Source organism: Eucalyptus grandis, chromosome 3 (assembly GCF_016545825.1).
Source record: "Eucalyptus grandis isolate ANBG69807.140 chromosome 3, ASM1654582v1, whole genome shotgun sequence".
Classification (NCBI taxonomy): domain Eukaryota; kingdom Viridiplantae; phylum Streptophyta; class Magnoliopsida; order Myrtales; family Myrtaceae; genus Eucalyptus; species Eucalyptus grandis.
Genome location: NC_052614.1, coordinates 15504175 through 15573487, shown reverse-complemented (window position 1 = coordinate 15573487; position 69313 = coordinate 15504175). Strand labels below are relative to the sequence as shown.

The 69313-nt window shown below is 40.6% G+C and overlaps 6 protein-coding genes, 7 long non-coding RNA genes and 2 pseudogenes across 16 annotated transcripts; 6 read left to right on the top strand and 9 right to left on the bottom strand.

The window, feature by feature from the left end:
* Positions 1-1099: 1099 nt before the first annotated feature.
* On the top strand, positions 1100-2436 carry LOC120291493. Its single transcript, XR_005549549.1, has 3 exons — positions 1100-1174; positions 1303-1393; positions 1692-2436. It is a non-coding gene; the product is annotated as an uncharacterized LOC120291493 (long non-coding RNA).
* Positions 2437-2606: 170 nt separating this feature from the next.
* On the bottom strand, positions 2607-3743 carry LOC120291495. The gene is made up of 3 exons (XR_005549551.1): positions 3583-3743; positions 3204-3273; positions 2607-3105 (listed from the first exon to the last, which is right to left on the bottom strand). It is a non-coding gene; the product is annotated as an uncharacterized LOC120291495 (long non-coding RNA).
* A 2787-nt stretch (positions 3744-6530) lies between these two features.
* Positions 6531-9738, bottom strand: LOC120291488 (annotated as a pseudogene).
* Positions 9739-11352: 1614 nt separating this feature from the next.
* Positions 11353-12303, top strand: LOC104436763. Its single transcript, XM_039308940.1, has 4 exons — positions 11353-11396; positions 11538-11620; positions 11752-11842; positions 12147-12303. Exons 1-4 carry the CDS (start codon positions 11368-11370, stop codon positions 12280-12282), a joined length of 339 nt encoding a protein of 112 aa, XP_039164874.1. The 5' UTR covers positions 11353-11367; the 3' UTR covers positions 12283-12303.
* Positions 12304-16157: 3854 nt separating this feature from the next.
* LOC104439167 (GTP-binding nuclear protein Ran1A) lies at positions 16158-28387 on the bottom strand. Its single transcript, XM_039309357.1, has 8 exons — positions 28151-28387; positions 27812-27881; positions 27385-27441; positions 27167-27272; positions 26525-26614; positions 17389-17568; positions 17231-17308; positions 16158-16584 (listed from the first exon to the last, which is right to left on the bottom strand). Exons 1-8 carry the CDS (start codon positions 28151-28153, stop codon positions 16158-16160), a joined length of 1011 nt encoding a protein of 336 aa, XP_039165291.1. The 5' UTR covers positions 28154-28387.
* On the bottom strand, positions 18028-19321 carry LOC120291490 (GTP-binding nuclear protein Ran-B1-like). The gene is made up of 4 exons (XM_039308942.1): positions 19094-19321; positions 18879-18948; positions 18477-18533; positions 18028-18371 (listed from the first exon to the last, which is right to left on the bottom strand). Exons 1-4 carry the CDS (start codon positions 19094-19096, stop codon positions 18265-18267), a joined length of 237 nt encoding a protein of 78 aa, XP_039164876.1. The 5' UTR covers positions 19097-19321; the 3' UTR covers positions 18028-18264.
* On the bottom strand, positions 25050-26233 carry LOC120291489. The gene is made up of 3 exons (XM_039308941.1): positions 26097-26233; positions 25937-26014; positions 25050-25341 (listed from the first exon to the last, which is right to left on the bottom strand). Exons 1-3 carry the CDS (start codon positions 26117-26119, stop codon positions 25107-25109), a joined length of 336 nt encoding a protein of 111 aa, XP_039164875.1. The 5' UTR covers positions 26120-26233; the 3' UTR covers positions 25050-25106.
* A 1318-nt stretch (positions 28388-29705) lies between the features above and the next one.
* On the top strand, positions 29706-30406 carry LOC120291491. Its single transcript, XR_005549547.1, has 3 exons — positions 29706-29847; positions 29991-30073; positions 30202-30406. It is a non-coding gene; the product is annotated as an uncharacterized LOC120291491 (long non-coding RNA).
* Positions 30407-31372: 966 nt separating this feature from the next.
* LOC120291496 lies at positions 31373-32934 on the bottom strand. Its single transcript, XR_005549552.1, has 3 exons — positions 32813-32934; positions 31668-31748; positions 31373-31508 (listed from the first exon to the last, which is right to left on the bottom strand). It is a non-coding gene; the product is annotated as an uncharacterized LOC120291496 (long non-coding RNA).
* Positions 32935-34312: 1378 nt separating this feature from the next.
* On the bottom strand, positions 34313-35130 carry LOC120291494. The gene is made up of 3 exons (XR_005549550.1): positions 35011-35130; positions 34645-34714; positions 34313-34546 (listed from the first exon to the last, which is right to left on the bottom strand). It is a non-coding gene; the product is annotated as an uncharacterized LOC120291494 (long non-coding RNA).
* A 2755-nt stretch (positions 35131-37885) lies between these two features.
* On the bottom strand, positions 37886-53926 carry LOC104436642 (GTP-binding nuclear protein Ran1A). Of its 4 annotated transcripts, XM_039308939.1 has the most exons (14): positions 53023-53540; positions 52856-52925; positions 52430-52486; positions 52207-52312; positions 51624-51713; positions 51352-51531; positions 51204-51270; positions 41733-41802; positions 41310-41366; positions 41086-41191; positions 40448-40537; positions 40176-40355; positions 40018-40095; positions 37886-38324 (listed from the first exon to the last, which is right to left on the bottom strand). In XM_039308939.1, the coding sequence occupies exons 1-14, from the start codon at positions 53059-53061 to the stop codon at positions 37919-37921; spliced, it is 1596 nt and encodes a 531-aa protein (XP_039164873.1). In that variant the 5' UTR covers positions 53062-53540; the 3' UTR covers positions 37886-37918. The 4 variants fall into 4 exon arrangements, with proteins under 4 accessions (XP_039164873.1, XP_039164872.1, XP_039164871.1 ...); XM_039308938.1 differs by lacking the exons at positions 51204-51270; positions 51352-51531; positions 51624-51713; ... (2 more) ...; positions 52856-52925; positions 53023-53540 and adding an exon at positions 53804-53926; XM_039308937.1 differs by lacking the exons at positions 51204-51270; positions 51352-51531; positions 51624-51713; ... (2 more) ...; positions 52856-52925; positions 53023-53540 and adding an exon at positions 42097-42239.
* Positions 43400-44064, top strand: LOC120291492. Its single transcript, XR_005549548.1, has 3 exons — positions 43400-43687; positions 43831-43913; positions 44043-44064. It is a non-coding gene; the product is annotated as an uncharacterized LOC120291492 (long non-coding RNA).
* Positions 44061-44901, top strand: LOC120291497. Its single transcript, XR_005549553.1, has 2 exons — positions 44061-44792; positions 44865-44901. It is a non-coding gene; the product is annotated as an uncharacterized LOC120291497 (long non-coding RNA).
* Positions 53927-55273: 1347 nt separating the features above from the next.
* On the top strand, positions 55274-57417 carry LOC104431005 (annotated as a pseudogene).
* Positions 57418-59981: 2564 nt separating this feature from the next.
* Positions 59982-60338, bottom strand: LOC120291674. Its single transcript, XM_039309356.1, has one exon. It carries the CDS (start codon positions 60336-60338, stop codon positions 59982-59984), a length of 357 nt encoding a protein of 118 aa, XP_039165290.1.
* Between the last annotated feature and the right edge of the window lie 8975 nt (positions 60339-69313).

Here is a 69313-nt window from a genome sequence, read left to right as displayed (position 1 = left end):
GCCACGGAGGTCGAGATGGAGTTGTAAAATTTCAATCTTTTAGACAGAGTGGTGAAAAAACAAAAAACTCGTAATCAAGAGATCTTACATAGATGAATCTCCCAGAGAACCAGAGTTCCGCAACACATCAGAGGCCCAGTCGACGACGTGCACAGTGCAGCATCGAAACTCACAAAAGCCGCAGCTAACGACGAGCTACAGAGCTAAAACACCACACGACCCAATCAAAGACTGAACGCCAAGCAGCAAGCACGGAGCTGCCACGACAACAGAACAAAATCGACAACACCGCACAAGAATCAACCGACGGAAGCTATCCAAAGCGCTTCGGCAATCCCTAGGCACGAAACCAGTTCGTTCCTATTCGAATCCGCGACGGACGGAATCGAGAGGAACCGAGAGAAGTCGAGACTCACCCTGACGACTCTGCTCGCGCCCTTGCTCCTGACCAAGAACGAGGCTCGGCGGATAACCATGCGAAGCCATCAGCAGAGCTCCGCCATCATCGACCAAGAACGAGGCGAGGAGGGAAGCGCTTAGGGTGAGTGAGAGGGCTCGAGATAGAGAGGAGGGGGGCGCTTGGGGTGAGTGAGAGGACTCGGGACAGAGAGGAGAGGAGTGCTTGAGGAAGAGAGAGGCAGAAGCGGGAAGAAATAGCGCACGCTCCGAAAAGAAGAGAGAGAAAAAGCAGCAGGCCTCTCCTTCTTCGCCGCGCCGTCGACCCCGCCCAAGTCCGCCGAGATCTCCTCGCGACCGAGCGGGCTAGCGTCAGGACAGCGCCCGGTCAGTGGCGGAGCCTGGTGCCGCTCAGTAACGAGACCGAGATGACCAGCGAGGCTTTTGGGCAGGCGGAGGCGGAGGCGGAGGCGGGGGCGGAGGCCGAGGCCGAGGCGGAGGCGGAGGCGGAGACGGAGACGGAACCGGAGGAGGTGGGATGCGCGGAGAAGGAAACAGAGGAAGGCTCTGAGCGTTCTTGTTCTTTACGAGGAGAGAGAGAGAACCGGCCTATTCAAGTGAGGAGAGAGAGAGAAATTTTGAGCGGGAGGAATACGCTGACCGTCCTTTCTTTTCTTTTTGGTGATTTGAAAGGGAGGCTGTTGTGTGAGGAAGCAAAGCAAAGGAGCCCTGATTAAGTTCTTGGTACCTCTTATATACGCCCCTGTTCTTCCTCTCAGTACGTATGATGATCGTTTAGAGTTTGATTAAATTTCGTGGGTTTTCAATCGTTTCTGTCGTATCCTATCTGGGTTTTGTCTTTCTTATTGAATTGGCGTTGCTTCGTTTCGGAATCTGGTTTCGCAGTTCGGCTCTCGTTGAGGAGGAACCCGGTGGTGAGGGATCGTTTGTTTACCCTCGTCTTGGCTGGGGCTTTCGCTCATGGGTTTTACTTGGTGTATCCTTTTCCTTGCCTTCTTTTTCTTTTTGTTGCCATCTCGTGCTTTGGGCTGTTATCTGTTCATGTTCGTGGTACTGATGGATTGTGTTTATTAAAGCATTTGTCTTTGACTTATGTCGAGATTTTCTGCCGATGTTCTTCTCTAGATGAATGTATTGGTAGATGCCATTGTATCCATTTATTACCGTCTATTGCGGATTGATAGGTCAATGGTTTGTAATTGTATAGGATCTAGAAAATGGTGGTGTCTTCGTTGGTACAAGATGTTAATTCCTTAATAGGAGTCTCATTACAGGAGGTTACTAGATGCATGTCTTGTAGTGATTCTGAGCAAGCAGTTTCAACCTTATGATCTTTAGTGAGCTGAGGATTTGATGGATAAGGTGCAAAACCTTAAACGTTAATGGCCTTGTCCCGCTCTTGATCCCTTGACAAACTTTGGTATACATGCTCTGATAGCGCTTAGAAAGCTGTTTCAAAGAACCAGTGATTGAGTTCTTTAGATCTCCTTTGGATACTTAGGTGGTGGCAAATAGGTTTTGAATCCTTGTATAATTGTGAAATCAAGTCTTCACTTGCACACTACGACGGAATGTTTTCCTTAGCGATGGGCTCTTTCTTTCTGAAAAAAGTATTATCTTCAAATGCATGTCAAGGTCTTCCCAGGATGTTGGCATGTAAGGTCTCTATTCTTCTGCTGCGGATGATTTACAGACATGAACTAATATACAGCTTCTTTCAATATGTAGCAAGTTGTTTTTGGCTGAAATATGTAGGTTTGAGGAACCACGAGTTTTAGGAAGTCAAGCAAACAAATAAGGCATTCTAACACCACCTGGGATGTATGGATTATAAGCAACCAGAATAAGAGCCCGGGTCCGACTGTACTTCTAGCAATATTAAGGTACGCTTGATGTGTATTTACATTCTCTCATATATGATGTGATCCTCACGGGGGATTCACGATTAGGTGAGACAAGAGTGTAAACCAGATAATGTCAAAGGGGGGAAAAATAAGAGGAACTTACAAGTCTGAGTAACTCGAATTGATTTGTTTGGTGAACTAGGTTCCTTTATTTATCTCCTTGTGGATACACTTTTGGCTTCTTGATACGGCATTCATCTAATTTAGAAAAAGAATGTTGCGTTCAGAACATAATATCTCTACACTAATGGGGCCATGCTTGATATTTTCCTGCTCAGCCTCGCGACAATAAAGTGGAACAAAGTTCTCTCTATGATAATACTATCTATGAATCAGTAATGAGCAATTACCCTACTGCTTCTCCAACTTTAACCTGGTTTGAGCCCAATGTTTATGCCCATTGAAGTCAGAGCAGTATCAATCACTATGAACTAACATGCATTTCCACATCACTTACGCTCATATTTCTTTTCAAACTCCCCAGTAAGATGTCTCTTCGCAAAAGTCGTTTTACCTGTACAAAGGAACGGACTGCGCTCAGCCTGCCATCCATTGCTCGACACTAGAAAGAAAAGATACACCCCATGGCTTCTGTGTCGTGACAAATGAAGAAGATCGCAAAACCGCTTCTTGTCTGACACCGTTCGTTTTGGACAAATCCCCAGAAATTGTGTAAAAACATACTGCTCGCCACTTCAAATGGAAAATCCTCTATCTTCGAGGATATAGCCACGAGCATGTTACATTTTCCTGATCCCGACCACTAAAATAACTAGACCGAAGCCTAATTTATCACAACAGCATATGCACCTTGTCATGTATACATAGCGACGAATGATTGAATCAATACCAGTAAAACAGAGCACACCAGCGACAAATTACCTGTGCCTCTATAGCCGACAATGAGAAGCTTGAAGCTTGGGTGATCGACCGTCGGCTGATTCGGCAAAGACTGAAAGAGACGCAAGGGGGAAAAAACAAAACAAAACAAATGAGATCAAAATCCGAACTTGCGATCACTAACCAGATCGCTCAGCTCCAGAAACCCTCCCAAAAAAATACATCTAACCAGGACCCAAAAGCTCGAGAAGAATGACCAAAAGACTCGAGTATCAAGAAGACCCAGCCAAAAAAAAAAAAAAAAAGCTATCAAGAACAATGAACGCGCAGAACTTACCCTACCGAAAAAAAAAACAATGAACGCGCAGAAATGGAACGATGAAAAGGAAAGAAAATCAAACGAACGAACGAACGAACGAACCATTGATGATGGCGAAGAGGGTCGGGATTTTGGTGGGTGGCAGAGACGGGGAGAGAGAGAGAGAATCGAATGCGTTCGGAGCAGCGAAGCGTGGTGGGAGAGGAGACAGCAGTGTAGGTGTTCAGAGGAAGGAAAGCGATGGGAGAATAGGAGGAGGATGGTTGGAGTGTAGAACCTAGAACTTGAAAATCGAATAAGTTGAAATTTATCTGATTATAGGTTTTAAAAATTGAAAAATCTATTTCGACGAGTAATTTTCTGATTTGAGATTAGTGGAACTTATATTGGTTTATATCTTCGTGCAATCCTACAGTTTTTCATGACATTTAATAATGAGTGCATAATTTGGAATCATTAGTCTGATCTCTCATTTTATAATTGAGACTTTTACTTTATTAATATTTCGTATTTTTCGTGAGCCTAGATATAAATTATGATCAATAAATTATAGCAATAATCGATGGTCATTAAAAGTTATAATTAATTACAATCGTTCAATTAATAATTATAGATAGGACTTGGATAGACCGTGATATGATAGGTTCTACATCCAAAAAATGAGGAAATTATTTTAATGGCTAGGTTTACCTTAAACTTATACGGAATCTCCAACGGCTCGTTCAGGGATGGGAGGACGAATGAGAAGAAAGACGACTGGCATTTTCTATTTTTTCGTCGAACGTTGCTTTAAGTTGATGCTGCTGTTCCCCCCTCAAATTCGATTACTTTCTTGCAAGCAGTGTTCTAGAATCTGTTGACCGTCCGATCATTACAGACTCTTGGTTGAACTTGCCCTCCCCTCGATACATCGAGGGAGTGAGGAAATTTTGAAGAATATATAAAAACAAAATTTCACGTTCTTCTCAATTTTCATCGAATTTCATTCCTCGTTGTGTGAGAGAGTAAGGGAACGAAAATTTAAATGAATAACAATAAAAAAATTTAAAATTTTAGATTATTTCCTTCCCCTCCAATTGCCAAAACAAAGCTCGGTGGTAGGCTATCGTAATCAATTCTGGCATACAAGATCAAATGATTCCTTATCAAAGATAGACAGTTTACACCGAAACAAAGAAAATTCACAAATAATTAATCGATCGTGACCGAGACAATTTGCCCTTAGTAAAATTGGAATTAAAAAGTGTTTTAGGGCCATTGACGAAGCTCGACTTTTACAAGGAAATCAAAATATAAACCGTCAAATTGAAGAGATCAAATATCCGAACGTTTGATGATAAAATATTTTCTATAGTCAAACTGAAAATAACTCTTTATCAATTGTCGGATGCAAAATAGACAAAATTACAGTGAAATTCTCCCATAGACACCAAAGAAAGAAAACTGATTTCAAGGAACCAAAATTGAACGAAAAGCATGAAAAATTTAAAATTTTGTCCATAATTTCCTCCTCCCATTGCCAAACAAAGCCGTGTTGCAAGGTAACTTAATCAATTTTGACACTCTAAATTAAATATTCCTTTATCAAAAATGGACCATCCACCCCAACACAAAAAAAAAAAGTTACAAATAATTAATCGATCATGACAAGAGACAATTTGTCCTCAGTGAAACCTGAAATTAAAAAGTGTTCTAGGGCCATTGATGAAGTTCAACTTTTGCAAGCCAAACGGAAGGAAGAGAACAGGTATCCAAATGTCGGATAAGTAATGTCCATCATCGGACCAACAACGACTCATTCTCAATTGTTGGGTGTGTAACGACAAAAATTAGGTGAAATTCTCAAAAGACAGAAAGAAAACTGATTTCAAGGAACGGAGTATGCATTGTTCAATGTTTGTAAGACCTCCGGCGATCCGTGCTTGCTCGGTCCAAGTTTTTTGAAGCTTTCCTCGTGCCATGCCACGATGCTAGCGAAAAGGCTACTCTCTCCTTTTCCCCCCCTATAAGTTCCCGGTTCAAAAATGAGCAATGGATGAATATTTTTCGCCTGATTTTGTCTCCTTAGATTATGTGTTCGATTGGTCATCTGTCGTTTTAAAGCACACTTAATCGTAGTATCAATGAATTCTTGAGATGCAAACTTTGATAAGATGTAATAGCACGCATAGTAATTTATTGCGTTTCTTTTGAGAAAATTGTGCCAAAAGCTATAAACCCTATGTATGAAATGCGTTTAAATTCTAAATCTTTTAATTGGTCCGGTCGTGTCCGAAATCAACGTCAACGCCATGGGTCCCACTTCCCATCTCCCCGTGTTTTGACTCGCTTGACTCGCAACGTGCTTAGAGAGAGAGAGAGAGAGAGAGAGAGGGGAGGGGAGGCGGGAGGGGTGATTTCTAGAAGTGCGTCGAAGACCGGTGATCGTGGTGCTTTAGCGTACGTAGTCGGAGGTTTTTAGTTCGGGATGCTTTCAACTCGCAATTTGAGGTTGTTGTTAGCCACTTGTTTTTACTGGTTACGTCATTGGCTCACCGTTGAAATTGGCATTATTAACATGGGTTTGGAGGTCCTTGTTTATTAGTTACATACGCTACAAGGTTGGAGCGGCAAGAGATACGCTTCCCTTTCTCCCGATCATGTGAATTATCGAGTAAGCGGGGATTTGATGTTCGTGATGATGACGCGCAAAGGTTATTTCGTTTTTTGGTGCTTGTGATAATGACATGCAAAGGCTATTTCGCGTTCTCGTTGAGCGTACGTTGGCTTTTTCAATTTGCACAATTAGTGCTTGTTTTTATGTTTGATATAAGTAAAGGATCTTTTTCTCCCGTGGGATTCGCAGATCTTGTAATTTGTCGTGTCGTAAAATTTTAATATTTTACTTCGATCGATAGAGCAGATACATACGCACTTCTCTAATTATTATGATTCTTTCATTTTATTTACATACATCGTCATATTTTGTTAGTTTACTCTTTTTTCTTTTCTTTTTTTAATTTGACATAAAATTTTAACCAAGTAACACATTAACATAAAGAGCTTAAAAGTAATTGAATGGATGCATTACAGCAATATAAATCGAGTCAAGAGTACAAATTTACCAAAACTGTATTACATCAAAATGGATTGATACAAATTAAATGAATTAATTTAGGTCGGACCATTTTCGAACCAACCCACCTACCTAACACCCCTAACAGCAATTCCCCTACCAAAATTGTCTAAAAAGAATGTCGTTAACTATTGATTCGTACTCACCGAAATTGAAGGTTAATTTGATAAATCAACCAGAAACAATTATGTAATTTAGCAAAACCAAAAAAGCGAAAACATCTCGCTTCCCAAGGTAGAACTCCAAAATCGCAAGGATGCAGGCTGAAACCACCTGCCGTCTCGAATGCCCACTACCGTCTCCAAACCTAAAAACTGCTTTTCCAGCGCCATCAGGAAGCGGCTGAATAGCTGCTTCAGCAAGTTCTGCCTCATGCCTGTTCGAGACAACCACCACCGTAGGTCAAAGGACAGTTGAGAAGAGGTTTATGAACCATCAAACTAGCTACACAACTTTGACCCAAGAAAAAGAAAAAAGAAAACTAGCTACAGAACAATTTACGAAAAGACAAAATAGTGTGACGACGCGACGCCACCCCACGCGAGACTGATGGTGACACTGACCCCACGCGAGAAAAAAACAATACTTTCAAAGGTTTTCTTCAAGCCGTCACATCAGAGCGTCATGTTTTTAAAAAAAAGACACTGGCCACAGAATACTATTGTATCTGTGACCAGTATCTGTGACCCCACGCGACATTAAGACAATAACCGCCTCTTCTATCCTTTTAAAAAAAGACACTGGCCACAGAATAAAGATCAGACAGACCGGACAGGCAACGACAGCTACAAATACCACTCCATAATCCAGAAGAGAGAGGCGGAGGACCAAGGCCAGGATGCACGACGACACGACTATTCGTTAATATAAAAAGCAGATAATGTAGGCCAAGATTCTTACTGCTGCTGTGGGGCAAAGTCCGTGTGCACTTCTGGAGGAGTAAGAGCAGGAGACTCAACGACGTGCAGATTTGGATCCCTGCGTTTACAGAACAAATGATTAGCCACTAGACCGAAACAACTTTCGCAAATAGCAGATAATATAGGCCCAGATTCTTACTGCTGCTGTGGATCAAAGTCCATGTGCACTTCCGGAGGAGCAAGAGCAAAAGGCTCAACAAAGTGCAGATTTGGGTCCCTGCGTTTACCACAACAAATGATTAGCTACTAGACCAAAAACAACCTTTGCAAACAGGATTTGCACGTTTTGCTCAAGTACCCGACAAGTTCTCTGGCGAGGTAGAGGAAGGGTTCCTCTAAGTTGTACATGGTCCTTGCAGAAATTTCACAGTGCTGCAAATTATTCCTCCGCCCGAATGTAAACTGCCTTGCTTCAACTTGCCTATTCTCCCCATCTACCTTGTTTCCACAGAGAACAATAGGTATATTCTCACAGACCCTATTAAATTAATGGGTAATTAGCGAGATATAGCACCATCAAAAACTGTAATGCGAGAACAAATACAAAGGTCGCCAGCATGTCTAATCTACCTGCAGAGATCGCGATGCCATCCAGGAACGTTCATGTATGTCGATCCAGCAGTGACATCGAACATGATAATTGCACAATGGCCACGAATGCTGCAGAACAACGAACAGAAGTTTGAAATTTGGATACCCACAGACACAGGAGGGAGAGGGAGGGAATCCCTCTCCCACAAGCAAGGTTAAGATGTGAATAAAGGAAATCGCCACATTCAGAAGGCCACTCTAACACCGCCAGCATTGAGTACAAGACGCAGTCCGAAAATAAGGTTTTGAAGAGATACGACTGACATAAATTTTACCAACTTCTAACAAAATCAGAACTAAGGACAACCCTGAAACAGATATGCACCCTTTACGGTGGAAATTTTTTTTGCAAAAATACTTGCTTCTTCCTCCACGACTTCACAAATGAGAATTGACTGCACCACTATCAAGTGATAATAGTTATCCTCAGTAAAACCCAGACAGTTGAATAAACTATCAACCAAAATATAGCTACCCCGTAATTAAAGCATTGTAAAATACAAGCTCAACACAACATTTTTCTTCCTATTATCACTGAATTCACAAGAACGTAAACTGGAATCTGAAAAATCCCTCCACTGATTTATAAAGCAAGGAAATTCTAAGACAGAACTCTCTTTACTCACTAATATCCATCTCTTAGAACCTGCCCTGGAGTATCCAAGCAGTCAAACCAGATCGTCCCCCCGGTTTGTCGAGAAATTCAGAGAATGGGGTTCGACGTCAGTAGTTGCTGTTATGCGCAAGGACAATACCAGAAGATTAGTACAGACTAAACAATATGATATTCTAATGACATCAAAAAAGAAAAGAAAAGGAAAGGAAATAACAGGCATTTCCACGTCGCTTACGCTCATATTTCTCTTCAAACTCCTCAGGAATAAGTCTCTTCAGAAAAGTCGTTTTGCCTGCACAAAGGAACGGACTACGCTCAGTCTGCTATCCCTTGCTCGACACAAGAAAGAAAAGACATATCATCTCATGGCTTCTACATCGCGACAAATGAAGAAGATCGCAAAACCACTTTTTGTCTGACACCCTTCGATCGCGGACAAATCCCCAGAAATTGTGGAAAAACATGCTGCCCGCCACTCCAAATGGTAAATCCTCTTCAAGGATATATAGCCATAGGCATGTTATATTTTCCTGATCCCGACCAGTAAAATAACTAGAGCAAACCCTAATTTATCACGACAGCACATGCACCTATTCTGTATACAAAGTAACGAGCGATTGAATCAAAACTGGTAAAAACAGAGCACGCCAGTGACAATTACCAGTGCCCTTATCGCCAACGATGAGAAGCTTGAACCTCGGGTCATCGAACATCGGTTGATTCGGCAAAGCCTGAAAGAGACACGCAAGGGAAAGAACAACAATTAAAACAACGAACCAAATGAGAAAATAAAAAAATAAAAAAATCCAAACTTTGCGATCATGTAACCAGATCGCTCAGCTCCAGAACCCCCAAAAGAAACAGCATCTGACCAGGACCCAAAAGCTCGAGAAGAATCACGAAAAGAATCGAGATTCAAGAAGACCCAGCAACGACAAGAACACGAGCTATCTATCCATATAAGAATGGACGCGCGAAAAATGGAATGATGAAAAGGAAAGAAAAGCACATAAACGAACCCACCATTGATGATGGCGAAGAGGGTCGGGGATTCTTGGTGGGTCGCAGAAACGAAGAGGGAGAGGAAAGTGCAAACAAGCCGTACAGGGAGGCTTTGGATGGAAGGGAAAGCGTGATTTTTCTCTCTTTTTTTCTTCTAACAGGGCTTCAATCCAACGCTACTGTGTCCTCCGTTAGATTCGATTTTCTTAGATCCTGCGGAAACTTTACCCCACCTCCCTCCCCGTTCCTAAATTTCTTGTGCGAGGAAATTTCCTAAGAGTCTATTATTATATACAAAAATTGAAATTTCAAATCCTTCGCCCTTTGTCTCACCAAACTCCTTGGACTTTTCGTCAAATTTCATGCCCTCGTTCCGACAGAGGGTCACGGGACGAGAATTTGAAGGAAAAACAGGAAAGAATTTACATTTTTATTGAGAATTAATTTTTTTTTTTCTTCAACGAGCCGATTTATGAAACTGCTCGTTCTTTTCAAAAATCAATAATCTAATGAAAAGAATAATTTAGAATTGATCTTGGGTCACATACCGATCATTACATTTACATTACTCATAAGATGAGTTAATTTTGATTCGGATCATTTTTGACCCAATTTTCAACCCACTGGTTTGATGAATCTAATTTTGGCACGCTAAAACGAATGATTCCTTTGCAAAAATTAATCTATTGTGGCCGTAGGTGCTTTCTCAGTCCAAGTTTTTTAAGCTTTCCTTGCGCCATGCCTCCACGCCGGTGAAAAAGCCCATGAGATGAGGCCTCGTCGATTTGAGTCCCACAATCCAGCAGTTGAACATCCGTAGAACTTGAATGAACGATTGTGTAATGGTGTCAAGTTCATTAGGATGCATCTCACTCGTGGCCTAACTAATAATTCTTTCCTGCATGGCCCGGTTCAAAAAATGAGTAGCGGATGAATGTTTTTTGCTCAATTTTGTCTGCTTAGGTTATGTTTTCAATTGGTCATTTGTCGTTTTAAAGCGTGCTTAATTGTATTATGAATGGATTATCGGGCAGTAAAACTTTGATGAGATATAGTACCATGCATATACCATAAGCTCTGAACCCTATGTAAACACATTCAAAAGCTAAATCTTATAATTGGTTCAATCAAGTCTTTAGATTATATCATGTAGTCTAATCGAGCTCCAAATTTTTTTAATTGATCAATTTTATTAGAAAGCACAATAAAGTCCTGAGTGGAGATAACAAAGTAGAAATTGTCTAAAGGGTACGTCGTTAAATATCAATTTATATTTACGGAAATTGAAGGCTAATTCGATAAATCAACTGAGAGCAATCATGTAATTTAGCAAAACAAAAGAAAAAATTGAAAGTAATCTCGTCCCAATATAGAACTCCAGAATCAAAGGGCGCAGGCTGAAACGACATGCCGTCTCGAATGCTTCTTACCGTCTCCAAAACCGGAAAACCGCTTCACCACCGCCGACAGTAATATGAAAATCAAAGATCATTTGGAGATCTGAATTCTAAGCCCAGCAAAACTCTTTTCTGGCTCTCTAGTAAAAAATTAACAAAGGAAAACTCTTTTTCTGGTTGAAAACTCCTTTGTTTTCCTGAAGAATCTCTCTCAAGCGTCCGCGCACATTGATCAATCTTTCTCGAATGGCCTCACCGTCCGACGCCTCCAACCAGTAAGTTCACAATTCTCGTTTTGTTTTCAAAATATTTGTGCCTTTTTGAAGCTCAAAGTCTGCATCTTTCTTGAATAATCCGAATTGATGGGTTGTGTTAACTCGAGGGTTTTGGTCTTTTTCTTTTTGGTGATTTGAAAGGGAGGCTGTTGTGACGAAGCAAAACAAAGGAGCCCCGATTAAGTTCTTGGTCCCTCTTATATACGCCCCTGTTCTTCCTCTCAGTACGTATGATGATCGTTTAGAGTTTTGATTAAATTTCGTGGGTTTTCAATCGTTTCTGTCGTATCCTATCTGGGTTTTGGTTTTCTTATTGAATTGGCGTTGCTTCGTTCGGAATCTGGTTTTGTTGCAGTTCGGCTCTCGTTGAGGAGGAACCCGGTGGTGAGGGATCGTTTGTTTACCCTCGTCTTGGCTGGGGCTTTCGCTCATGGGTTTTACTTGGTGTATCCTTTTTCTTGCATTCTTTTTTCTTTTTGTTGCCGTCCCGTGCCTTCGGCTGTTATCTGTTCACGCTCACGTTATTGATGGATTGTGTTTGTTAAAGCATTTGTCTTTGAAGTATGTCGAGATTTTCTGCCGATGTTCTTCTATAGATGAATGTATCAGTATCTTCCATTTTATCCATTTATTATCTTCTATTGCGGATTGATCCATCAATGGTTTGCAATTGTGTAGCATCTAAAAAAATGGTGGTGTCTTCGTTGGTACAAGATGTTAATTCTTTACTTAATTGGAGTCTCATTACAGGAGGTTACTAGATGCATGTCTTGTAGTGATTCTGAGTGAGCAGATTCGACCTCATGATTTTAGTGAACTGAGGATTTGCTTGATAAGTCACAAAACCTTCGATATTAATGGCCTCGTCCCTCTGTTGATCCCTTGACCAACTCCGGTATTCATGCTCTGATAGCATTTAGAAAACCGCGTCAAAGAACTAGTGATTGAGTTCCTTAGAGCACCTTTAGATACTAAGGCGGTAGCAGATAGGTTTGAATCCTTGTATACTTGTGAAATCAAGTCTTTACTCACAATCCATGAAAGAATGTTTTCCTCAGTGATGAGCTCTTTCCTTCTGTAAAAAGTACTCTCTTCAAATGGATGTCGAGGTCTTCCTAGGATGTTGACATGTAAGGTCTCTATTTTCTGCTGCGGATGATTTAACGACATGAACTAAGATACAGTTCCTTTCAATATGTAGCAAGTTGTTTTTGGCTGAAATATGTAGGTTTGAGGAACCACGAGTTTTAGGAAGTCAAGCAAACAAAAAAGGCATTCTAACACCACCTGGGATCTATGTATTATAAGCAACCAGAGTAAGAGCCTGGGGTCCGATTGTACTTCTAGCAATATTAAGGTACGCTTGATGTGTATTTACATTCTCTCACATATGATGTGATCCTCACGGGGGATTCACGATTAGGTGAGGCAAGAGTATAAACCGGATAATGTCAGAGGGGAAAAATAAGAGGAACTTACAAATCTGAGTAACTTGAATTGATTTATTTGGTGAACTAGGTTCCTTTATTTATCTCCTTGTGGATATACTTTTGGCTTCTTGATACGGCATTCATCTAATTTAGAAAAAGAACGTTGCGTTCAGAACATAATATCTCTTAACACTAATGGGGCCATGCTTGATATTTTCCTGCTCAGCCTCGTAACAATAAAGTGGAACAAAGTTCTCTCTATGATAATACTATCTATGAATCAGTAATGAGCAATTACCCTACTGCTTCTCCAACTTTAACCTGATTTGAGCCCAATGTTTATGCCCATTGAACTCAGAGCAGTATCAATCACTATGGACTAACAGGCATTTCCACATCACTTACGCTCATATTTCTTTTCAAACTCCCCAGGCAGATGTCTCTTCACAAAAGTCGTTTTGCCTGTACAAAGGAACGGATTACGCTCAGCCTGCCATCCATTACTTGACACTAAAAGAAAAGATACACCCCATGGCTTCTGTGTCGTGACAAATGAAGGAGACAGCAGGTTAGGTTTTAAGAGGAGGGAAAGCGATGGGAGAATAGAACCTAGAACTTGAAAACCGAATCGGGGTTATAGATTTCAAAAATTAAAGAATCTGTTTCGATGCATAGTTTCCCGATTCTAGATTGGTGGAATTTAAATTGATCTATATCTTCGTACGATCCTACGGTATTTCATGATGTTTGATGATAAGTGCATAATTTGGAACCACTAGTCTGAGTTTCTATTTTATAACTGTGACTTTTATAATATAAATTATGATCAGTATTGCAGCAGTAATTGGTGGTCATTAAAAGTTATAATTCATTACAATCGTTCGATTAATAATTATAGGTAGAGCTTGGATAGACCCGGGAATTGTAATGGAATAGGCTTTGGATCTCAAAAAATAAGGAAATTATTCTAATAAGTAGGTTTATCGAATCGCGAACCGCTCATTCAAGGATAAGAGGAGGAATGAGAAGAAAGATGACGGGCATTTTTTATTTTTTTTGTCGAACGTTGCTTTAAGTTGACGCTGCTATCTCCCCCGTCAGATTCGATTACTTTCTGACAAGCAGTGTTATAGAATCTGTTGACCGTCCGATAATTACAGACTCCTGGTTGAACTTGCACCCCGTTCATGTTCCTAAATTTCGAGGGAGTGAGGAAATTTTTGAAGAATATATAAAAACAACATTTCACGTTCTCCTCAATTTTCATCGAATTTCATTCCCTCGTTGTGTGAGAGAGGTAAGGGAACGAAAATTTTAAATGAAAAGCAATCAAAAATTTAAAATTTTAGATTACTTCCTTCCCCTCCAATTGCCAAAACAAAGCTCGGTGATAGGCTACCTTAATCAATTCTGGCATACTAGATCAAATGATTCCTTATCAAAGATAGACGGTTTACACCAAAACAAAGAAAATTCACAAATAATGAACCAATCATGACCGGAGACAATTCACCCTTAGCAAAACTGGAATTAAAAAGTGTTTTAGGGCCATTGATGAAGTTTGACTTTTACAAGGCAATTGAAATATAGACCATCAAATTGAAGAGATCAAGTATCCAAACATTTGATGATAAAATATTGTCCATGGTTGAACTGAAAATAACTCTTTATCAATTGTCGGATTGCAAAATAGACAAAATTAGAGTGAAATTCTCCCATAGACACCAAAGAAAGAAAACTGATTTTAGGGAACCAAAATTCGAATGAACAGCATGAAAAAATTTAAAATTTTGCCCATAATTTCCTCCTCTCCCATTGCCGAACAAAGCCGTGTTGCAAGGTAACTTAATCAATTTTGACACTCTAAATTGAATATTCCTTATCAAAAATAGACCATCTACCCCAACACCAAAAAATTTACAAATAATTACTCGATCATGACCAGAGACAATTTGCACTTAGTGAAACCCGAAGTTAGAAAGTGTTCTAGGGCCATTGATTAAGTTCAATTTTTGCAAGGTAAACGGAAGGAAGAGATCAGGTATACAAATGTTGGATGTTAAAGTAATGTCCATCATTGGACGAACAGTGACTCATTATCAATTGTTGGATGTGTAACGACAAAATTACGGTGAAATTCTCCAAAGACGCCAAAGAAAGAAAACTGATTTTAAGGAACGGAGTATATGCGTTGTTCAATATTTGTAAGACCTCTGACGATTCGTGCTTGCTCGGTCCAAGTTTTTTGAAGCTTTGCTTGTGCCATGCCACTATGCCCGTGCAAAAATGGGCAGTGGATGAATATTTTTCGCCTGATTTTGTCTACTTAGATTACGTGCCTCAATTGGTCATCTGTTGTTTTAAAGCGCACTTAATCGTAGTATCAATGGATTCTCGAGATGCAAACTTTGATAAGATGTAATAGCACGCATAGTAATCTATTGCGTTTCTTTTGAGAAAATTGTGCCAAAAGCTGTGACCATATGTATGAAATATGTTTGAATTCCAAATCTTTTAATTGGTCCGGTCATGTCCGAAATCAACGTCAACGCCATGGGTCCCACTTCCCATCTCCCCGTGTTTTGACTCGCTTTACTCGCAACGTGCTCAGAGAGAGAGAGAGAGAGAGAGAGAGAGAGAGAGAGGGAAGGGAGGGGGAGGGGGTGATTTAGAAGTGCGTCGAAGACGGGTGATCGTGGTGCTTTGGCGTACGTAGTCGGAGGTTTTTAGTTCCGGGTGCTTTCAATTCGCAATTTGAGGTTGTTGTTAGACGCTTGTTTTTGCCGGTTTCACCGTCGGCTCGCCGGTGAAATTGGCATTATTAACGTGGGTTTGGAGGTACTTGTTTACTAGTTGCATACGCTACAAGGTCGGAGCGGCAAGAGACACGCTTCCCTTTCTCCCGATCGTGTGAATTATCGAGTAAGCGGGGATTTGATGTTCGTGAGGACGACGCGCAAAGGCTATTTCGCTTTTTGGTGCTTGTGATGACGATGTGCAAAGGCTATTTCGTGTTCTCATTGAACATACGTTGGCTTTTTCAATTCGCACAGTGCTTAGTGCTTGTTTTTATGTTTGATATAAGGAAAGAATCTTTTTCTCACGTGGGTGGGATTCGCAAAGCTTGTAATTTGTCGTGTTATAAGATTTTAATTCGATCGATAGAGCAGATACATGCGCACTTCTCTAATTATTATGATTCTTTCATTTTATTTACGTACATCGTCATATTTTGTTATTTTACTCTCTTTCTTTTCTTTTTTAATTCGACATAAAATTTTAATCAAGTAACACATTAACATAAAGAGCCTAAAGTAATTAAATGGATGCATCACAGCAATATAAATCGGGTCTGAGTACAAATTATCAAAATTGTATTATAAAAGAATGGATCAACACAAATTAAATGAATTAATTTAGGTTGGAACATCTTCGAACCGACCTGCCTATTTAACACCCTCGACAGCATCCATGTACCGCAATTGTCTAAAAAAATATGTATGCTGTTAACTATCAATACATGTTTGCCGAAATTGAGGTCAATTTGATAAATCAAGCGGAAACAATTATGTAATTTAGCAAAACCGAAAAAGTGAAAACATCTCCCATCCCCGATGTAGAACTCCAAAATCGCAAGGATGCAGGCTGAAACCACCTGCCGTCTCGAATGCTCATTACTGTCTCCAAACCTGAAAACTGCTTTTCTAGCGCCATCGGGAAGTGGCTGAATAGCTGCTTCCGCAAGTTCTGCCTCATGCCTGTTCAAGACAAGAACCGCCATAGGTCAACGGACAGTTGGGGAGAGGCCTATGAACCATCAAACTAGCTACAGAACAATTTACTAAAAGACAAAATAGGGCCCAAAGTTTTTTTTTTTTTTTGGGGTCAGATGGTAGCTACAGAATAATGGGGATCTACAGAGTTCTTTTATCGTCAGATACTAGCTACAGGATAATGGGTGCATGTATAGTGTTTTTTTTGGGGGGCATCTACAGTGTTTTTGTCAATACTAGCTACATGACAAAGGCATCAACAGTGTGTCTTTGAAAAAGTTGGCCCAAAGCCATGAACTTTTGTCAGGTGCTAGCTAGGGACAAAGGCATCAGATATTCTTTGAAATAGTTGATGACGCGATTGAACAGTTATTTATTTATTTTTTTTGTAAGACACTGGCCACAGAACACTATTATATCTGTGACCCGACCCGACAAAAAGATCAGATAGACCGGACAGACAACCCCAGCTACAATTACCACTCCATAATACAAACCGCATCAATTGCAAGCACGATTGTGATGTATCCAGAAGAGAGAACGGGAGGACGAAGGGGGGGACGGACGACGACACGACAATTCGTAGAAATTAACGATAAATAAAGCAGATAACATAGGCCAAGATTCTTACTGCTGCTGTGGGGCAAAGTCGATGTGCACTTCTGGAGGAACAAGAGCAGGAGACTCAACAAAGTGCAGATTTGGATCCCTGCGTTTACCAGAACAAACGATTAGCTACTAGACCATAACAACTTTTGCAAACGGGATTTGCGCGTTCTGCTCAAGTACCCAGCAAGTTTTCTGGCCAGGTAGAGGAAGGGTTTCTCAAGGTTGTACTTGCTCTTTGCAGAAATTTCATAGTACTGCAGATTCTTCTTCCGCTGGAACGTAACCTGCTTTGCTTCAACTTGCCTATTCTTCACATCTACCTTGTTCCCACAGAGAACAATGGGCATATTCTCACAGACCCTGTATAAATATGGGAAATTAGCGGAAATGTAGTTGCCATAAAAAACTGTAGTACGAAAATGAATAAGTAGGTCGCGATTGTTTTTACTCTACCTGCAGAGATTACGATGCCATGTCGGAACATTCTTGTACGTCATTCGAGCAGTGACATCAAACATGATAATTGCACACTGGCCATGAATGCTGCAGAACAACGAATGAAAGTTTGAATTTCGACACACGAAGACACAAGAGGGAGAGGGATTCCCATCTCCCGAAGTAAGGTTAAAAAGTGAATAAAGGAAATTGCCACATTCAGAAGACCACTCCACCACCGCCAGGATTAAGTACAAGACGCAGTTCGAATATAAGATTTAAAGAGATGCGACCGACATAAATTTTACCGACTTTTAACAAAATCAGAAATAAGGACGACCCTGAAACAGATATGCACCCTTTACCGTGGATTTTTTTTTTTTTGGGGCAAAAATACTTGCTTCTTCCTCCACAACTTTACAAAAAACAAATGGCCGCACCACTATTAAGTAATAATAGTTATCCTTAGCAAAACCCAGACAGTTAAATAAACTACCAACCAAGATATGTCTACCCCGTAATTAAAGCGTTGTTAAATACGAGCTCAACACGACATTTTTCTCCCTATCATCGCTCAATTCACAAGAACTTCAACTGGAATCTGAAAATCCTTCCACGGATTTAAAAAGCAAGGAAATTCCAAGACGGAACAGTATCCCAGCAGTAAAACCGCATCTTCCCGCAGTTTGTGATGAAATCCAGAGGATGGACTTCGACGCCAATAGTTGCTGTCATGCGCAAGGACAATACCCGGAAGATTAGTACAGAGTAAACAACATGATAATCTAACGACATCAAAAAAAGGAAATAACAGGCATTTCCACATCACTTACGCTCATATTTCTTTTCAAACTCCCCAGTAAGATGTTTCTTCACAAAAGTCGTTTTGCCTGCACAAAGGAACGGACTAAGCTCAGCCTGCTATCCCTTGCTTGACGCTAGAAAGAAAAGATACATCTCATGCCTTCTACAGCATGACAAACGAAGAAGATGGCAGAACCACTTTTCGACATCCCCAGAAATTGTGTAAAAACATACTGTCCGCCACATCAAATGGTAAATCCTCTATCTTTAAGGATATAGCCACGAGCACGTTACATTTTCCTGATCCCGAAGGGTAAAATAACTAGAGCAAACCCTAATTTATCGCGACGGCATATGCACCCCGTTATGTATACAGAGCAACGAACGATTGAATCAAAACAGGTAAAACAGAGCACGCCGGCGACAATTACCTGTGCCAGGATCGCCGACGAGGATGAGCTTGAAGCTCGGGTAATCGACAGTCTGCTGATTCGGCAGAGCCTGAAAGAGACACGCAAAGGAAACGAGAAAGAAATTTAAAAAAGAAAAAAATGAGAGCAAAATCCAGCAACAACAAGAACAGAGGTCTCGAACGCGCGGAAAATGGAATGATGAAAAGGAAAGAAAAGCACACAAACCAACTCACCATTGATGATTACGAAGAGGTTCGGGGTTTTTTGGTGGGTGCCGGAGACGGACAGAGGTCTCGAACGGGTTCGGAGCAGCACAGTGAAGTGGGAGAGGTAGGAAAGGGCGGAAAGTCGTACAGGAAGGAGGTTTAGATGGAAGGGAAAGCGTGATTTTCCCTTTTTCCTTTTTTCTTCTGCCTAACATGGCTTAGAGCGGACGCTGCTGTTCTCCTCCGTTAGATTCGATTAACTTATTAGAATCTGCTGACCGTCCCATCTGTACAGACTCCTGGCTGAACTCTGCCCCTCCTCCCCTCCACGTTTCTAAATTTCGTTCCGAAAGTGAGAGGAAATTTCTGAAGAATATACAAAAGCGAAATTTCTAATTCTTGTCGAGTCTCATCGATTTTCATTCCCTCGGTGTGTGTGAGAATAAGGGGAACGAAAATTTGACTGAAAATCAATGAAAAAAAAATCCAAAATTTTGGCCCTTTATTTCCTCCCCCTCCCACTGCTAAACCGAAGCCGTGTCGTCAGCTATTTTAATCCATTCCGGCATACTAAATCAAATGATTCCTTATCAAAGATAGATAATTCACGGATGCTTAATCGATTGTGATCAGAGACTGTTTGTCCTTGGTAAAATTGGAATTAAAAATTTTTTTTAGAGCCATCGATGAAGTTCGAATTTTGTAAAGCGATCGAAATATAGATCGTCAAATCGAAGAGATCGAGTATCCAAACGTTGGACGATCAAATAATGTGTATCGTCCGATTGCAAACAACTCCTTATCGATTGTCGAATGCCAAACAGACAAAATTACTAGTGAAATTCCCCAGAGACCCATAATGGAAGAAATTCGATTTTAGGCAACCAAAATTCGAATGAAAAGCAAGAACATATCTAAAAATTAGCCCTAAATTCCCTCCCTTCCCATAGCCAAACAAAGCCGCGTCGCGAGGTAACTTAATCAATCTTGACACACTAAGTCGAATATTTCTTATCAAAAATAGACCATCCACACCGATGGGAAAAAACAAATTACAAATAATCAATCGATCGTGACCGGAGACAATTTGCCCTTAGCAGAACCCGAAATTAAAAAGTGTTCCAGGGCCATTGATGAGGTTCAACTTTTGCGGGGCAATCGGAAGGAAGAGATCGGCCATCTAGACGTTGGATGGTAAAGTAACTGTCACACCCCAGGACCCCGAGCGCGTGCCCATCCCTATCTCGGCCGATAATAATTTTGCGACTTCCCAAGACGAGTCGCCGACCCTTTCCATTTTATTGCACATGCGGAAGCGAAAAGAAATCCCCTGACAGTAATCATCTCGGGATAGAAAGGCAGGATAATAGATTCACAAACAAACATGCTTTTATATATATACACTGAGTCATGAACACAAGTCTATGGCCAAAAGACTACAAAAGGCGCCTTCCAAAAAAGAAGGCGGTCCTAACCGATCATGCTTCCGATCACCTCCTCTCGCCTCCAGGTCCTCCACTGACGACACCGAAAATGTTGTCCCACAACGGGTGAGATATCATCTCGCCGAGTCTAAGCTCTAAACCCCAATTAGGAGGGAAATGCGCCAAGAAGCGTCCTAAGCACGCAATCACACAATCAAGGAGACTTACCTCGTCTCAGATCCACCCCGCAGGTCAGTACAATTTATCTCATAGACAACACGAGCATGAGCAACAAATAAGCTCCGTAAATTGAAACGCCACACTCAATTAATCATGCGTTCTTAATTTTTGATCTCGGCATATAGCACGGCCTACTCTCAGTTCGGCGGTCTTCTGGCATTGCCAGGCATCGCCTCCCCTCATGGAGCGCGGCAAGCGTCTCTTTATCGACGGCTTTCCCGAAGGAGCATAGGGTCCGTAATCAATCCGACCGGCTTCCCGTTGTCCGGGGGTATCCCAAATAAGGATAACGCCCACTCAACAGGACGATTTTCATAACCATCACACGATCACTCAAATATGGCCCAGGGCACCGTGCATTGCACTCAAATACTTCAATTAAAATGGTGAGCCCGGGCCTTTTCTTCGTATTAGAAATTCACATGAAATTAGTCGTGTGTGGGACACACAACTTGATCCAGGAAAATTGATATTCATCCTTTTTGAAATCCCACTATTTCATATAGTACTAAAAACCATTTTCGTGTCAAAACCCGACACCTGGATTTTTTTGAATAAATATTGAAATTCACAATTTTTGGAATTAAATACCAAAAAGTCAAATCAACACTCAATTTGCATAATTTAACATTCAATTGCAGAAATTAACCACACCATTGCAATCAAGACGAAATTCGGTCATCGGCTATCCCGCTAATTTCCGGAAAAATAATTATTAATTAAATAATTACTTAAATAAATCAATTTAAATTCTAAAAATACTAACCTAGGCCAGAATCATTAAATTAATAACCAATACGGACCCGGAAAATTCCCTAACCCTTCTAGATAAATAGTACAATTTATTTAGGCCTTAGCTAAATCATGCTAACCACCTAACATGCTCAATTAAATAATTCAATTTCTAATTTAATCTAACTAACCACCTAATTCCTAATAAAATAAATCTAACACCCCTAAACGTCATTAACCTACTAAGCAGAGTTTAGAGTATAAACTCACCGTGTATTGCGAAAACCGGTTCACCGCGACAACGACGCGACGGCGGCCGAAACCTTAATTTTCGGCGGCGTCGGCAAACTTGGGCCGGGCCTAAAACTTGGCCCAACACAACTCAGCAAGGCTGAGTTTAGGTCTTGGGCTTCTGCAGGCTGCTGGTCGCGGGCTTGGGCCTTCTTCTTGGGCCCAAAATGGCTGAACTGAAATTGGGCTAGAACTAACTGAACTTGGGCCTAAGCTTGGGCTTCAAAAGCTGGACTGAAATTTCTCTGCAGATGGGCTGAACTGAGCGGCTTCTAAAAACTTGCGTGGGCTGATTCCAAGGAGCAACAAAGACAGAGAAGCAGTAGCTTCTACAGGCTGGGCTTCTTCGGCTGAGTGGCCGAGTGGATTGCGGGGCCGAGACGCACGCGCAAGAGGAGAAACGGACGAAGCAACTGCTGGCGTTGGCTGCTGAACTCGAGCTGGGGGAGACGCGGCCACGGATTTGCTGGTCTTCGTGCAAGCCGAAATCCACGAGCTTTGAAGGCAATCGGATGATCGAGCGGTAGAAGGAGCTGGCGGTGGGGACGTGGACTGAGAACAACGGCTGCAGGCGTGATGACTGAAGGGGATGGCCTGCTTCGGTGGCTTCGTGGGCTTTGCTTCTTCGTGGGGGGTGTCCTCGAACTATTGGAGAAGACCACGCTTGGAGATGGACACACAAACGGCCGCTGCACAGATGGCTTCACGCGAGGGGCTTCGGTCAACAAAAGAGTTGAGAAAGACTTGATTGTTGACCGGCGTGAGTGGGGGAAAGATGGAAGGAATTTTGGTGGATGATGGGCGTGTGTGAGTGGGGGAAGCATGAGCTGCAAGTGAGGAATTGCGAACTGATAAGGGTGGAAGAAATGAAAAGGAGCTGCGGAAGGGAGAGGTCGGCGAGGAGTCGTGCAAGGAAAGCCAAGAGGGGGGCCCAACTTTGACAAACCTTAGCCATTCCATTAATTGGATGTTCCCTATTACTTTCCAATCAATTATCCACCAAAATAACTCAATTTAAGTGCAAAATTCCATCCCCAATTATTGATCCGAATTTCACTAATTTTTAGGATAAATTCCTTCACTCAATTTCCCAAATTTGATATTCAATTGATGAAGAAAAAATCCCGAACGATTTTCTATAAATTCCCGACACTCACAGTTTGCGGCAAGTCCCATTCCATCGATTTAGCCCATCGAACTTCCGCTGATTTTCCGCAACGTCCGTATCAATTTTCCGCAAAAATCTCGGAATCTCCGAAAATTTCTCGGAGAGTCGACGTTCCTAAAATAGCTTGTGACACCTCGTAACTTTCAATTTCGAAATCGGGTTCAAATTTGCGGTTATTTTCAATCCGGCGCGCTTAGCGTGACCTATCATCGAGCAGCTTTTAGGAATTTTTAGTGCAATTGACCCGTGATCGATTTATCTCGAGTCACAAAGTACATCTTCGACACATTAACGACTCTCGTTGTCGGGAAAATCTCGAGGTTTCAATTACGAGCACCTTAGGGTATCAAAACGACGTAAAATCAATTTAGTGTCGATCGATGAGAATTCTTCAATCAAGTGGAATCACCCACAATTTGATCACATATCTCGCCGAATCGACCTATCTCTCGATTTCGATCAATCTCGACGGTGCCGTAATGACCCTGCGCAGATCAACACGGTTGAACGGTCGATTCATGGTCGAATTCCTCAAGTGCAATTGCATTTAGATTCCCTACTTGTTTCCCCAGATAGTCTAGTTATCTCTTGAGTGATCAACTCAGAGAATAGCACTATTAGCGTTTCGATGAAAGGCCCGATTTATTTAATCGAAAACAAATTATGAAAATTCAGGCTGTCACAGTAACGCCTAGTGTCAGACCAACGACGACTCGTTATCAATTGTTGGATGCGTAACGGCAAAATTACGGCGAAATTCTCCAAAGACGCCCGAGAAAGAAAACTGATTTTAAGGCACGGAGTATGCATTGTTCAATGTTGGCAAGCATCCGTGCTTGCTCGGTCCAAGTTTTTGAAGCTTTCCTCGTGCCATGCCACGATGCTAGTGAAAAAGCTACTCTCTCTTCTTTCTCCCCATAAGTTCCCGGTTCAAAAATGGGCAATGGATGAATATTTTTCGCCCGATTCTCGTCTCCTTAGATTATGTGTTCGATTGGACATCTGGCGTTTTAAAGCACACTTAATCATAGTATCGATGGACTCTCGAGATGCAAACTTTGATAAGACGTAATAGCACGCAAAGTAATCTATTGCGTTTCTTTTGAGAAAATTGTGCCAAGAGTTGTAAACCCTATGTATGAAATGCGTTTAAATTCTAAATCTTTTAATTGGTCCGGTCATGTCCGAAATCAACGTCAACGCCATGGGTCCCACTTCCCATCTCCCCGTGTTTTGACTCGCTTTACTCGCAACGTACTTAGAGAGAGAGAGAGAGAGAGAGAGAGAGAGAGAGGAGGGGAGGCGGGAGGGTGATTTCTAGAAGTGCGTCGAAGACCGGTGATCGCGGTGCTTTAGCGTACGTAGTCGGAGGTTTTTAGTTCGGGATGCTTTCAACTCGCAATTTGAGGTTGTTGTTAGCCACTTGTTTTTACTGGTTACGTCATCGGCTCACCGTTGAAATTGGCATTATTAACATGGGTTTGGAGGTACTTGTTTATTAGTTACATACGCTACAAGGTTGGAGCGGCAAGAGATACGCTTCCCTTTCTCCCGATCATGTGAATTATCGAGTAAGCGGGGATTTGATGTTCGTGATGATGACGCGCAAAGGCTATTTCGTTATTTGGTGCTTGTGATAATGACATGCAAAGGCTATTTCGCGTTCTCGTTGAGCGTACGTTGGCTTTTTCAATTTGCACAATTAGTGCTTGTTTTTATGTTTGATATAAGTAAAGAATCTTCTTCTCCCGTGGGATTGGGATTCGCAGATCTTGTAATTTGTCGTGTCGTAAAATTTTAATATTTTACTTCGATCGATAGAGCAGATACATACGCACTTTTCTAATTATTATGATTCTTTCATTTTATTTACATACATCGTCATATTTTGTTATTTTACTCTTTTTTCTTTTCTTTTTTTTAATTTGACATAAAATTTTAACCAAGTAACACATTAACATAAAGAGCTTAAAAGTAATTGAATGGATGCATGACAGCAATATAAATCGAGTCAAGAGTACAAATTTACCAAAACTGTATTACATCAAAATGGATTGATACAAATTAAATGAATTAATTTAGGTCGGACCATGAATTTTCGAACCAACCCACCTACCTAACACCCTAACAGCAATTCCCGTACCAAAATTGTCTAAAAAGAATGTCGTTAACTATTGATTCGTACTCACCGAAATTGAAGGTTAATTTGATAAATCAACCAGAAACAATTATGTAATTTAGCAAAACCAAAAAAGCAAAAACATCTCGCTTCCCCAATGTAGAACTCCAAAATCGCAAGGATGCAGGCTGAAACCACCTGCCGTCTCGAATGCCCACTACCGTCTCCAAACCTAAAAACTGCTTTTCCAGCGCCATCAGGAAGTGGCTGAATAGCTGCTTCAGCAAGTTCTGCCTCATGCCTGTTCGAGACAACCACCACCGTAGGTCAAAGGACAGTTGAGAAGAGGTTTATGAACCATCAAACTAGCTACACAACTTTGACCCAAAAAAAAAGAAAAAAAAGAAAACTAGCTACAGAACAATTTACGAAAAAGACAAAATAGTGTAACGACGCGACGCCACCCCACGCGAGACTGATGGTGACACTGACCCCACGCGAGAAAAAAACAATACTTTTGGCCAATCAAAGGTTTTCGATTCTACCCGTCACATCAGAGCGTCATGTTTTTAAAAAAAGACACTGGCCACAGAATACTATTGTATCTGTGACCAGTATCTGTGACCCCACGCGACATTAAGACAATAACCGCCTCTTCTATCCTTTTAAAAAAAGACACTGGCCACAGAATAAAGATCAGACAGACCGGACAGGCAACGACAGCTACAAATACCACTCCATAATACAAACCGCATCATTCGCAAGCACGATTGCGATTTACTTATATGCAATTAAGTGCATCCAGAAGAGAGAGGCGGAGGACCAAGGCCAGGATGCACGACGACACGACTATTCGTTAATATAAAAAAGCAGATAATGTAGGCCAAGATTCTTACTGCTGCTGTGGGGCAAAGTCCGTGTGCACTTCTGGAGGAGTAAGAGCAGGAGACTCAACGACGTGCAGATTTGGATCCCTGCGTTTACCAGAACAAATGATTAGCCACTAGACCGAAACAACTTTCGCAAATAGCAGATAATATAGGCCCAGATTCTTACTGCTGCTGTGGATCAAAGTCCATGTGCACTTCCGGAGGAGCAAGAGCAAAAGGCTCAACAAAGTGCAGATTTGGGTCCCTGCGTTTACCACAACAAATGATTAGCTACTAGACCAAAACAACCTTTGCAAACAGGATTTGCACGTTTTGCTCAAGTACGACAAGTTCTCTGGCGAGGTAGAGGAAGGGTTCCTCTAAGTTGTACATGGTCCTTGCAGAAATTTCACAGTGCTGCAAATTATTCCTCCGCCCGAATGTAAACTGCCTTGCTTCAACTTGCCTATTCTCCCCATCTACCTTGTTTCCACAGAGAACAATAGGTATATTCTCACAGACCCTATTAAATTAATGGGTAATTAGCGAGATATAGCACCATCAAAAACTGTAATGCGAGAACAAATACAAAGGTCGCCGGCATGTCTAATCTACCTGCAGAGATCGCGATGCCATCCAGGAACGTTCATGTATGTCGATCCAGCAGTGACATCGAACATGATAATTGCACAATGGCCACGAATGCTGCAGAACAACGAACAGAAGTTTGAAATTTGGATACCCACAGACACAGGAGGGAGAGGGAGGGAATCCCTCTCCAGCAAGGTTAAGATGTGAATAAAGGAAATCGCCACATTCAGAAGGCCACTCTAACACCGCCAGCATTGAGTACAAGACGCAGTCCGAAAATAAGGTTTTGAAGAGATACGACTGACATAAATTTTACCAACTTCTAACAAAATCAGAACTAAGGACAACCCTGAAACAGATATGCACCCTTTACGGTGGAAATTTTTTTGCAAAAATACTTGCTTCTTCCTCCACGACTTCACAAATGAGAATTGACTGCACCACTATCAAGTGATAATAGTTATCCTCAGTAAAACCCAGACAGTTGAATAAACTACCAACCACAATATAACTACCCTGTAATTAAAGCATTGTAAAATACAAGCTCAACACAACATTTTTCTTCCTATTATCACTGAATTCACAAGAACGTAAACTGGAATCTGAAAAATCCTTCCACTGATTTATAAAGCAAGGAAATTCTAAGACAGAACTCTCTTTACTCACTAATATTCATCTCTTAGACCCTGCCCTGGAGTATCCCAGCAGTCAAAACAGATCGTCCCCCGGTTTGTCAAGAAATCCAGAGAATGGACTTCGACGTCAGTAGTTGCTGTTATGAGCAAGGACAATACCAGAAGATTAGTACAGACTAAACAATATGATATTCTAATGACATCAAAAAAAAAAGAAAAGGAAATAACAGGCATTTCCACATCGCTTACGCTCATATTTGTTTTCAAACTCCTCAGGAATAAGTCTCTTCAGAAAAGTCGTTTTGCCTGCACAAAGGAACGGACTACGCTCAGTCTGCTATCCCTTTGCTTGACACTAGAAAGAAAAGATAAATCATCTCATGGCTTATACATCGTGACAAATGAAGAAGATCGCAAAACCACTTTTTGTCTGACACCCTTCGATTTCAGACAAATCCCCAGAAATTGTGGAAAAACATGCTGTCCGCCACTCCGAATGGTAAATCCTCTTCAAGGATATATAGCCATAAGCATGTTATATTTTCCTGATCCCGACCAGTAAAATAACTAGAGCAAACCCTAATTTATCGCGACAGCAAATGCACCTGTTCTGTATACAAAGTAACGAGCGATTGAATCAAAACTGGTAAAAACAGAGCACGCCAGTGACAATTACCAGTGCCCTTATCGCCAACGATGAGAAGCTTGAACCTCGGGTCATCGAACATCGGTTGATTCGGCAAAGCCTGAAAGAGACACGCAAGGGAAACAACAACAATTAAAACAACAAACCAAATGAGAAAAAAAAAAAATCCAAACTTTGCGATCACGTAACCAGATCGCTCAGCTCCAGAACATCCGACCAGGACCCAAAAGCTCGAGAAGAAATCACAAAAAGAATCGAGATTCAAGAAGACCCAGCAACGACAAGAACACGAGCTATCTATCCATATAAGAATGGACGCGCGAAAAATGGAATGATGAAAAGGAAAGAAAAGCACATAAGCGAACCCACCATTGATGATGGCGAAGAGGGTCGGGGATTCTTGGTGGGTCGCAGAGACGGAGAGAATCTCGAGTAGGTTTCGAGCAGCGAAGCGAAGAGGGAGAGGAAAGTGCAAACAAGCCGTACAGGGAGGCTTTGGATGGAAGGGAAAGCGTGATTTTTCCTTCCTCTTTTTTCTTCTAACAGGGCTTCAATCCAACGCTACTGTGTCCTCCGTTAGATTCGATTTTCTTAGATCCTGCTGAAACTTTACCCCACCTCCCCTCCCCGTTCCTAAATTTCTTCGAGGCGAAAGTGCGAGGAAATTTCCTAAGAGTCTATTATTATATACAAAAGTTGAAATTTCAAATCCTTCGCCCTTTATCTCACCAAACTCCTTGGACTTTTCGTCAAATTTCATGCCCTCGTTCCGACAGAGGGTCACGGGACCAGAATTTGAAGGAAAAACAGGAAAGAATTTACATTTTTAACGAGAATTAATTTTTTTTTCTTCTTCAACCAGCCGATTTATGAAAATACTCGTTCTTTTCAAAAATCAATAATCTCATGAAAAAATAATTTAGAATTGATCTTGGGTCACATACCGATCATTACATTTACATTACACATAAAATGAGTTAATTTTGATTCGGATCATTTTTGACCCGATTTTCAACCCACAAGCTTGATGAATCTAATTTTGGCATGCTAAAACGAATGATTCCTTCAAAAAGATTAATCTATTATGGCCGGAGGTGCTTTCTCAGTCCAAGTTTTTTTAAGCCTTCCTTGTGCCATGCCTCCATGCCGGTGAAAAAAGCCCATGAGATGAGGCCTCGTCGATTTGAGTCCCGCAATCCAGTAGTTGAACATCCGTAGAACTTGAATGAACGACTGTGTAATTGTGTCAAGTTCATTAGGATGCATCTCACTCGTGGCCTAACTAATAATTCTTTCTTGCATGGCCCGGTTCAAAAAATGAGTAGTGGATGAATGTTTTTCGTCCAATTTTGTCTACTTAGGTTATGTTTTTAATTGGTCATTTGTCGTTTTAAAGCGTGCTTAATTGTATTATGAATGGATTATCAGGCAGTAAAACTTTGATGAAATATAGTATCATGCATATACCATAAGCTCTAAACCCTATGTAAACACATTCAAAAAGCTAAATCTTATAATTGGTTCAATCAAGTCTTTAGATTATATCATGCAATCTAATCGAGCTCCAAATTTTTTTAATTGATCAATTTTATTAGAAAGCACAATAAAGTCCTGAGTGGAGATAAGAAAGTAGAAATTGTCTAAAGGATATGTCGTTAAATATCAATTTATATTTACGGAAATTGAAGGCTAATTCGATAAATCAACTAAGAGCAATCATGTAATTTAGCAAAACAAAAGAAAAAATTGAAAGTAATCTCGTCCCAATATAGAACTCCAGAATCAAAGGGCGCAGGCTGAAACGACATGCCGTCTCGAATGCTTCTCACCGTCTCCAAAACCGGAAAACCGCTTCACCACCGCCAACAGTAATATGAAAACCAAAGATCATTTGGAGATCTCGGAGCCCAGCAAAACTCTTTTCTGGCTCTCTAGTAAAAAATTAACAAAAAAAATCTATTTTTCTGGTTGAAAACTCCTTTGTTTTCCTGACGAATCTCTCTCAAGCGTCCGCGCACATTTATCAATCTCTCTTGAATGGCCTCACCGTCCGACGCCTCCAACCAGTAAAGTTCACAATTCTCGTTCTGTTTTTTAAAAAAATTGGGTCTTTTTGAAGCTCAAAGTCTGCATCTTTCTTGAATAATCCGAATCGATCGGTTGTGTTAACTCGAGGGTTTTGGTCTTTTTCTTTTTGGTGATTTGAAAGGGAGGCTGTTGTGAGGAAGCAAAACAAAGGAGCCCCGATTAAGTTCTTGGTCCCTCTTATATACGCCCCTGTTCTTCCTCTCAGTACGTATGATGATCGTTTAGAGTTTGATTAAATTTCGTTGGGTTTTCAATCGTTTCTGTCGTATCCTATCTGGGTTTTGTTTTTCTTGTTGAATTGGCGTTGCTTCGTTTGGAATCTGGTTTCGCAGTTCGGCTCTCGTTGAGGAGGAACCCGGTGGTGAGGGATCGTTTGTTTACCCTCGTCTTGGCTGGGGCTTTCGCCCATGGGTTTTACTTGGTGTATCCTTTTCCTTGCATTCTTTTTCTTTTTTTGGTTGCAATCTCGTGCTTTCGGCTGTTATCTGTTCATGGTGATGATTCGTTGTGTTTATTAAATCATTTGTCTTTGAATTATGTCGACATAGTCTGCCAATGTTCTTTTATAGATTCGTTGTGTTAGTATTTTCCATTGTATCCATGTATTACCGTCTATTGCAGATTGATTCGTCAACAATTCTAATTGTGCAGGATCTAGAAAATGATGGTGTTTTCACTGGTAGAAGATGTTAATTCCTTACTTAATAGGAGTCTCATTACAGGAGGTTACTAGATGCATGTCTTGTAGTGATTCTGAGTGAGCAGATTCGACCTCATGATTTTAGTGAACTGAGGATTTGCTTGATAAGTCACAAAACCTTCGATAGTAATGGCCTCGTCCCTCTGTTGATCCTTGACCAACTCCGGTATTCATGCTCTGATAGCATTTAGAAAACCGCGTCAAAGAACTAGTGATTGAGTTCCTTAGAGCACCTTTAGATACTAAGGCGGTAGCAGATAGGTTTGAATCCTTGTATACTTGTGAAATCAAGTCTTTACTCACAATCCATGAAAGAATGTTTTCCTCAGTGATGAGCTCTTTCCTTCTGTAAAAAGTACTCTCTTCAAATGGATGTCGAGGTCTTCCTAGGATGTTGACATGTAAGGTCTCTATTTTCTGCTGCGGATGATTTAACGACATGAACTAAGATACAGTTCCTTTCAATATGTAGCAAGTTGTTTTTGGCTGAAATATGTAGGTTTGAGGAACCACAAGTTTTAGGAAGTCAAGCAAACAAAAAAAAAAGCATTCTGAGTCCTAGGGGTGTCAACGGTTTGGTTCGGTTCGGTTCGGTTTTTCAGTTTTTAGCTTTCGATTTTCGGTTTTCGGTTTTTTTTTTTTTTTTTAGCTTTCAGAAATTTCGGTTCGGACGGGCGGACGGCTTACCTTCTGTATTGTGAAGTTCAGAAATTTCAGAAATTTCGCTGCTTTGTTATTGTGAAGTTCTTCAATGATACAACAAAGTAAATGATTCCTTGATTCCTTAAGACTCAAAATAACAAAAAGATGACAAATATTTGTGAATGGCCAGAACAAACTTCTATAAAAAAAAATGAGAGACCCTACCTCACGGCACTGATAATTGGGACTTGGAAGCTGTGTAGAATAAAATGTGATGATCCAAAGAATCTGAGAAGCCTGCATTATTTGTCGAAAAATAAAAATAAGGTTTAAGACTAGCAATGCAATAAGAACTAACAGCTTGATCTTTCCTATTAGATATCCCGATCACTCTTCCAATCCAAAAAATGCGCACGCTGCTGTAAATGAGACAATTTAAATGAAAACAGCACTTACAACAAGAAAAGCTAAGACCCTGCACCAGACAAGAACAGTGTAGATTTTTTTGGTCTTCAAAATAGAAGGATGGAAGGTCCACTGCAAAAAAATATAACCCATATCAGTTCATATTCACCACGAAAGAAACCAAACAAAGACTGGACTATACTCATGAACGACACCATCGACAACAACTAAACTAAAAGCTTCTTGCACTAGGTCAAGAAACCAAACAAAGACTGGACTATACTCGTGAACGACACCATCGACAACAACTAAACTAAAAGCTTCTTGCACTAGGTCAGTTTACTACAAAAGTTTTGTATGTAGTTAATGCTGGGCATAGTTAGAAGAACATTTGAAATTGTTCAGAGCTATTTCAGCATATTTCTATAGGGAATATGAGTGGCAAAAGGAGCAAGGAAATTAGTAATCTAAACTCTTGGTGGACATTGCCTCTCACCCAAAGAATGCATTGCTCAAACACCACAGAGCACCTAATAGATTGAACATGTAAAAGGATCTCGAAGGATATAAACGAAACCATGATCTCTAAATTACAGAATAAGCGGGGACACACGGCTACTGATAAGATCTCCTAAAATAAGTCCCTAATAGATTGAAATACACTAGGCCGAAAGAGTCGGTTTTAGCATTAAGTTCTTCCTCGATTAGAAATACAACCTTGTACCGCAGTAGCGAACTTGCAATACAGTTGACTAGTTGAGAGGCCATTAGCTACTAGTGCTCCATTTAGAATCAATTAAATCATGCTCTGTGGCTATTAGCTTATAATTTGTTTTGAACTACCCATGAGAGAGAGACAGATAGAGGGAGAGGGTGGAGAGAGGATTAGAAGTGGCCTCGGATTAAGGCGAATCGATCCCGGCGGAACACTCGCACCTCAAATACTTTGCACCTTTACACTAACCTCAAAAAAATTCACCCCTTTCTTTCACACCCGTAATCCCAACCTCAAATTAACCCGAGTCTAATACAAAGCCCAACACTCACATCTCAAATGCTGCACATTTACACTAACCTCAAACGCAAACTCACCCCTTTCTTCCATACCCTGTAATCCCAACCTCAGATTCTGTAGAAAGCGGAACACTAAGATTTGCAGACATTAAGAGAGAAAACCACGAATTCAAGAGACCCACCTTGACATCTTTCGGGACCAGATCAAGCCTAGCCTTAGGATTCTGATAGAAAGCGGAACCCCCGCCCACATTCCTAATCTCCCTCAAATGCCCCAAGTAATTGCAATCGTCGTCCGGAAACCCAAGCTCCAGAATCTCCCTCCGATGGTAGTCGGCAAAGTGATGATGGCAATGGGCTTCTAGAAATCGCCGAAGTCGCCGTCGCACGTCAAGCTCGAGCTCCCCAAGCACGAGGTCGTCCCAGAGACAGCGTTCCTCGTCTCGGTGCCAGAGGGCCTGATCTGCTCCAAGAACGCCGAGATTGCCAAGTTGGTGAGGCGAATCGAAGAGCTGGAAGTGTCGGACGAGAGGATGAGTCGCGAACTAGAGGTGTATAGCCGGCAAAGTGAAGATGGCAGCCCCTCAGTCTAGAGTAGAGCGCACGCAGACATGCTCTGTTGCCGGTGCCGTCGCAGAAGGAAGAGGGACAAAGGAGAGACTTGCAGAAGAAAGGGGCTTTGTCCCTCAATCGATCGCCATCGCCGTCGCCGTCGCCGTCGCCCGTCCTTGCGCCGCCGTCGTCGCGGTCGCCGTCGCCGTCGCTATTGAGACAACTCGGACGGGAACCGATAAAAATCAAGAGACACGAGAGGCGAGAGACGGGAGTCGGGAGAGAACCGAATTAGATTGATTTTATCGGTTTGTGCCTTTGTGGTTCGGTTTTCATTTCGGTTACCGATAAAAGCGAACCGATAATTTTTTTTTTCGGTTTTTGATGAAAACCGAAAATCGAACCAAATCGAAAAAATCAAAATTTTCGGTTTGGTTCGATTCGGTTCGCGATTCGGTTCGGGTCTTGACACCCCTAATTCTAACACCACCTGGGATTTATGTATTATAAGCAACCAGAGTAAGAGCCTGGGGTCCGATTGTACTTCTAGCAATATTAAGGTACGCTTGATGTGTATTTACATTCTCTCACATATGATGTGATCCTCACAGGGGGATTCACGATTAGGTGAGGCAAGAGTATAAACCAGATAATGTCAAAGGGGGGAAAAATCAGAGGAACTTACAAATCAGAGTAACTCGAATTGATTTATTTGGTGAACTAGGTTCCTTTATTTATCTCCTTGTGGATATACTTTTGGCTTCTTGATACGGCATTCATCTAATTTAGAAAAGAATGCTGCGTTCAGAACATAATATCTCTACACTAATGGGCCATGCTTGATATTTTCCTGCTCAGCCTCGTAACAATAAAGTGGAACGAAGTTCTCTCTATGATGATACTATTTATGAATCAGTAATGAGCAATTACCCTACTGCTTCTCCAACTTTAACCTGGTTTGAGCCCAGTGTTTATGCCCATTGAGCTCAGAGCAGTATCAATCACTATGAACTAGCAGGCATTTCCACATTACTTACGCACATATTTCTTTTCAAACTCCCCAGTAAGATGTCTCTTCACAAAAGTCGCTTTACCTGCACAAAGGAACGGACTGCGCTCAGCCCGCCATCCATTGCTTGACACTAGGAAGAAAAGATGCACCCCATGGCTTCTGTGTCGTGACAAATGAAGAAGATCGCAAAACCGCTTCTCGTCTGACACCGTTCGTTTTGGACAAATCCCCAGAAATTGTGTAAAAACATACTGCTCGCCACTTCAAATGGTAAATCCTCTATCTTCAAGGATATAGCCACGAGCATTTTACATTTTCCTGATCCCGACCACTAAAATAACTAGACCGAAGCCTAATTTATCACAACAGCATATGCACCTTGTCATATATACATGGCAACGAAAGATTGAATCAATACCAGTAAAACAGAGCACACCAGCGACAAATTACCTGTGCCTCCATAGCCGACGATGAGAAGCTTGAAGCTTGGGTGATCGACCGTCTGCTGATTCGGCAAAGACTGAAAGAGACGCAAGGGGGAAAAAACAAAACAAAACAAATGAGATCAAAATCCGAACTTGCGATCACGTAACCAGATCGCTCAGCTCCAGAAACCCTCCCAAAAATACATCTAACCAGGACCCAAAAAGCTCGAGAAGAATGACCAAAAAGACTCGAGTATCAAGAAGACCCAGCCAAAAAAAAAAAAAAAAGCTATGAAGAACAGAACTTACCCTACCGAAAAAAAAAAAAAAACAATGAACGCGCAGAAAATGGAACGATGAAAAGGAAAGAAAATCAAACGAACGAACGAACCATTGATGATGGCGAAGAGGGTCGGGATTTTGGTGGGTGGCAGAAACGGGGAGAGAGAGAATCGAATGCGTTCGAGCAGCGAAGCGTGGTGGGAGAGGAGACAGCAGTGTAGGTGTTAAGAGGAAGGAAAGCGATGGGAGAATAGGAGGAGCATGGTTGGAGTGTAGAGCCTAGAACTTGAAAATCGAATAAGTTGAAATTTATCCAGTTATAGGTTTCAAAAATTAAAAAATCTATTTCAAAGAGTGATTTTCTGATTCTAGATTAGTGGAACTTATGTTGGTCTATATTTTCGTGCAATCCTACAAAGTATTTCATGACATTTAATAATGAGTGCATAATTTGGAACCATAGTACCCGAACTTCCTTTTATAATTGAGACTTTTATTTTATTAATATTTCGTATTTTCGTGAGCCTAAATATAAATTATGATCAATAAATTGTAGCAATAATCGATGGTCATTAAAAGTTATAATTAATTACAATCGTTTAATTAATAATTATAGATAGGACTTGGATAGACCCTGAAACTGTGATATGATAGGTTCTAGATCCAAAAAATGAGGAAATTATTTTAATGGCTAGGTTTACCTTAAACTTATGTGGAATTTCCAACGGCTCATTCAGGGATCGGAGGACGAATGAGAAGAAAGACGACTGGCATTTTCTATTTTTTCGTCGAACGTTGCTTTAAGTTGACGCTGCTGTTCCCCCTCGATTCGATTACTTTCTTGCAAGCAGTGTTCTAGAATCTGTCGACCGTCCGATCATTACAGACTCTTGGTTGAACTTGCCCTCCCCTCGATACATCGAGGGAGTGAGGAAATTTTTGAAGAATATATAAAAACAAAATTTCACGTTCTTCTCAATTTTCATCGAATTTCATTCCCTCGTTGTGTGAGAGAGTAAGGGAACGAAAATTTAAATGAAAAGCAATAAAAAATTTTAAAATTTTAGATTATTTCCTTCCCTCAATTGCCAAAACAAAGCTCGGTGGTAGGCTATCGTAATCAATTCTGGCATACTAGATCAAATGATTCCTTATCAAAGATAGACAGTTTACACGCAGAAACAAAGAAAATTCACAAATAATTAATCAATCGTGACCGGAGACAATTCGCCCTTAGTAAAATTGGAATTAAAAAGTGTTTTAGGGCCATTGACGAAGCTCGACTTTTACAAGGAAATCGAAATATAAACCGTCAGATTGAAGAGATCAAATATCCGAACATTTGATGATAAAATATTTTCTATAGTCAAACTGAAAATAACTCTTTATCAATTGTCGGATGCAAAACAGACAAAATTACAGTGAAATTCTCCCATAGACACCAAAGAAAGAAAACTGATTTTAGGGAACCAAAATTGAATGAAAAGCATGAAAAAATTTAAAATCTTGCCCATAATTTCCTCCCCTCCCATTGCCAAACAAAGCTGTGTTGCAAGGTAACTTAATCAATTTTGACACTCTAAATTGAATATTCCTTATAAAAAATGGACCATCCACCCAACACCAAAAAAAAAAAGTTACAAATAATTAATCGATCATGACCAGAGACAATTTGCCCTTAGTGAAACCTGAAATTAAAAAGTGTTTTAGGGCCATTGATGAAGTTCAACTTTTGCAAGGCAAACGGAAGGAAGAGATCAGGTATCCAAATGTCGGATGTTAAAGTAATGTCCATCATCGGACCAACAACGACTCATTCTCAACTGTTGGGTGTGTAACGACAAAATTAGGTGAAATTCTCCAAAGACACCAAAGAAATAAAACTGATTTTAAGGAACGGAGTATGCATTGTTCAATGTTTGTAAGACCTCTGGCGATTCGTGCTTGCTCGGTCCAAGTTTTTTGAAGCTGTGCTTGTGCCATGCCACTATGCCCGTGCAAAAATAGGCAGTGGATGAATATTTTTCGCCTAATGTTGTCTCCTTAGATTATGTGTTCAATTTGGTCATTTGCCGTTTTAAAGCACACTTAATCGTAGTATCGATGGAATCTTGAGATGCAAACTTTGATAAGATGTAACATCATGCATAGTAATTGATTGCGTTTCTTTTGAGAAAATTGTGCCAAAAGTTGTAAACCCTATGTATGAAATGTGTCCAAATTCTAAATCTTTTAACTGGTCCGGTCATGTCCGAAATCAATGTCAATGCCATAGGTCCCACTTCCCATCCCCGTGTTCTGATTCGCTCTACTCGCAATGTGCTCAGAGAGAGAGAGGGAGGGGGAAGGGGTGATTTCTAGAAGTGCGTCAAAGACTGGTGATCGTGGTGCTTTGGTGTACATAGTCGGAGGTTTTTAGGTCAGGGTGCTTTCAATTCGCAAATTGAGGTTGTCGTTAGCCATTTGTTTTTACTGGTTAGGTCATCGGCTCGCCGTTGAAATATGCATTATTAACGTGGGTTTGGAGGTACTTGTTTATTAGTTGCATACGCTACAAGGTTGGAGCGGCAAGAGACACGCTTCCCTTTCTCCCGATCGTGTGAATTATCGAGTAAGCGGGGATTTGATGTTTGTGATGATGACGCGCAAGGGCTATTTCGTTTTTTGGTGCTTGTGATGACGACGTGCAAAGGCTAATTTCGTGTTCTCCTTGAGCGTACGTTGGCTTTTTCGATTTGCACACTTCGTGCTTGTTTTTCTGTTTGATATAAGTAAAGAATCTTTTTCTCGTGTGGGATTCGCAGAGCTTGTAATTTGTCATGTTACAAAATTTTAGTTCAATCCATAGGGCAGATACATGCGCACTCCTCTAATTATTTACATACATCGTCATATTTTGCTATTTTACTCTGTTTTCTTTTCCTTTTTTAATTTGGCATAAAATTTTAACCAAGTAACACATTAACATAAAGAGCCTAAGGTAATTAAATGGATGCATTACGGCAATATAAATCGGGTCAAGTACAAAATATCAAAATTGTATTACATAAGAATGGATCAATACAAATTAAATGAATTAATTTAGGTCGGACCATCTTCGAACCGACCCGCCTATTTAACACCCTCAACAGCATCCATGTACCGCAATTGTCTAAAAGAATATGTATGCTGTTAACTATCAATACATGTTTGCCGAAATTGAGGTCAATTTGATAAATCAAACGGAAACAATTATGTAATTTAGCAAAACCAAAAAAGTGAAAACATCTCCCATCCCCAATGTAGAACTCCAACATCGCAAGGATGCAGGCTGAAACCACCTGCCGTCTCGAATGCTCATTGCTGTCTCCAAACCTGGAAACTGCTTTTCTAGCGCCATCGGGAAGTGGCTGAAGAGCTGCTTCAGCAAGTTCCGCCTCATGCCTGTTCGAGACAACAACCACCGTACGTCAGCGGTCAGTCGAGAAGAGGTTTATGAACCATCAAACTAGCTACACAACTTTGACCCAAAAAAAAAAAAAAAGAAAAGAAAACTAGCTACAGAACAATTTACCAAAAAGACAAAATAGTGTGACGACGCGACGCCACCCCACGCGAGACTGATGGTGACCCCAAAAAAAAAGAAAAACTAGCTACAGAACAATCCTAGTCAAATGAATGGTCCATTCAGCTCTATTTTTGGCTTTTTAAAAAAAGACACTGGCCACAGAATACTATTATATCTGTGACCCCACAAACCGGAAAGTGAAAGTAAAGGTAAAGGTAAAGGTAAAAGTTAGCATCTTCTTTTTAAAAAAAGACACTGGCCACATAATACTATTATGGCCCCGTTTGGTTCAACCCTGCATTTCCCCTTGAGAGAATGGGCATTTTTTTGGACAATTTTTTTTTTTTTTTTTGGACAATGAGAGAATGGGCATTTGGGGAATGCAAAGTGTGTTTGGGAACTCATTTTTGTGTATATTTTGCAAAGTAGTTTTGAGGTGAAAAGAAAAAGGAAAAAAAATAAAGGAAAAGAAAGGGAGGAGGAGATGCAGCTGCTTGGCAGTGGGGCTGGTGGTGGTGGGGAGGCGGCTGATGGCGATGGAGAGGCGGCTGGTGGTGGTGGTGGCGGTGGTGGTGGTGGCGGTGGGGGAAGGCGGCTCGCCGAGGTCGGGCGGAGAGGCGGCTGGTGGTGGTGGTGGCGGTGGTGGTGGTGGCGGTGGGGAAGGCGGCTCGCGAGGTCGCCGACCTCGGGCGACACCCTGGGTCGTGCGACCCGGGCGACGCCTAAGTCGGGCGGCCTCGGGCGGCGCCTTTGAGGTCAGCGACCCGGGCGACTCGCCCGAGGCCGCGCGACCTCAAGCGACGTCGCCCGGGTCGATTTCTCCCTCCAATCCTTCTCCGGCCTCCACGTAATGCGCTCTTGAACTCGCAGCTGTCGTCATCTTCTTCCAATCGTCACGGGTTTCGAGAAGGATTTTCTTGCCGTCGTTTTACGGGGTCGTTGAGTGCGGCGTCGCACAGGTTGCTCGACCTCGGGCGCGACCCGGGCGTCGCGAGGTCGAGCGACCCGGAGACGGCCTGGGTCGCGCGACCCGGGCGATGCTCGAGGTCGCCCGACCTCGGGCGAGGCTTCCGTGGCCGAGATCCCGGCCGCTCGCGGCTGAGCGCCCCTCGCCGGCTGAGCTTCGTGAGAGAGAAGGAAGAAGACGATGAACAGTACTTTTCGAGGGCAAAAAGGAAAACACAAATATCAATAAGGCCAATATTGGAAATAAAAAATTCATTAAAACCTAGACTAGCATTCCAAATGCTCAATGCAAACTTGAAAAGCCGAACCAAACGCAAAAATTTTCCTAAGGGGCTTTGGGGCGCAAAGCCCTGAACCAAACGGGGCCTATATCTGTGACCCGACCCGACAAAAAGATCAGATAGACACGGACAGACAACCACGGCTACAATTACCGCTCCATAATACAAACCGCATCATTCGCAAGCACGATGGTGATTTATTTATGCAATCAAGTGCATCTAGAAGAGAGAGAGGGAGGACGAAGGGCGGGACGCACGACGACACGACTATTCGTAGAAATTAACGTTATATAAAGCAGATGATATAGGCCAAGATTCTTACTGCTGCCGTGGATCAAAGTCCATGTGCACTTCCGGAGGAGCAAGAGCAAAAGGCTCAACAAAGTGCAGATTTGGATCCCTGCGTTTACCACAACAAATGATTAGCTACTAGACCAAAACAACCTTTGCAAACAGGATTTGCACGTTTTGCTCAAGTACCCGACAAGTTCTCTGGCGAGGTAGAGGAAGGGTTCCTCTAAGTTGTACATGCTCCTTGCAGAAATTTCACAGTGCTGCAAATTATTCCTCCGCCCGAATGTAAACTGCCTTGCTTCAACTTGCCTATTCTCCCCATCTACCTTGTTTCCACAGAGAACAATAGGTATATTCTCACAGACCCTATTAAATTAATGGGTAATTAGCGAGATATAGCACCATCAAAAACTGTAATGCGAGAACAAATACAAAGGTCACCGGCGTGTCTAATCTATCTGTAGAGATCGCGATGCCATCCAGGAACATTCATGTATGTCGATCCAGCAGTGACATCGAACATGATAATTGCACACTGGCCACGAATGCTGCAGAACAATGAACAAAAGTGAGAAATTTGGATACCCACAGACACAGGAGGGAGAGGGAATCCCTCTCCCACAAGCAAGGTTAAAATGTCAATGAAGGAAATCGCCACATTCAGAAGACCACTCTAACACCACCAGCATTAAGTACAAGACGCAGTCCGAAAATAAGGTTTAAAGAGATACGACTGACATAAATTTTACCTACTTTTAACAAAATCAGAACTAAGGACAACCCTGAAACAGATATGCACCCTTTGCGGTGGAAATTTTTTTGCAAAAATACTTGCTTCTTCCACAACTTCACAAATAAGAATTGACTGCACCACTATCAAGTGATAATAGTTATCCTTAGTAAAACCCAGACGGTTGAATAAACTACCAACCAAAATATAGCTACCCCGTAATTAAAGCATTGTAAAATACAAGCTCAAGACAACATTTTTCTTCCTATTATCACTGAATTCACAAGAACGTAAACTGGAATCTGAAAAGTCCTTCCACTGATTTATAAAGCAAGGAAATTCTAAGACAGAACTCTTTTTACTCACTAATATCCATCTCTTAGACCCTGCCCTGGAGTATCCCAGCAGTCAAACCGGATCATCCCCCGGTTTGTGAAGAAATGCAGAGGATAGACTTCGACGCCAGTAGTTGCTGTTATGCGCAAGGACAATACCAGAAGATTAGTACAGACTAAACAATATGATATTCTAATGACATCAAAAAAAGAAAAAAAAGAAAAGGAAATAACAGGCATTTCCACATCGCTTACGCTCATATATCTCTTCAAACTCCTCAGGAAGACGTCTCTTCAGAAAAGTCGTTTTGCCTGCACAAAGGAACGGACTACGCTCAGTCTGCTATCCCTTGCTTGACACTAGAAAGAAAAGATATATCATCTCATGGCTTCTACATCGTGAAAAATGAAGAAGATCGCAAAACCACTTTTTGTCTGACACCCTTCGATTTCAGACAAATCCCCAGAAATTGTGGAAAAGCATGCTGTCCGCCACTCCAAATGGTAAATCCTCTTCAAGGATATAGCCATAAGCATGTTATATTTTCCTGATCCCGGCCAGTAAAATAACTAGAGCAAACCCTAATTCATCACGACAGCATATGCGCCTGTTCTGTATACAAAGTAACGAGCGATTGAATCAAAACTGGTAAAACAGAGCACGCCCGTGACAATTACCTGTGCCAGGATCGCCGATTATGAGAAGCTTGAAGCCCGGGTGATTGAACATCGGCTGATTCGGCAAAGCCTGAAAGAGACACGCAAGGGAAACAACAACAACAATTAAAACAACAAACCAAACGAGATAAAAAAAAAAAAAAAAAAGATCCAAACTTTATTACGTAACCAGATCGCTCAGCTCCAGAACCCCCAAAAGAAACAGCATCTGGCCAGGACCCAAAAGCTCGAGAAGAATCACAAAAAGAATCGAGATTCAAGAAGACCCAGCAACGACAAGAACACGAGCTATCTATCCATATAAGAATGGACGCGCGAAAAATGGAATGATGAAAAGGAAAGAAAAGCACATAAACGAACCCACCATTGATGATGGCGAAGAGGGCCGGGGATTCTTGGTGGGTCGCAGAGACGGAGAGAATCTCGAGTAGGTTCCGAGCAGCGAAGTGAAGTGGGAGAGGAAAGTGCAAACAGCCGTACAGGGAGGCTACGGATGGAAGGGAAAGCGTGATTTTCCCTCTCTTTTTTCTTCAAACAGGGCTCCAATCCAACGCTGCTGTGTCCTCCGTTAGATTCGATTTACTTAGAGCCTGCTGACCGTCCGATCTGTACGGACTCCCGGTTGAAACTTTACCCCTCCTCCCCTCCCCGTTCCTAAATTTCTTCGAGGCGAAAGTGCGAGGAAATTTCCTAAAAGTCTATATACAAAAATTGAAATTTCAAACCCTTCGCCCTCGTTCCGACAGAGGGTCACGGGACGAGAATTTGAAGGAAAAACAGGAAAGAATTTACATTTTTAACGATAATTAATTTTTTTCTTCCTCAACGAGCTGATTTATGGAACTGCTCGTTTATTCCAAAAACCAATAATCTAATGAAAAAAAATTAGAATTGATTTTGGGTCACATACCTACCGATCACCACATTTACATTGCACATAAAAATGAGTTACTTTTAATTCAGATCATTTTCGACCCGACTCTCGATCCACCAATTTGATGGATCTAATTTTGGCACACTAAAACGAATGATTCATTCAGAAAGATTAATCTATTATGGCCGGAGGTGCTTTCTTGGTCCAAGTTTTTTGAAGCTTTCCTTGTGCCATGCCCCCATGCTGGTGAAAAAAAGCCCATGAGTTGAGGCTTCCCCAATTTGAGTCCCGCAATCCGGCAGTCGAACATCCGTAAAACTTGAATGAATGTTTTTCGCCCAATTATGTCTACTTAGATCATGTTTTCAATTGGTCATTTGTTGTTTTAAAGTGTGCTTAATTGTATTATGAATGGATTTTCAAGCGGTAAAACTTTGATGAGGTATAGTGCAATGCGTATACCATAAGTTCTAAGCCCTATGTACGAAACACATTCGAAAGCTAAATCTCATAATTGATTCAATCAAGTCCTAGACTATATCATGCAATCTAATTGAGCTCCAAATTTTTTTAATTAAACGATTTTTTTAGAAAGCACAATAAAGTACCAAGTCAAGATAAGAAAGTAGCAGTTCATAAACCATAATAGTCTAAAAGATATGTTGTTAAATATCAATTTATATTTACGGAAATTGAAGGTTAATTCGATAAATCAACTAAGAGCAATCATGTAATTTAGCAAAACAAAAAAACTGAAAGTAATCTCGTCCCAATATAGAACTCCAGAATCAAAGGACGCAGGCTGAAACGACGTGCCGTCTCGAATGCTCCTCGCCGTCTCCAAAACCGGAAAACCGCTTTGCCAGCGCCAACTGTAATATGAAAACCAAAGATCATTTTGAGATCTGAAATTCTAAACCCAGCAAAACTCTTTTCTGGCTCTCTAGTAAAAAATTAAAAAAAAAAAAAACTATTTTTTCTGGTTGAAAACTCCGTTGTTTTCCTGACGAATCTCTCTCAAGCGTCCGCGCACATTTATCAATCTCTCTTGAATTGCCTCACCATCCGACGCCTCCAACCAGTAAGTTCACAATTCTCGTTTTGTTTTTTAAAAAAATTTGGGTCTTTTTGAAGCTCAAAGTCTAGATCTTTCTTGAATAATCCGAATTGATCGGTTGTGTTAACTCGAGGGTTTTGGTCTTTTTCTTTGTGGTGATTTGAAAGGGAGGCTGTTGTGAGGAAGCAAAACAAAGGAGCCCCGATTAAGTTCTTGGTCCCTCTTATATACGCCCCTGTTCTTCCTCTCAGTACGTATGATGATCGTTTAGAGTTCTGATTAAATTTCGTGGGTTTTCAATCGTTTCTGTCGTATCCTATCTGGGTTTTGGTTTTCTTATTGAATTGGCGTTGCTTCGTATCGGAATCTGGTTTCGCAGTTCGGCTCTCGTTGAGGGATCGTTTGTTTCCCCTTGTCTTGGCTGGGGCTTTCGCTCATGGGTTTTACTTGGTGTATCCTTTTCCTTGCATTCTTTTTCTTTTTGTTGCCATCTCGTGCTTTTGGCTGTTTTCTGTTCATGGTATCGATGGACTGTGTTTATTAAAGCATTTGTCTTTGAATTATGTCGAGATTTTCTGCCGATGTTCTTCTATAGATGAATGTATTAGTATTTTCCATCATATCCATTTATTACTGCCTATTGCGGATTGATCCGTTAACGGTTTGTAATTGTATAGGATCTAGGAAATGGTGGTGTCTTCGTTGCTACAAGATGTTAATTCCTTACTTAATAGGAGTCTCATTACAGGAGGTTACTAGATGCATGTCTTGTAGTGCTTCTGAGCGAGCAGTTTCAACCTTATGATCTTAGTGAACTGAGGATCTGATGGATAAGGTGCAAAACCTTAAACGTTAATGGCCTTGTCCCGCTCTTGATCCCTTGACAAACTCTGGTATTCATGCTCTGATAGCATTTAGAAAACTGTGTCAAACAACTAGTGATTGAGTTCTTTAGAGCACCTTCAGATGCTAAGGCGGTAGCAAATGGGTTTTGAATGCTTGTATACTTGTGAAATCAAGTCTATACGCACAATCTATGAGAGAATGTTTTCCTCGGTGATGAGCTCTTTCTTTCTGTAAAAAGTACTCTTTTCAAATGCATGTCGAGGTCTTCCCATGATGTTGGCATGTAAGGTCTCTATTCTCCTACTGCTGATGATTTAAAGACGTGAACTAATATACAGCTTCTTTCAATATGTAGCAAGTTGTTTTTGGCTGAAATATGTAGGTTTGAGGAACCACGAGTTTTAGGAAGTCAAGCAAACAAATAAGGCATTCTAACACCACCTGGGATTTATGGATTATAAGCAACCAGAATAAGAGCCTGGGGTCCAATTGTACTTCTAGCAATATTAAGGTACGCTTGATGTGTATTTACATTCTCTCATATATGATGTGATCCTCACGGGGATTCACGATTAGGTGAGACGAGTATAAACCAGATAAATGTCAAAGGAGGAGGAGGGGGGGGGGGTGGGGGGAGAATAAGAGGAACTTACAAATCTGAGTAACTCGAATTGATTTATTTGGTGAACTAGGTTCCTTTATTTATCTCCTTGTGGATATACTTTTGGCTTCTTGATACGGCATTCATCTAATTTAGAAAAAGAATGTTGCGTTCAGAACATAATATCTCTACACTAATGGGCCATGCTTGATATTATCCTGCTCAGCCTCGTAACAATAAAGTGGAACAAAGTTCTCTCTATGATGATACTATCTATGAATCAGTAATGAGTAATTACCCTACTGCTTCTCCAACTTTAACCTGGTTTGAGCCCAATGTTTATGCCCATTGAACTCAGAGCAGTATCAATCACTATGAACTAACAGGTATTTCCACATCACGTACGCTCATATTTCTTTGCAAACTCCCCAGTAAGATGTCTCTTCCCAAAAGTCGTTTTACTTGCACGAAGGAACGGACTGCGCTCAGCCTGCCATCCATTGCTTGACACTAGAAAGAAAAGATACACCCCATGGCTTCTGTGTCGTGACAAATGAAGAAGATCGCAAAACCGCTTCTCGTCTGACACCGTTCGTTTTGGACAAATCCCCAGAAATTGTGTAAAAACATACTGCTCAGTGCTCGCCACTTCAAATGGTAAATCCTCTATCTTCGAGGATATAGCCACGCGCATGTTACATTTTCCTGATCCCGACCACTAAAATAACTAGACCGAAGCCTAATTTATCACAACAGCATATGCACCTTGTTATATATACATAGCGACGACTGATTGAATCAATACCAGTAAAACAGAGCACGCCAGCGACAAATTACATGTGCCTCCATCGCCGACAATGAGAAGCTTGAAGCTTGGCTGATCGAAGAGAGAGAGAGAATCGAATGCATTCGGCGCAGCGAAGCGTGGTGGGAGAGGAGACAGCAGTGTAGGTTTTAAGAGGGAGGAAAGCGATGGGAGAATAGAACCTAGAACTTGAAATCCGAATCGGGGTGATAGATTTCAAAAATTAAAGAATTTGTTTCGACGCATATATATCTTCATACGATCCTACAGTATTTCATGACATTTAATGATAAGTACATAATCTGAAACCACTAGTCTAAGCATTGAGACTTTCACAATATAAATTCAGTATTGTAGCAGTAATTTGTAATCATTAAAAGTTATAGTTCATTATAATCGTTCGATTAATAATTATAGGTAGAGCTTCGATAGACCCGGGAACCGTGACAAAATAGGTTATGGGTCTCAAAAAATGAGGAAATTATTATAATGAGTAGGTTTACCTGAAATTTATACGGAGTCTCAAACCGCTCATTCGGGGATAAGAGGAGGAATGAGAAGAAAGACGGCGGGCATTTTTATTTTTTGTTGAACGTTGCTTTAAGTTGACGCTGCTGTCTCCCCTGTCGGATTCGATTACTTTCTTACGAGCAGTGTTCTAGAACCGATAGACCATCTGACCCCCCTTCCGTGTTCCTAAATTTCGAGGGAGTGAGGAAATTTTTGAAGAATATATAAAAACAAAATTTCACGTTCTTCTCAATATTCATCGAATTTCATTCCCTCGTTGTGTGAGAGAGGTAAGGGAACGAAAATTTTAAATGAAAAGAAAAAAAAAATTTAAAATTTTAGATTATTGACTTCCCCTCAATTGCCAAAACAAAGCTCGGTGGTAGGCTATCTTAATCAATTCTGGCATACTACATCAAAGATAGACGGTTTACACCGAAACAAAGAAAATTCAAAATAATTAACCAATCATGACCGGAGACAATTCTTCCTTAGTAAAACTGGAATTAAAAAGTGTTTTAGGGCCATTGATGAAGTTCGACTTTTACAAGGCAATCGAAATATAGACCATCAAATTGAAGAGATCAAGTAATCCAAACATTTGATGATAAAATATTGTCTATGGCTGAACTGAAAATAACTCTTTATCAATTGTCGGATGCAAAATAGACAAAATTACAATGAAATTCTCTCATAGACACCAAAGAAAGAAAACTGATTTTAAGGAAGTATGCATTGTTCAATATTTGTAAGACCTCCGACGATTCGTGCTTGCTCGGTCCAAGTTTCTTGAAGCTTTGCTCGTGCCATGCCACTAGGCCCGTGCAAAAATGGGCAGTGGATGAATATTTTTCCCCCGATGTTGTCTCCTTCGGTCATGTGTTCAATTGGTCATTTGCTGTTTTAAAGCACACTTAATCGTAGTATCGATGGATTCTCGAGATGAAAACTTTGATAAGATGTAACAGCACGCATAGTAATCTATTGCGTTTCTTTTGAGAAAATTGTGCCAAGAGCTGTTAACCCTATGTATGAAATGCGTTTGAATTCTAAATCTTTTAATTAGTCCGGTCGTGTCCGAAATCAACTTCAACGCCATGGGTCCCACTTCCTAACTCCCCGTGTTTTGACTCGCTTTACTCGCAACGTGCTCAGAGAGAGAGAGAGAGAGAGAGGCGGGAGGGGGTGATTTGTAGAAGTGCGTCGAAGACCGGTGATCGTGGTGCTTTGGTGTACGTAGTCGGTGGTTTTTAGTTCGAGGTCCTTTCAATTCGCAATTTGAGGTTGTCGTTAACCGCTTGTTTCTACTCGTTACGTCGCGGGCTCGCCGTTGAAATTGGCATTATTAACGTGGATTTGGAGGTACTTGTTTATTAGTTGCATACGCTACAAGGTTGGAGCGGCAAGAGATACGCTTCCCTTTCTCCCGATCGTGTGAATTATCGAGTAAGCGGGGATTTGATGTTCGTGATGATGACGCGCAAAGGCTATTTCGTTTTTTGGTGCTTGGGACGACGACGTGCGAAGGCTATTGCGCGTTCTCGTTGAGCGTACGTTGGCTTTTTTCAATTTGCACACTTAGCGCTTGATTTTATGTTTGATGTAAGTAAAGAATCTTTTTCTCGCGTGGGATTCGCAGAGCTTGTAATTTGTCATGTTATAAAATTTTAGTTCGATCCATAGAGCAGATACATGTGCACTTCGCTAATTATTATGATTCTTTCATTTTATTTACATACATCGTCATATTTTGTTATTTTACTCTATTTTTTCTTTTCTTTTCTTTTTTTAATTTGACATAAAATTTTAACCAAGTAACACATTAACATAAAGAGCCTAAAGTAATTAAATGGATGCATTACAGCAATATAAATCGGGTCGAGTGCAAATTATCAAAATTGTATTACATAATAAGAATGGATCAATACAAATTAAATGAATTAATTTAGGTCGGACCATCTTCGAACCGACCTGTCTATTTAACACCCTCGACAGCATCCACGTACCGCAATTGTCTAAAAAAATATGTATGCTGTTAACTATCGATACATGTTTGCCGAAATTTAGGTCAATTTGATAAATCAAGCGGAAACAATTATGTAATTTAGCAAAACCAAAAAAGTGAAAACATCTCCCATCCCCACTGTAGAACTCCAAAATCGCAAGGATGCAGGCTGAAACCACCTGCCGTCTCGAATGCTCATTACTGTCTCCAAACCTGGAAACTGCTTTTGTAGCGCCATCGGGAAGTGGCTGAATAGCTGCTTCAGCAAGTCCTGCCTCATACCTGTTCGAGACAAACAACCACCGAAGGTCAACGGTCAGTCGAGAAGAGGTTTATGAACCATCAAAACTAGCTACACAACTTTGACCCAAAAAAAAAAAAAAACTAGCTACAGAACAATTCAAGTCAGATGACGTCAGCCATGTCGGTCAATGCCGCTCTAAGGACGTCAGCATATTTTGTCTTCTCAAAAAAAAGACACTGGCCACAGAATACTATTATATCTGTGACCCCTCTACAGTCAGCATCTTTTGTCGTTTTCAAAAAAGACACTGGCCACAGAATCTGTGACCCGACAAAAAGAGTGAATAAAGTCAACATTTTTTCAAACACGCACGTTTGCATATTTTTTGTCTTTTTAAAAAAAGACACCGGCCACAGAATACTATAATATCTGTGACCCGACGCGAGACTGGGACCCAGGAGCCGCAAACACGTTTGCATATTTTTTGTCTTTTTAAAAAAAGACACCGGCCACAGAATACTATAATATCTGTGACCAGACGCGAGACTGGGACCCAGGAGCCGCAAACACGTTTGCATATTTTTTGTCTTTTTAAAAAAAGACACTGGCCACAGAATACATATCTGTGACCCGACGCGAGACTGGGACCCAGGAGCCGCTGACCCGATAAAAAGATCAGATAGACCGGACAGGCAACCACAGCTACAATCACCACTCCATAATACAAACCAGAAGAGACAACTATTCGTAGAAATTAACGTGATATAAAGCGGATAATATAGGCCAAGATTCTTACTGCTGCTGTGGGGCAAAGTCCATGTGCACAGCCGGAGAAGCAAGAGCAGGAAGCTCAACAAAGTGCAGATTTGGATCCCTGCGTTTACCACAACAAATAATTAGCTACTAGACCAAAACAACCTTTGCAAACAGGATTTGCACGTTTTGCTCAAGTACCCGACAAGTTTTCTGGCGAGGTAGAGGAAGGGTTCCTTTAAGTTGTACATGTTCCTTGCAGAAATCTCATAGTGCTGCAAATTATTCCTGCGCCCGAATGTAAACTGCCTTGCTTCAACTTGCCTATTCTCCCCATCTACCTTGTTTCCACAGAGAACAATAGATATATTCTCACAGACCCTATTAAATTAATGGGTAATTAGCGAGATATAGCACCATCAAAAACTGTAATGCGAGAACAAATACAAAGGTCGCCGGCATGTCTAATCTACCTGCAGAGATCGCGATGCCATCCAGGAACATTCATGTATGTCGATCGAGCAGTGACATCGAACATGATAATTGCACACTGGCCAGGAATGCTGCAGAAGAACGAACAAAAGTTAAGGTTAAAATATGAATAAAGGAAATCGCCACATTCAGAAGACCACTCTAACACCGCCAGCATTAAGTACAAGACGCAGTCCGAAAATAAGGTTTTGAAGAGATACGACTGACATAAATTTTACCAGCTTTTAACAAAATCAGAACTAAGGACAACCCTGAAACAGATATGCACCCTTTACGGTGGAAATTTTTTTGCAAAAATACTTGCTTCTTCCTCCACAACTTCACCAAATAAGAATCGACTGCACCACTATCAAGTGATAATAGTTATCCTTAGTAAAACCCAGACGGTTGAATAAACTACCAACCAAAATATAGCTACACCGTAATTAAAGCATTGTAAAATACAAGCTAGAGACAACATTTTTCTTCCTATTATCACTGAATTCACGACGTAAACTGGAATCTGAAAAATCCTTCCACTGATTTATGAAGCAAGGAAATTCTAAAACAGAACTCTCTTTACTCACTAATATCCATCTCTTAGACCCTGCCCTGGAGTATCCGAGAAGTCAAACTGGATCATCCCCCGGTTTGTGAAGAAAAGCAGAGGATAGACTTTGACGCCAGTAGTTGCTGTTATGCGCAAGGACAATACCAGAAGATTAGTACAGACTAAACAATATGATATTCTAATGACATCAAAAAAAAAAAAAAGGAAAGGAAATAATAGGCATTTCCACATCGCTTACGCTCATATATCTCTTCAAAGTCCTCACGAAGAAGTCTCTTCAGAAAAGTCGTTTTGCCTGCACAAAGGAACGGACTACGCTCAGTCTGCTATCCCTTGCTTGACACTAGAAAGAAAAGATATATCATCTCATGGCTTCTACATCGCGACAAATGAAGAAGATCGCAAAAACCACTTTTTGTCTGACACCCTTCGATTTCAGACAAATCCCCAGAAATTGTGGAAAAACATGCTGTCCGCCACTCCAAATGGTAAATCCTCTTCAAGGATATAGCCATAAGCACATTATATTTTCCTGATCCCGGCCAGTAAAATAACTAGAGCAAAACCCTAATTTATCGCGACAGCATATGCACCTGTTCTGTATACAAAGTAACGAGCGATTGAATCAAAACTGGTAAAAACAGAGCACGCCAGTGACAATTACCTGTGCCAGGATCGCCGACCATGAGGAGCTTGAAGACCGGGTGATCGAACATCGGCTGATTCGGCAAAGCCTGAAAGCCCATGTGCATTTCCGGAGGGACAAGAGCAGGAAGCTCAACAAAGTGCAGATTTGGATCCCTGCGTTTACCACAACAAATAATTAGCTACTAGACCAAAACAACCTTTGCGGAGCAAGATTTGCACGTTTTGCTCAAGTACCCGACAAGTTTTCTGGCGAGGTAGAGGAAGGGTTCCTTTAAGTTGTACATGTTCCTTGCAGAAATCTCATAGTACTGCAAATTACTCCTGCGCCCGAATGTAAACTGCCTTGCTTCAACTTGCCTATTCTCCCCATCTACCTTGTTTCCACAGAGAACAACAGATATATTCTCACAGACCCTATTAAATTAATGGGTAATTAGCGAGATATAGCACCATCAAAAACTGTAATGCGAGAACAAATACAAAGGTTGCCGGCATGTCTAATCTACCTGCAGAGATCGCGATGCCATCCAGGAACATTCATGTATGTTGATCGAGCAGTGACATCGAACATGATAATTGCACACTGGCCAGGAATGCTGCAGAAGAACGAACAAAAGTTAAGGTTAAAAAATGTGAATAAAGGAAATCGCCACATTCAGAAGACCACTCTAACACCGCCAGCATTAAGTACAAGACGCAGTCCGAAAATAAGGTTTTGAAGAGATACGACTGACATAAATTTTACCAGCTTTTAACAAAATCAGAACTAAGGACAACCCTGAAACAGATATGCACCCTTTACGGTGGAAATTTTTTTGCAAAAATACTTGCTTCATCCTCCACAACTTCCATAAGAATCGACTGCACCACTATCAAGTGATAATAGTTATCCTTAGTAAAACCCAGACGGTTGAATAAACTACCAACCAAAATATAGCTACACCGTAATTAAAGCATTGTAAAATACAAGCTAGAGACAACATTTTTCTTCCTATTATCACTGAATTCACGACGTAAACTGGAATCTGAAAAATCCTTCCACTGATTTATGAAGCAAGGAAATTCTAAGACAGAACTCTCTTTACTCACTAATATCCATCTCTTAGACCCTGCCCTGGAGTATCCAAGAAGTCAAACCGGATCATCCCCCGGTTTGTGAAGAAAAGCAGAGGATAGACTTTGACGCCAGTAGTTGCTGTTATGCGCAAGGACAATACCAGAAGATTAGTACAGACTAAACAATACGATATTCTAATGACATAAAAAAAAAAGAAAAAGGAAAGGAAATAACAGGCATTTCCACATCGCTTACGCTCATATATCTCTTCAAACTCCTTACGAAGAAGTCTCTTCAGAAAAGTCGTTTTGCCTGCACAAAGGAACGGACTACGCTCAGTCTGCTATCCCTTGCTTGACACTAGAAAGAAAAGATAAATCATCTCATGGCTTATACATCGTGACAAATGAAGAAGATCGCAAAACCACTTTTTGTCTGACACCCTTCGATTTCAGACAAATCCCCAGAAATTGTGGAAAAACATGCTGACCGCCACTCCAAATAGTAAATCCTCTTCAAGGATATATAGCCATAAGCATGTTATATTTTCCTGATCCCGACCAATAAAATAACTAGAGCAAACCCTAATTTATCACGACAGCAAATGCACCTGTTCTGTATACAAAGTAACGAGCGATTGAATCAAAACTGGTAAAAACAGAGCACGCCAGTGACAATTACCTGTGCCAGGATCGCCGACCATGAGGAGCTTGAAGACCGGGTGATTGAACATCGGCTGATTCGGCAAAGCCTGAAAGAGACACGCAAGGGAAACAACAACAATTAAAACAACAAACCAAATGAGATCAAAAAAAAATAAAAAAATCCAAACTTTGCGATCACGTAACCAGATCGCTCAGCTCCAGAACCCCCAAAAGAAACAGCATCTGACCAGGACCCAAAATCTCGAGAAGAATCGCGAAAAGAATCGAGATTCAAGAAGACCCAGCAACAACAAGAACACGAGCTATCCATATAAGAATGGACGCGTGGAAAATGGGATGATGAAAAGGAAAGAAAAGCACGTAGGGACCGTTTGGTTTGATTAAGGGATTTTTTGAAATGTTATCCCTTTTGGTAAATTGTAGCATTGAAAGGTAGATTAACATAAATACCATTCGGCAAAAAGTCACAAATGGCTTTTGCTTTTTCTTCTTTCTTTTTTTAATCTGAAAATTAAATCCGGCGGCCAGCTAACCACCGGCTAATTGCCGGACGGCCAGATCTGGCCGCCTGAGGTCGTGACCTCAGGCAACGCCGTCGTCTACGGTCGCAGAGGCCAGATCTGGCCTCCGGACCGCCAGATCTGGCGGCCTGAGGTCGCGCAGACCCAGGCGGTGGTCACCGGGGACGCGCGACCCCCAGGCGACGGCGGCGGTCACCGGGGACGCGCGACCCCCAGGCCGGAGAAGCCGGAGAAGCCCGACTCTCAGGCGGGGAAGACGAAGACGAGTGGGAAAAGATGAACAGTGACGCATGAACCGCGAACTTCCATTTTAGAAATGCCGAATGCTCACAGCAACTGCATTAGGCTTTCAATATTTGCTCAATGAGCTTTCAAAAATGTCTCTCAAACGCAAAATATTTTCCCCTTGAAAAAGTCGAACCAAACAAGGCAAACCAACTCACCATTGATGATTGCGAAGAGGAGGGTCGGGATTTTGGTGGGTGTCTGAGACAGAGAATTTCGAATAGGTTCGGAGCAGCGAAGTGAAGTGGGAGAGGAAAGGGCGGACGGCCGTACAGGGAGGAGGTTTTGATGGAAGGGAAAGCGTGATTTTCCCTTTTTCTTTTTTTCTTTAGCCTAACATGGCTCTGGCTTTGAGCCGACGCTGCTGCTTAGAACCTGCCGACCGTTCGATCTGTACCTCCCCTCCACGTTCCTAAATTTCTTCGAGGCGAAAGTGCGAGGAAATTTCCTAAGAGTCTATTATATACAAAAATTTAACTTTCAAATCCTTGGCCCTTTATCTCACCACACTCCTTGGACTTTTCATCAAATTTCATGCCCTCTTTCCGACAGAGGGTCACGGGACCAGAATTTGAAGGAAAAACAATAAAGAATTTAAATTTTTAACGAGAATTAATTTCTTTTTCTTCTTCAACGAGTCGATTTATGAAACCGCTCATTTTTCAAAAAAATCAATAATCTAATGAAAAAAAGAAAATTAGAATTGATCTTGGGTCACATACCAATCACTACTTTTACATTACACATAAAATTGGTTAATTTTGATTCGGATCATTTTCGATCCGACTCTCGACCCATCAATTTGATGGATCTAATTTTGGCATGCTAAAAGGAATGGTTCCTTATTAAAGATAGATTATTCACACCCAAATAATTAAACGAAAAGATTAATAATCTATTATGGCCAGAGGTGCTTTCTCGGTCCAATTTTTTTTTTGAAGCTTTCCTTGTGCCATGCCCCCACGCCGGTGAAAAATGCCCATGAGATGAGGCCTCCCCGATTTGAGTCCCGCAATCCAACAGTAGAACATCCCTAGAACTTGAATGAATAATTGCATAATTGTGTCAAGTTCATTCGGATGCATCTTACTTGTGACCGAACTAATAATTCTTTCCTACATGGGCCAGTTCCAAAAAATGAGCGGCGGATGAATGTTTTTCACCTAATTTTGTCTACTTAGGTCATGTTTTCAAATGGTCATTTGTTGTGCTTAATTGTATTATGAATGGATTCTCGGGCGGTAAAACTTTGTCGAGACATAGTACCATGCGTGTACCATAAGTTCTAAACCCCATGTACGAAACACATTCGAAAGCCAAATCTTATAATTGGTTCAACCAAAGTCCTAGACTATATCATGGAGTCTAATCGAGCTCCAAATTTTTTTAATTGATTGATTTTATTAGAAAGCACAATAAAGTCCTAAGTCGAGATAAGAAAGTTACAGTTCATTAACCACAATCGTCTAAAAGATATGTTGTTAAATATCAATTTACATTTACGGAAATTGAAGGTTAATTCGATAAATCAACTAAGAGCAATCATGTAATTTAGCAAAACAAATAAATTGAAAGTAATCTCGTCCCAATATAGAACTCCAGAATCAAGGGGCGCAGGCTGAAATGACATGCCGTTTTGAATGCTTCTTACCGTCTCCAAAACCGGAAAACCGCTTCGCCACCGCCAACAGTAAAATGAAAACCAAAGATCATTTTGAGATCTGAATTCTAAGGCCAGCAAAACTCTTTTCTGGCTTTCTAGTAAATTTTTTTTTAAAAAGACTCTTTTTTTGGTTGAAATCTCCTTTGTTTTCCTGGCGAATCTCTCTCAAGCGTCCGCGCACATTTATCAATCTCTCTTGAATGGCCTCACCGTCCGACGCCTCCAACCAGTAAGTTCACAATTCTCGTTTTGTTTTTTAAAAAAATTGGGTCTTTTTGAAGCTCAAAGTCTGCATCTTTCTTGAATAATCCGAATTGATCGGTTGTGTTGACTCGAGGGTTTTGGTCTTTTTCTCTTTGGTGATTTGAAGGGAGGCTGCTGTGAGGAAGCAAAACAAAGGAGCCCCGATTAAGTTCTTGGTCCCTCTTATATACGCCCCTGTTCTTCCTCTCAGTACGTATGATGATCGTTTAGAGTTTGATTAAATTTCCTGGGTTTTCAATCGTTTCTGTCGTATCCCAACTGGGTTTTGTTTTTCTTATTGAATTGGTGTTGCGTCGTTCGGAATCTGGTTTTGCAGTTCGGCTCTCGTTGAGGAGGAACCCGGTGGTGAGGATCGTTTGTTTACCCTCGTCTTGGCTGGGGCTTTCGCTCATGGGTTTTACTTGGTGTATCCTTTTCCTTGCATTCTTTTTCTTTTTTTGGTTGCAATCTCGTGCTTTCGGCTGTTATCTGTTCATGTTCATGGTATTGCTGGATTGTGTTTATTAAAGCATTTGTCTTTGAATTATGTCGAGATTTTCTGCCGATGTTCTTCTATAGATGAATGTATTAGTATTTTCCATCATATCCATTTATTACCGTCTATTGCGGATTGATCCGTTAACGGTTTGTAATTGTATAGGATCTAGGAAATGGTAGTGTCTTCGTTGCTACAAGATGTTAATTCCTTACTTAATAGGAGTCTCATTACAGGAGGTTACTAGATGCATGTCTTGTAGTGCTTCTGAGCGAGCAGTTTCAACCTTATGATCTTAGTGAACTGGGGATTTGATGGATAAGGTGCAAAACCTTAAACGTTAATGGCCTTGTCCCGCTCTTGATCCCTTGACAAACTTTGGTACACATGCTCTGATAGCGCTTAGAAAGCCGTTTCAAAGAACTAGTGATTGAGTTCTTTAGAGCTCCTTTGGATGCTTAGGTGGTGGCAAATAGGTTTTGAATCCTCGTATAATTGTGAAATCAAGTCTTCACTTGCACACTACGAGGGAATGTTTGCCTGAGTGATGAGCTCTTTCTTTCTGAAAAAAGTATTAACTTCAAATGCATGTCAAGGTCTTCCCAGGATTTTGGCATGTAAGGTCTCTATTCTTCTGCTGCGGATGATTTAAAGATGCGAACTAAGATACAGTTTCTTTCAATATGTAGCAAGGAGTTTTTGGCTGAAATCTATAGGTTTGAGGAGCCTTATCTTCTATTGTTTGTGTGGGTCGACATTTCCATCCCCATCTTCTCATATATGAAATCAATTCCTCTACCTTGCCTTATTTGTGGATGTAGTTTTCCTGCAGGTGTCCCTCATTGTGTTTGTAGCTTAGCAATGAGAAATTTACCTACAAATTTACAGAAGTTGTCCTTTGCATTCCCACCATAGCTTGTAAAATTACTATAATTCATTGAATTAGGGTGCTTTTTAACCTTCTGGGACTGAGCGGAGATCTTATAATCTTATGTAGTCTTTCAATTTGATTTGTGTGGTTCTTTCAATAGTATCGTTGCTTTTCCTTAATAAACATTTGCAGCACGGACATATATGACGCTGAAAGCAAGTGATACGAGGAGCTGGAAGACAGAGTAAAATCGAGTCCTCACGTCTTTAATGTTGGTCAATCAATTCTTACACACCCTGGTGCATGTTAGCACCGGTAATTTTTGCAGATCATATTTTAAGTAATGTTGTACTCCCATTTTTTGGTTGTGGTAGGGGGTGTTGGGAATTGGGGTCCAATCCTGTAATTGCCTCTCGCTTACATCCAATCATGATATAGAGACTTGCTAATGTTTCGAATAAATGACCAGCTCTTGTCGATTCTTCAGGTTTAATTATAAGTTCTGTCATGCTCGGTTAGGTCTCCAGCCTCCCTTCACTGGCTTGACTGTTTAGACAACCTTTGTGCAGAGTGCCATGGTGGAATGGATAGGAGGTTTATCTCTATATAATTGAGGATTTGATTTCTTGGTTTAGGCAAGTACTTTCGTTTTGCAAATTGTCTCTGTTGGCTCGCTTATTACCCAGTTGCATGCATTGCCTGTATGTCTACACGTGTGCGCTGTGTTTCTGGGTCATGGAATCGAAAGGCAAGCTTGTGTGCTCTTGCAGTTCCTTTGTAAGAAAAAAAACCATTGAGCAGGAGGCATTGCCCCCTTGCCTGTGTTCATTTTCCTTACCTTTTGTGAATCGCCTGTTCTTACTCATCTTGCTTGCTCATATTATGGGACTCTCGTACATGGTTCATGCTATGACCTGTTAATGAATTCACTGTCCAGATTCTTTTCTTCTCAGTTTGAACCTTTTGAGGAAAAGAACTTATTTGCACGAGGCATTGATGCTGATGTCTCTGCCCCTGTTAAACGGTGTTTGCAAAGATCTGGGCATTTCATATATGTGCTAACCTTCATAATGGCGAATGTAACTTGTAATAAGAGTGAGAATTTCAAGGCCTGGGAGCCATGCAAGAGTCGAGCAGTCGAAAGCACTTGCAGCTCAGAATGGTTCTTGTAGAAAGAGACGTTTGCAATTTGCTCAGGTCCCCGGGCAAATTGAATTCGCCATGAACTCTGTTCAGCTTACGAATCTGACAGAGATAGGTTCATTGCGTGCATCTCCACTTATCAACGATACAGAACAGAGTTCATAAGACAAATTCGATACTCCTCTTCCGACAAATTGCATGTATCTTTCCACAAGTTGCACAACAGATGGAAAACCAGACATCCCATGTCGACTTCACGAGGTCATGGAGTGCAATCCTTCATCAGCACCATACATGGAACGTATTACTACAAGATCGAATTCAATGTTTGCAGTGCATCTTATATAAGCGGTGTTAACATGAAGGATTTGTTCAAGATTTGCCATTCGAACACTTGTTAAACAATCAAGTTAGAAAATACAATGGTGCTCGCTACACTGATCTTTCTTATGATGTGTAATTATTATTTTGGAAATCGAAAGGCGTGTTTGAATAGGCTTTTACTATTTCCATTCTTTGCCCAATTAAAATTTTGCGGACTTTGGCTTTTTCTCGTTACGAATAGAGAGATATCAGTACGAGAGTTCTCATATGATATTTTTTTTAATAAGTGCCCGACATTGGTTAACATGGCTCCCATATTTCACCACATATCAACTTCATGACATAATCACATATGGTTTCATAAATCAACTTGAAAGTGAGATTCAATCACGATACCAAACAAACAATGACCGCAACAGGTGACTCACTCCACTAAACATCAAAATCATTCATTGACTTAAATTTGATAATCATCGTATTCAGCTTATATACGACCTACCTTTCTTATCCAAGATTGAAAAAACCCTTCACCATTTATGGACACATCATGTCGTTGTCTCTGATGGATTAAAAATAGAAGGACGCATGCCCAAGTTACTAATTAATAATCACTTGATGCCAATAAAGAGAATGCCAAGAGTGGTCAAATATTTAAACTATATTAAATATTAAATATGTACATTACATCAAATATCAACTAAAATGATTGGTAATTACAAAGATTAATCCACCCAATTCACGTAACCTTCGCTGTTTTTAAATATGCCAATGGTGCTCGCTACACTGACTGACATTTCTTATGATGTGTAATTATTATTTTGGAAATCGAAAGACGTGTTTGAATAGGCTTTTACTATTTTCATTCTTGCTCAATTAAAATTTTGCGAACTTTGGCTTTTTTCTCATTTGGTGTTTTCTCCTTACCAATAGACAGATATCAGGAAAGTTCTCATATGATATATTTTTTTTAATAGGTGCCCGACATTAGTTAACATGGCTCCCATATTTCACCACATATCAACTTCATGATATAATCACATATAATTTCATAAATCAACTTGAAAGTGAGATCCAATCACGATACCAAACGAATAATGACCACAACAGGTGACTCACTCCACTAAACATCAAAATCATTGATCGACTTAAGTTCGATAATGATCGTATTCAGCTTATATACGACCTACCTTTCCTAACCAGGATTGATAAAACCCTTCGTCATTTATGGGCACATCACGTCGTTGTCGCTGATGGATTAAAAATAGAATGACTCATGCTTAAGTTACTGATTAATAATAACTTGATGCCAATCAAGAGAATGCCAAGAGTGGTCAAATATTTAAACTATATTAAACATTATTAAATATGTACATTACATCAAATATCAACTAAAATGATAGGTGATCACAAAGATTAATCCACCCATTTCACGTAACCTTAGCTGTCCTTACATCACCACATCCCACCCATGATTCGGAATATTACGACTCGGAACGACATCTGACCAAGGAAAAAAAAAATTAAAAGTGTGTCCTAAAGATGTTATACAGCGACAATCGTACTGATGTTAACATGGTCCGGTCCGGTCCGGCCGGATTACAGATCGGTCGGGTTCCCGAAGTCCGAAGCGAGGCGGGAGGCGATCGCGGAGTGATACATGGCGTCGTGGCGGGAGGCCGCGTCGGAGGTCATGAGCCTGAGGAGCCGCGCCTTCTCCTCCGTGAACCGGATCGGGTCGGGGCGGGGCCTCCCCGCCGCGGACAGGCTCGAGCCCGAGCCTTCCAAGTCGGCCTTCCTGGGGTAGGCGACCTTGCCGCTGCTGCCGCCGGCGGAGTCAATGTAGCCCGGGTCGGAGGAGAAGCCGAAGATCCGGGCCAGCCACTTGTTGTTGGAGGAGGAGGAGGCCGCGGCCTTGACGGCGAGGGCTCCGGAGGGAAGGAGGCCGGTGGCCATTACGGCGGCGGAGAAATCGAGAGAAAGAGAGAGTGAGAGTGACGTGAGATGGAGATGGAGAGCGGATGTGGTCCTTGCAACCGTATAAACCTGACTGGTTTTCTACTCTTTCTCCTCCTTCGGGGGTGGCTTTTTGGCTTTTTATAGAGGGGAGGAGAGGACAAGGGGATAAGACTGGACACGTGGAGGTGACGGGGAGTGCACACTGTTAGGGGTGATGGGTTCTAGAACGAGTAGGTTCTAAAGCACACCATTAGGGGTGATGGGTTCTAGAAGGACTAGGTACTAGAGCTAGAATATGGAATCTACCATGTTTAAATTGATTATTACTTTTTAGATCTTGAAACCTATTCCGTTTGTCAGTAATTGGTCCTGGAGCCTACATTGTTTTTTCGGCCTGGTTTCAAGGTTTAGTTGTGAACTCGTTTTATTTATTTATTATTTTTTATAAAAAAAATTATATGAGGCCATGAATATTGAAATGATTCAATGTAAAAGATGAACAATAAAAAAAATAAAATCCATTCTCTATTCATTTATAAAGAATTAGGGGAAGAGAAAAAACTAGCGAGAAATTCTGAGAAGAGACAAATGATGAAAGAGTGTTGCTGTTAGAATTTAGGAGAAAAGAAATTAAGATTTTGACTTTTAGTTTACAAAATCGATTCGAAGCCAATTCTCTTGTTGGGCATTCACTCAAAACTTGTTCTCAGCCCAATTATAACAAGTTTGAAAAATTTGGAACCTATTCGGGAACTAGTTTGCAGACCTTTTTTTGGGCAGTGCAATCCTTTTCTTGGGTAAAATCGGTTTGATTGAACACTCCTACGCGTTATGAGGGGGATTATTCATTTTTTCTGCTCGTTGCATTGGCTAGTCCAGTCATCGTATTAACTGCTTTTTAATGATCCACCTCTCCCTTTTATCATTTTCTTTTAAATATTTTTTTAAAAAAAAAAATGGGGCCAATACTAGAAGTGATAATAGTTGTGGGCTAGAATTGTGGGCTAGAATTGGGGTCAATCCTAGGTTTCTTCTAGAATATGTAGAATAGTTTTCAAGATCCAAAATCGGAAACCTGTCCTAAAACAAGTCTGGGTTTTTTCTGTTATGCCTTTGCGCAAGCCCTATGGCATTTTATGGCATTTAATAATGAGTGTGTAATATGAATCCACTAGTATAAGCTTCTATTTCCGACTATCTCCATGACCGAGACTTTTAATTTATTAATATTTCATATTTTTCATATATCTAAATATGAGTTATAATTTATGGATTTTAGCAAATAGTGATTATTAGTGAAGATGATTCATTGTAATCTTTCAATTAAGACTACAAATAGAATATGAGTAGATTCTAAAACTGACCCTAGAATCTATGATAGGGTAGGTTTCAAGTTTTTGGATATGTATGGTAGATTATAAGTTCCAAAAATCACGGAACCTATTTTGATAGATAGATTTTAAATTTCAAGCGGAACCTAGAATTGCTCACCCTTAGTTAATGCCGCAAAAATCTCAAATTGATGCACTTATAACAAATTTATACCAAATTATTTTTTTTACCACAAAAAACACCAAACTTGTATATTTGTATACCCTTCATCAGTTATTGTTAAATTGGATTATTATCACGAAAAACCACAAATTGATACATTTGTAACAAACGGTGGGTAAAACCCTAAACTGGTATACCGATTTAATATCAAATTTCTCCTATTTGAATTGAAAGATACTACACAAAAGTAAATGTAAGCTACTAGAGAATAATATTAGATTAGCTACATTACTTTATTCGTGTGATTAATTGAATTTGAAATGTTAAAATATAGTGAACACAACACATATGACGCATGGCACAAGATCGCCGCCATGGGAGCTGCGACCTGTGATAGACGAGCTTTTCTTTTGGCTATCCACCTTCTCTCACCTCTGTCTACGTCACTGTCGACGCTCATCTAACCTAGTCGTTGTTGGGTTGCAAAAGCCCAATTAGCTAACCCGGCCCTCAACGGAACTTCTCCCCCCCGGCCCGTACATCTTGCTGGATTTAGTGTATACGGATGCTATAGCTGCGGGTGTAATGATCAATATATTAGTTGATTTCTGTCAAAAAAAAAAAAAACACATATGATGCACCAAAAAAAAAAAATTGAGTTATAACATTCTTTACATATATCATTAGTCTCGGTTGATTGTGTTGAAATGCTAATTTATTTCAAACTAATGGCGATCTCTAATTCGTCTACATAAAGCGTTTACAGATGACCCAATTACATGACATGTTCATTATTATCATTTTTGGCGCTGATAAATGATTAAACTAGTGAAGATGTAACTAAGAAATTGTTGACTAAATTGTTGACAACCCGTCGAGGACGTTTAGGGGGAATGGTCGTGGTTAATCATCCTTTTAAACGTGCCCGAGACGAAGTAATTTCTGCTTAATTTCCTTAATTTTTCCAGCTCAACTTAGGGTTCCTTCATTTTGATTTGATTCTTTTGGAGAACGAGTATGATGATTTCCTATGATTTTCCTCGATGGCGATGGCGATGGCGAGATGGTACCCGGAAATTAAACCTGAATCTTGCTATGAAGCGGACATATACAATTTTAGGTACATGGAAGTAGAGCCAACTACATAATCAGCTAATAATAATAACAAAGCCTGAGATGTAGAAAATTTCACTCGAATAATTTTTTTTTGTTCAAGTGTAACGGGACGTGAAAATCACATTGACCTACCAATATAACTAAGTGGCGTCTAAGGTGGCACGCACTTAATTTCATGAAAAAAGAAGGGAAAAAGAAAGATTTCTAAGTGTGCGTTCCATGATGACTTTTTTCGGAAACAATTTATGCTAAGAAATTATTCTGTTCTTGGCAACAATTTTCAAGTTTTTGGTAATCGTCCAAAATTTTTATTTCCGAAATAAAAATGCATTTGGTAAGACTCTAAATTTTTTTGTTTTTTTGTTTTTAATTTTGTAAATACTTTTATTATATTTTTCTTATTTTTCTTTTTCCTTTCTCTTCTTCTTCCTCCTTCTTTGTGGTCAGTTCGGCGATAGATTGGGTGAGGTATGATGAGCTCGTTGAAGGCTCACTTAGCCACTACAAGCCTCGTCCTCGCTAGCTACCGCGAGGTTGGGCCTCACCAGGCCAAGGCGACACCGACCTTATGTTGCCTGGGCGAGGTCGAGGCTAATGGCGAGGCTCCGATGAGCTTGTCAGACCTCGCCCGCCTGATCATCGACCATGGCCAATGGCGGCGGCGGCAATTGGCCACTTTGGTTGGGGGAAGAAGAAGGGAGAAGAAGAGAGAAGGAGAAAAGAAGAAAAGAAAAGAGAAAAAAGAAAATAGGTTTGGATTTGATTCTACAATTATTTTCAAGAACAAAGAAGTAATTTTTTTTTTTTTTTACTTTTTGATTCTGTTCTAAATCTATTCTTGGGAACAAAAGAACAGATTTTCGTTTTTCGGAATGGGAACAAAAAATTTATTAAAAGGATTTATGTTTCAAATCTACTTCTAGAAACAAAAGAATAAAATTAGTTATTATTGAGCAAGTTATCAAACATGCCTTAAGCGGTCTAGCACTAACTTTTCAAACAATCTTCCTTCGAACCTCGATGAGGGACAATGAAATTCGCGAATAGTCGATTGACTGGGCATTTGTGTTCTTTGAAATACCAGAAGGAACAGTGATTCGGTGATTATAGTAGTAGCTATATAAATATTTTCTCTTTGCCCAATCTATTCATTCAAAGTTATATTCAGGGCATGTTTATTTCATCGAAAAGTGGTCATTTTCAGATTAATTTTCATTTATTTAGTAGTTTAGAGAAAGTGATTATCTTCTCATGCGCTTTCCCTCAATCTAAACTTGTTTTTGGTCCATGGAAAAATGTTTCGGTGAATAAATATGTGCAGCACGGACATATATGACACTGGAAGCAAGTGATGTGAGGAGCTCGAAGACAGTAAAATCGAGTTCGCACACGTCTTTAATGTCGGTAGCGGTGGAAGGTTTTGCAGGACCGTATTGTAGTCCCACTTTTTGGTTGTGGTAGGGGGTGTTGGGAATGGGGCCCAATCCTGCAATTGCCTTTTGCTTAAATCCAATCAGGATATAGACACTTGATATTGAGACCAGCTCTTCATCAGGTTTAATCGTAAGTTGTGTCATGCTCGGTTAGGTCTCTAGCCTCCCTTCACTGGCTTGACCGTTTAGACAACCTTTGTGCGGGGTGCCATGGTGGAATAAATAGGAGATCTATCTCTATATAATTGAAGATTTGATTTCTTGGTTGAGGCAAATAGTTTAGTTTTGCGAATGAGATAGTCTCTGCTGGCTCGCTCGTTACTCATCTGCCTACGTGCCTGCGCTGTGTTTTTGGGTCATGGAATTGAAAGGCAAGCTTGTGAGCAGGAGGCTTTGCTCACTTGCCTCTGTTCATTTTCCTTGGCTTTTGTGAATCACGTCTTCTTACTCATCTTGCCCGCATATATCATGGAAATCTTATTCATCATACACGGTAAAGAACGTGCAAATGAATCCACCGTCTAGTTACTTTTCTTCAGCACCTTTTGAGGAAAAGAACTTATTTGCACGAGGCATCGATGCCGATGTCTCTGCACCTGTTAAACAGTGTTTGCGAAGATCCGGGCGTCTCGGACGTCTACTAACATTCGTAATGGCGAATGTAATGTAACTTGTGATGAGGGTAAGAATTTCATGACATGGGAGCCATGCAAGAGTCGAGCAGTGGGAAGCACTTGCAGCTCAGAATGCTTCCCTGTGGACAGAGACATCTGCAATATTCTCGGGTCCCCGGGCAAATTGAACTCCCCACGAACTCTGTTCAGCTGACGAATCTGATAAAGATAGGTTCATTGCATGTATCTCCGCTTCTTAATGATTAAAAATAGAGCTCAAAACGTAAATTCAATCGTCCTCTTCCGACAAATTGCACGTCTCTTTCGACAAGTCGCACTACAAGTGGAAAACCAGGCCACCCATGTTCACTTCATGTCCATGTTTACCCAAGGCCCCAAAGCTTGCTTCGAATGAAAAAGGGTCGAACAAATTGATGGAGGATAAGAACATCGGGTGCAATCCTTCATCAGCACTATACACGGACCGTATTACTACAAGATAGAATTCAAATTTTGCAGTGCATCTTATATAACCTGGTTTAACATGAAGGATCTGTTCAAGATCGCCATTCAAGCACTTGCAAAACAATTAAACTAGAAAATGGTATAGTGTCGGTATATAGACTTTTCCTATGACGTGTGTAATTCGTACTTTGAAAAATGAAATGGCGTATTTGAATAGGCTTTTACTATTTCCATTCTTTGCCCAATCAAAATATTGCGAACTTTAGTTTTCTCATCACGAAATACTTGAAAATTTCATGATAGACCGATATCAGTACAGGAATTCTCATATTATTTTTTTTCTCAAAAAGTTCCTGGCATTGGTTAGCATGGCTCCCATATTTCATCACTTATCAACATCACGATACAATCAGAGATGATTTTATAAATTAACTTGAAAGTGAGATCCAATCACGAGACCAAACAAACAAGGACCCCAATAGGTGATTCACTCCACTAAACATCAAAATCATTGATAAACTCAAATTTGATAATTATCTAATTTAGCTTATATATGATCTACCTTTCTTATCATCTCTTTAAAAATTACATAAACCCGAGATCAATACAACCCTTCGCCATATGTGGCCGTGTCACGTCGTTGTCGCAGACAGATTAAAAATGAAGAATTACACAATGCCAATAAAGAGAATGCCAAGAGTGGTTGAGTATTTAAACTATACTAAACATTAAATATGTACGTTACATCAGTGATCAACTAAAATAATAGGTGATTACAAAGATTAATCCGCCCATTTCATGTAACCTTCGCTGTCCTTACATCACCACATCCCACCCATAGTTTGGAATATGACTCGGAACAAAAACCTGGCCACTAACCTGAAAAAAAAACAATCTCCTTTTTTGGGACCTATATACATTGATGGGGCCTAGAAACTTTGAACCTGTATTGAATTTATGTCCCAGAAGAGTTGGTGATGAAATGAACAATTATTTAGTGGTAAAAAAAACCATGGAAGAGGTGAAGGCTGCTGTGTTTGAATTTGGAGTGAATAAGGCTCCTGGCTATCTTCTCCTCTCAGGCCCTTTGGGCTTTGCTTTATAACGACACTCCCAGTTTGGGCTCTCCTGCCTGAGTCCAGTTTATTATATATATAAAACTCGTTTATGACCAAAAAAAAAAAAAAAAAAACCTAAAAAAAAAAATAATAGAGTGTGTCCTAAAGATGTCACACAGCGACAATCGTACGAATGTTGTCATGGTCCGGTCCAGCCGGATTATAGATTGGTCCAATTCCCAAAGTCTGAAGCTAGGGGGAGGTGATTGCGGAGTGGTACATGGCGTTGTGGAGGGAGGCGGTGTCGTCCAATGATAAGTGTGTATTATGAATCCACTAGTCTGAGTTTCTATTTCTGACAATATTCATGACGGAAACATTTATTTTGTTAATATTTCATATTTTTCGTGTATCTAAATATGAGTTATGATTATGAATTTTTGCAAATAGTAGTCATTAGCTATGAAGATTTATTACAATTGTTCAATCAAGACAATAGATGGAATATAGGTAGATTTTGAAATCGACCCTCAAGCTTGTAATAAGGTAGGTTCTGGGTTTTTGAGTATGTAGGGTAAATGGTAAATTCTAGATTCTAAAAATTAAAGAATCTATTCTTATGGATAGATTCCAAATTTCAAGCAGAATTTGGAACCGTTCATCTCTAATTAACGTTATAATAAACCTCTAATTTATGCGCTTATGACAAATTTATGTTAAACTAATTTTGTAACCACAAAAAACCTAGAAACTTTACATTTGTATGCTCTCTGTTAATTTCCGTTAAATTAGATCATCCTCATGAAAAATTACAAATTGACACACCTATAACAAACAGTGAGTAAAACCCGAAATTGATACCCTAATTCAAAATCAAATTTCTCCAATTCGATTGAAAAATACTACACAAAAGGACATGTAAGCTACCAGATAAAAATATTAGACTAGCTAAGTTACAATAAAGGGATTTTCTCGTGCGATTTACTGAATTCGAAATGCTAAGATATAGTGAGTGCAGCACATATGATGCACCAATTTTTTTTTGAGTTCTAACATTCTTTACATATATTGTTAGTCTCAGTCAAACGTGTTGAAATGCTGATTCATTTTAAACTGATGTCGATCTTGGATTCATCTATATAGAGCGTCTCCAGATGACTAATTACATCACGCGTTCATTATTATTATCTTTTGTGCTGATAAATGATTAATCTAGTGGCAATGCGACTAAGAAATTGTTGACAACCCGTCGAGGACGTTTGAGGGGAATGGCTGTAGTTAATTATTTTGTTAAATGTGCGAAATACGAAGTAATTTCTTCTCAATTTCGTTCAATTTTCCAGCTTAACTTGGGGTTTCTTCATTTTGATTTGATTCTTTTGGAGAATGAGTGTGATGATTTCCCATGATTTTCCTCGATGGCGATGGCGATAAAAAAAAAGAAGGGAAAAAGGGGTTAATTTTTGAATGGGCCTTAAGCCCATTTGGCCTAAGCCTTTAATGGGCCAAGATGAGGGGCCCAAGAGGGGAAGTCGACCGGCCCAATGGAGGCCCAAGGGAGGAGTAGTCGCCGGCCATAGAGGCCCAAGCCCAAGAAGCCCAAATTCAATTCAAAATTCAATGTGACAAGTGGCAAAGGGAAGGCCATGCATTGGTTGGTTTTTAGGCAATCTCATGATTGCTAATCATGAGAAATTGGGGAAATAAGAAGGGAAGAGAGAGAGAGTGGCCGGCCATTTTGCTCGCCCAAAGGAGAGGAAGAGAGAGAGAGGTGTGCGAGAGAGAGGAGGAGCGGCCGAGAGAGAGGAGGAGGGAAACCGCCATCCGTCCGCCGTTCGTCCGCCGTGTACGCAGCCGTTCACCGTCGACCGTCCATCCTAGAGGCAAGTGGAAGTCCTCTAGCTTCTCTTGCTTGTTGATATGTGGTTTGCATGTTGAGTTTTAGGTGTTTAATGAGCAAAACCGAGGCATGGATGATGCATGTTGGAAGATGTGGCTGTTTGTGTTCGGACCGTGTGAGTTAGTGACTTGTTTGAGCTAGAATGTGTGTTTAGAGTCCGATTTTGGCTTCGATTTCTTCATGAGAGTTGTATATGACATCTTGAACTACAACATACTTAAATTTCGTGGAAAATTATGGAGATTTGAGGGGTTCAAGTCTTGTTATACGGAGACCTCAGATCTGGAGAGTTTTTACTGATCTCTTGTTGGATTCGTGGTTGCATGTTGGTTTTTGTTGAGAATCTCACTTCGGTTTCTTCATGAAAATTGTAGGAGACATCTTAAAATACAACATAATAAAATTTGAAGTGAAATGAACAAGTATAGCCTAGTGAATCGACTAGATCTTGAAGAAAATGATTCTCGTGGTGTATTTTGAGATACCCGAGACTTCAAGGACCTAAATGATGACTATACTCTGGTTATTTGACTTGGATCTCTTCATGAAACTTGTATAGGATACCTTGATGTATAACATATCTAAATTTCAGAGGAAACGAAAGAGAATAGCTAGGTGAAATCTCAATATTTCGGAGATGTGTTTACTGGACGATGCGGTAATAGATCCAGAAGCTTCGTGAGGTTGTATAAAATAATCTAAAAATAATCTGGCTTGGAGTTCTGCATGAAAGTTGTGAGAAAATGTCTTGGCTATCACTCTGAAAACTTTCATAGTTTTTGGAGGCCATATGGATATTTTAATCGAATTTACTCAGAAACTGTGTATTCTGGTCATTATCCGAATATTATGTGCTATTTTGTGGAAATTGTGAAATCGTGTGAAATTCAAT

Bases quoted from the DNA above. Each gene is read 5' to 3' on its own strand.
- LOC104439167 (XM_039309357.1), bottom strand. The intron at 26,615-27,166 runs GTGAGTAAAGAG...GTTGTTCTGCAG, and splicing joins GGTCTAAGAGATGAATATTA to CATTCGTGGCCATTGTGCAA. The intron at 17,309-17,388 runs GTACTTGAGCAG...TGGTAAACGCAG, and splicing joins CTGGCCAGAAAACTTGCTGG to GGATCCAAATCTGCACTTTG.
- LOC120291490 (XM_039308942.1), bottom strand. The intron at 18,534-18,878 runs GTAATTGTCGCC...TCCTTTGTGCAG, and splicing joins CGTCGGCGATCCTGGCACAG to GCAAAACGACTTTTGTGAAG. The intron at 18,372-18,476 runs GTAAGTGATGTG...TGCGCATGACAG, and splicing joins GTTTGAAAAGAAATATGAGC to CAACTATTGGCGTCGAAGTC.
- LOC104436763 (XM_039308940.1), top strand. From the start codon at position 11,368: ATGGCCTCACCGTCCGACGCCTCCAACCA. The intron at 11,397-11,537 runs GTAAGTTCACAA...GTGATTTGAAAG, and splicing joins CCGTCCGACGCCTCCAACCA to GGAGGCTGTTGTGACGAAGC. The intron at 11,843-12,146 runs GTATCCTTTTTC...GTCTCATTACAG, and splicing joins GCTCATGGGTTTTACTTGGT to GAGGTTACTAGATGCATGTC.
- LOC104436642 (XM_039308939.1), bottom strand. From the start codon at position 53,061: ATGCTGTTTCTTTTGGGGGTTCTGGAGCTGAGCGATCTG. The intron at 52,487-52,855 runs GTAATTGTCACT...TCCTTTGTGCAG, and splicing joins GGTCGGCGATCCTGGCACAG to GCAAAACGACTTTTCTGAAG. The intron at 52,313-52,429 runs GTAAGCGATGTG...TGCGCATAACAG, and splicing joins GTTTGAAGAGATATATGAGC to CAACTACTGGCGTCAAAGTC.
- LOC120291489 (XM_039308941.1), bottom strand. From the start codon at position 26,119: ATGGACTTTGATCCACAGCAGCA. The intron at 26,015-26,096 runs GTAAGAATCTGG...TGGTAAACGCAG, and splicing joins GACTTTGATCCACAGCAGCA to GGATCCAAATCTGCACGTCG. The intron at 25,342-25,936 runs GTAAGAATCTTG...TGTCTCGAACAG, and splicing joins GACTTTGCCCCACAGCAGCA to GCATGAGGCAGAACTTGCTG.
- LOC120291674 (XM_039309356.1), bottom strand. From the start codon at position 60,338: ATGGCCACCGGCCTCCTTCCCTCCGGAGCCCTCGCCGTCAAGGCCGCG.